At 37.3% G+C, this 72089-nt stretch overlaps 2 protein-coding genes and 1 pseudogene across 2 annotated transcripts; 1 reads left to right on the top strand and 2 right to left on the bottom strand.

Annotated features, from left to right (window-relative positions):
- Positions 1-25189: 25189 nt before the first annotated feature.
- On the bottom strand, positions 25190-28304 carry LOC145062280 (DNAJ heat shock N-terminal domain-containing protein). The gene is made up of 10 exons (XM_079009907.1): positions 28199-28304; positions 27724-27836; positions 27519-27578; positions 27319-27401; positions 27075-27240; positions 26629-26758; positions 26245-26403; positions 25942-26114; positions 25671-25751; positions 25190-25319 (listed from the first exon to the last, which is right to left on the bottom strand). The coding sequence occupies exons 2-10, from the start codon at positions 27808-27810 to the stop codon at positions 25227-25229; spliced, it is 1032 nt and encodes a 343-aa protein (XP_078866033.1). The 5' UTR covers positions 27811-27836; positions 28199-28304; the 3' UTR covers positions 25190-25226.
- Positions 28305-34383: 6079 nt separating this feature from the next.
- LOC145062279 (TATA-box-binding protein-like) lies at positions 34384-36805 on the bottom strand. The gene is made up of 10 exons (XM_079009906.1): positions 36551-36805; positions 36163-36251; positions 35966-36053; positions 35699-35770; positions 35553-35603; positions 35384-35428; positions 35188-35280; positions 34986-35087; positions 34820-34893; positions 34384-34702 (listed from the first exon to the last, which is right to left on the bottom strand). Coding segments are annotated over exons 2-10 (603 nt in total). The 5' UTR covers positions 36240-36251; positions 36551-36805; the 3' UTR covers positions 34384-34701.
- A 9023-nt stretch (positions 36806-45828) lies between these two features.
- LOC145063426 (pentatricopeptide repeat-containing protein At4g21065 pseudogene) lies at positions 45829-47812 on the top strand (annotated as a pseudogene).
- The last annotated feature ends 24277 nt before the right edge of the window (positions 47813-72089 follow it).

Below are 72089 nucleotides of genomic sequence, written 5' to 3'. Positions count from 1 at the left end.
TTAAGTGACCGACTCGGCGAGTCGGCGAGTGGACTCGGCGAGTCTGGTCTGGACAAGAAAAGCCTTACTCTTAGGGTTTGCACCCTATTTAAAGAACCTTATGTCCTCTCCTCAGCCCCTTGTCGGCCAACAACTTCTTTAAGCGATTCCAAACCCTAATTTGAGTAAGAGGAGGAGGAAAGTGAGCTTGGAACTTTTGCAAGAGGAAGATTTGGAGGATCTGACCACTAAGGAGCTGTAGGATTCAACTTTTTGGTTGTGAACATTAGTTTGAAGGTAACAATCTGTCACCTTGCCTTTTTTGCTTCTAGATCTTCTCATGGATGATGTTTTGGGGCCATTTTGGCATGTTAAGGAGCCATTTCGAGTTAGAAGTCCAGATCTAAGGTTGCTACTTCAGATCTAGGCTTGTCTTGGTCCAAAAACCCGTAAAGTATTAGCCCTTGGTGTGTTGGTGAAGCATGTTTGTCATAAACCCTAGCCCTAGAGTGTTTTAAGCCTATAGCTCCTTGGTTTCACTTAAAGTTTGTGTGAAGCATGTTTGTCATAAACCCTAGCCCTGGAGTGTTTTAAGCCTATAGCTCCTTGGTTTCACGTAAAGTTTGCAACTTTACGTGAGGAATAGACTTTGGAAGAGTGGATCTATGAGTTGGAGCCCCTGCATGGCTCGAAAAGCCATTGTATGGATTAAGCACTGAAGCTACTCGGCGAGTCACATGGGTGGACTTGGCGAGTTGGATGAAGATAGGCAGGAACTCGACGAGTTGGAAGAACAACTCGATGAGTCTGTTGAATATTGCCATGGATTCGACGAGTCTGTTGAATATTGCCATGGATTCGACGAGTCTGTTCTTGGACTCGACGAGTTGGATCGCAGAACCTCAACCTTTTCTGGTTAAGACTTAGATCGATGAGTTGAGTAGTGACTTAGTGAGTTAGACAGGATGGGACTCAAAGATCGTTGAACTCGACGAGTCGGCGGGGTAACTTGGCGAGTTGAGGTGTATTGTGAGAGTTTCAGAGCATAAGGACTCGGCGAGTCAATGGGTTGACTCGGCGAGTAGAGTCAGTCAAGAAGTTTGACTTTGGCCAGGACTTTGACTTTGACAAGAGTGGACTTAGTTGGCTTCTAGAGTTCTGTTTGGATCTAAGTGTTATGCATATTGATATTGGTAGCTCGGGGAGCTAGTGGAGCAGCGGTTCAGAGAATTGTTGGTCAGCAGTCAAAGGGTTATCAGCAAAAGTTCAGCAGTGTAGTTGAGTTTCCCTTTGTGTGAATGGGTCTACGGCCACAATGCTGACCCATGTAGTTATGAGTAGGAAGACCTGGGGGTTAGCCCTAGGCACAATATGCTAGTATGACATCCGGGACTAAGGTCTAATGTTAGCGGGCGGGTGCCCAAGGAATGGTTTGTATGATAGTTATTAGGGATGGCAAAAAAACCCGAACCCCGAAGATTTTGGGGCGGGTCGGGTCACTCTTATCGGGTTTCGGGTCATTATCGGGTTTTTAGTTCGGGTTCGGGTCAGGGAGTGGGATATGCATGCCCCGACCCGCCCCGACCCGAAAAATTATATATATAAAATGAGATTTCATCCCTCTAACCCATTTCAGCCACCCGAAGACTCTAACCTTCAATCCCATCACGTATTCCCAATTTCTCACTATTGTGATGAATTTAGTTACGATATTAGACTTTAGTAATTTCTATTTGGTTCACTTATGTTAAGAACTTATTTGTATTTTAAGCATTTGTAAGGTTTTAATTTCTCAATTGTTTCATTGTAGTTTTCCTAATTTTTTCTGCCACCATTTTCGGGTCGGGTTTCGGGTCTATATCGGGTTTCGGGTTTCGGTTCGGGTTCGGGGATATTTTTAGCCCCGACGGGGCACCCCGATAAGAAACCCGTCGGGTTTCGGGTCGGGTTCGGGGACAAATATAAATATCGGGTTCGGGTATGGGATATGCCGCCCCGCCCCGAACTCGCCCCGTTGCCATTCCTAATAGTTATACTTGTTGTCTGTGTGATACATATATGTTCCTGGTAGGGAGGTGAGGGTGGGCGAGGTTTCGTATCTCACCAATAGTAGAGTATGGACGGTGTTCCATATCTCATTAGCAGCAGAGCAGGGGGCGAGGCCCAAGTTAGGAAAGGAGTGAGTGTGGGTTGGGCCCGTATCTCACTATTAGAAGGAGTGTGGACGGGGTTCCATGACTTATCAATAGCAGGACAAGGGCGAGGCCCAAGATAGGCGAGGCCTTAGAACAGGATTCAGTAGTATATGTTCAGTTATGTGTTACATGCTATTTTATACTATATGTTTAGCGGGCGGGGCCCAGAGACAGGCGGGGCCTAAGAGAAACAAATTTGTATTCGAGCGGGGCTCGAAGCCAGGCGGGGCCTGGAGCGGCGGGGCCGTTGTAGCGGGCGAGGCTCGATGTAGCGGGTGAGGCCCGGAATAGTGGGCGTGGCCCAGTATGTGTAGTATGTGTTTATGCATGGTATGTGGTAGGTTGGGGGAACTCACTAAGCTTCGTGCTTACGGTTTTCAGTTTTGGTTTCAGGTACTTCCGGTAGCGTAGGGAAGAGCTCGGGGTGATCGCATTGCACACACCATTAATTAGACAACATGGGATGTTTTACTCTGATAAATGAAAATATGCTTGGAATTAATACTCTGAATTATGTTATGGCTTATGATATGTTTTTATGAATATGGTTTTGGTAATGATGTAAAGAAAAATTTTTGGTACAGATTTTTGGGATGTTACATTAGCCCACTGTAATATAAACCATACATACAAACATATAAGGATGCCTTGGAAACCATTCAGGATCTTACTCCAGGTGTCATGGGAACCCCCATATAGTCTTAGCCCAATGCCTCGGGAACCCCCGAGGTCTTAACTAAGGATGCCATGGAAACCCTCCAAGGTCTTACACCCTAGTGCCTTGGGAACCCCCCGAGGTCTTTACTTAGGATGCCATGGAAACCCTCCAAGGTCTTACACCCAAGTGCCTCGTGAACCCCCCAAGGTCTTTCATGCAAGTATCACAGAGACAACTAGCATACCACATACCACATAATCAACTAGCATACCACATAACATGTATTCAACTGGCATTCCACATAACACATAATGGGTCGACCTTGGTGTCTTTGACCAATTGGTATGGTGTGGAGACTCATCTCACACTGCTGAAGTCCCGCGAATAAGTCCCTGACTCCTGGCTGACCGATCCCCGTAATGTCAATCATCAAGACAAAGCCCAATTAACCATTTGGGTTTCAATGCATAACCATAAATCCACACTTGGGGTAAATGAACCATTTTACCCCTAACCTAGCTTGGCTTAAAACCAAGGCTCAAAGTCACACCCTAAAAGCCCAAAAGCCAAATAATTAACCAAGGCCCAATATATGGCCCAATTTTCCAAATTGGACCCAAACCTCTACATGGTCTTACCTTAAGGCCCAACCATTTATTCTAGTCCAAACACTTGGCATTTCAATGGTCCAATATCTTATAATCATTAAAGCCCAATTATGGCCTAATTTTCCAAATTGGGCCCGAGCCTTTCCAATGGGCCTTGTCCTAAAGCCCAATAATTTTCTTAGTCCATCAACCTATTTCTAATTGTCCCATGAAGGCCTACAATAACCTAGTCCAAGAAAGGGCCCAACCCAAGGCCCAAAAACGCGAAGTCTAATATGACTGAGTACGTTGGGCGTACTCAGCTGCATGATGCACGTACTTGCTTAATGGCTTGTATGTTGTGCGTACTGCCTTGTATGCCCAACGTACTTCCCTCTTAAACCCACTTTTTCCATTAAGCACTTAATGCTTAAGCCATAAGTCCGAACTACAGATCTGAGTCCCAAATAACGTCTAAGCCCATAAAGTCACTGACTTGGTGACTTTGCATGCCCCAAATTGTAACACCGTAAAAAATTTGATGCAATTTTTTTCACTTTGAAAACCATAAAATATCATTCACATTCATTTTAAAAACATTGTATCAACATTGTATCAGTACAAAACCCCAAGATCAAAATATATATAAACTCCAATGTGTGTGTGTGTACGAATCATGCCGACGCCTTCCCGCGCTCATCACTGGTACCTGAAACACATAACACAACAACTGTAAGCATAAATGCTTAGTGAGTTCCCCAAAATACCGCATACAACACATACGCCACTCGAGGCTATAATGCGACCCTCCGGTCGATGAGTCTCAGCGGGACCCTCCAGTCCCGTAGCTCGTTGGACCCTCTGGTCCGGTCATAGCTCGTTGGACCATCCGGTCCGGTCTATATCATCATACAACATACATATATCACATAGCACATAATCTCATACATAACACATAAGACCCTCTGGTCATCGCATAATACCACTCTAGGTAACGTATAGTGAGAAGACTCACCTCGGTGTCTCGGTAAATATCTGACTCGGAAGACATGTGATCTAGCCTCCGCCTAATCACATAAAGTAATACTCTCATAAATAAAACTGTACTCAACCCTAAAAGTCAACAAGGTCAACGGTCAAACTTTGACCCGACTCGTCTAGTGCACTCGGGCGACTCGGCGAGTCTACACGTGTCCACTGACTCTCTTAGTCCCTCTCTTGGCACGTCGAGTACTTCCCCTGACTTGACGAGTTCCACCTGGCATGAATCGCGGGGCCACCACGACTCAACTCGCCGAGTCTCAAGAACAACTCGGCGAGTTCCGCCTTGAACTCTAGTCCCCCTGACCCTCCCTGACTCACCGAGTTATTCCCCAACTCGGCAAGTCCACTCACTGAGTGATTTACGGGAAACCCTCATCCTACTCGTCGAGTCTGTTCTGCAGACTCGGCGAGTTCATGCCATGCACAAACTCCACAAGCCTCCTGAGGTCAGATCTGTCCCATACATTCATAGATCTGGCATTCCCAAGCATGATAATCACGTAAAGTTCAGACCTTGACACTCATACAACATCAAAATGGTCTAACTTGGTGATTTAGCCCCAAAAATGACATCCCAAGCTCATGGATCCCAAAATAACTCATAAAGCTCCAAGGGTTAAGGTCTTTGGACCTCTTTGGGTCCAGATCCAGAACATAGACTCGAGAAGGGACCAAATGCTCCACTTATTCATCCTCTAAAAGGGTTAGAAAACCCTAACACTAAGAATCAACATCAAAACTGAAAGAGGTCCGAGAAAAATACCTCAATATGATCTCTAAGAACTCAGAAATCACCACAATCGCTCCTCCTTCAGCCTCCTCTTGCCTTGGTCACCTCCTTCTTGCAAAAACACCCACAAAAGGATCAAGAATGGCCTCTCCTTCCTCACAAACGCTCTAGATCTCTTAGGGTTTCTCTCTGGGGGTTGGTGGCCGCAAATGACGGCCCTAAGGGCCTTTAAATAGGTCTCAAACCCTGGAAATTAGGGTTTCATCAAACAACGTGGACTCGTCGAGTCCACTCATGAACTCGCCGAGTCCAGCTGTGAACTCGCATACGAATCCGCGACCATACTCGGCGAGTTTAGACGCCAACTCGCCGAGTCTCCTCATAATTCCCAAAAATAAAAGAACAAAATAGGATACCTGGGAATCCGGATGTTACAATTCTCCCCCACTAGAATCAGACTTCGCCCTCGAAGTCTCACTCTGCAAACAACTCTGGATGCTGCTCCCGCATCTCACGCTCCGGTTCCCAAGTCAACTCTGACCCTTTCCGATGCTGCCACTGGACCTAAACCAAAAGCACCTCCTTGTTCCTCAAAACCTTGACCTTCCGATCCCTAATCGCTACCGGTCTCTCAACATAATTCAGGCTCGCATCCACCTGAATATCTTCTAATGGCACCACTGCCGACTCGTCGGCTATACACTTTCGCAGCTGTGACACGTGGAAAGTGTCATGAATCTGACCCAAATCTGCTGGTAACTCGAATCGGTAGGCTACCCTGCCCACCCTCGCGATCACCCTGAAAGGACCAATATATCGGGGCCCCAACTTGCCCCTCTTCCTGAAGCGAATCACTCCTTTCCAAGGAGAGACCTTCAGGAGCACGAAGTTGCCGACCTGAAACTCGAGCTCAGACCGGTGTCTGTCCGCATAACTCTTCTGACGACTCTGAGAGGTCAACAACCTCTGTCTGACCCGCTGGATCTGCTCTGTCGTCTGAAGCACAATCTCGGTACTACCCATCACACGCTGCCCTACTTCTCCCCAGGAAATGGGGGTCCGACATATCCTCCCATACAACAGCTCAAAGGGCGGCATGCCAATGCTCGAATGATGGCTGTTGTTATAAGAAAACTCTGCCAAGGGCAAATACGTGTCCCAACTCCCGCCGAAATCCAACACACATGCTCGGAGCATGTCCTCGAGCGTCTGAATCGTCCGCTCATTCTGCCCGTCAGTCTGTGGGTGGTATGCGGTACTAAAATGCAGTTTCGTACCCAACTCCTCATGAAAAGTCTTCTAGAATCTGGAAGTGAAACGTATATATCGATCCGAGACAATCGAGATCGGCACTCCATGCCGTGATACCACCTCTCTCACGTACATCTCTGCCAACCTCTCCGCGGAAGAGCTCCCACTGATGGCCAAGAAGTGAGCAATCTTCGTCAACCTGTCCACAATCACCCAAATTGCATCGACACCCCTCGCGGTCCTTGGCAATTTGGTGATGAAATCCATGGTAATCTTTTCCCATTTCCACTCGGGAATCTCTAATGGCTGCAACTTACCATGTGGACGCTGGTGCTCGGCCTTAACCCTGCGACAGGTCAAGCATCTCTCTACAAACCATGCGACATCTCTCTTCATACAGGGCCACCAATATTCCTTTTTCAGATCCAAATACATCTTAGTCGCCCCGGGATGGATCGAGAATTTCGATCGATGAGCCTCTTCCATCAAAATGGTACGCGTTCCGCCCACGGACGGTACCCATATCCGACCCTGAAATATCATAAGCCCCCGACTATCGGTAACGAATTCCGATACCAGCCCAACAACTCGCTCTCTCTTCTGGATTTCTGGCCTCACAGCCTCAGCCTGGGCCCCACAGATAGCATCCAACACCAGGGTCATCACTGTTAGTCTCAAACAAACATCCCGCAATGGGGCGCCCTCCGCCCTTCGGCTCAGTGCATCAGTTACAACATTAGCCTTGCCCGGGTGGTACAGGATCTCACAATCTTGAGGGCGAACACTACCGCTCCCAATTCCAAATCATGAGTGGGATATCTCGACTCGTAAGGCTTAAGCTGCCTTGGTGCATATGTTATCACATGCCCCCTCTGCATAAGTACCTCTCCCAATCCGGATATTGATGCATCACAATATACCACAAAATCCTCCATCCCTTCCGGAAGGGCTAATACTGGGGCCTCGCATAATTTCTGGCGAAGTGTCTCGAACGAGGCCTGCTGCTCCGGACCCCAAGAAAATGCTTCATCCTTCCGGGTCAGCTTGGTGAGTGGCACAACGATCTTGGAGAAATCCTTAATAAATCTCCGATAATAGCCGGCCAAACCCAGGAAACTCCTGATCTCGGTGGGTGATCTCGGCACCTCCCACCTCATGACTGCCTCAATCTTGGCCGGATCGACCAATATCCCATTCTGGTTAACGAGATGCCCCAAAAATTGAACCTCTCGCAGCCAAAACTCACATTTGGAGAACTTGGCATAAAGCCTCTTCAATCTCAGAACTCCGAGGATCTCCCTCAAATGCTCCTTATGCTGCTCTCTGGATCTCGAATACACCAATATGTCGTCGATGAACACGATCACTGAGCGATCCAACATCGGTCTACACACTCTGTTCATGAGATCCATGAACACTGTCGGTGCGTTGGTGAGTCCGAAAGGCATCACCACAAACTCGTAATGCCCATAACGAGTCCGAAATGCTGTCTTCTGGACGTCCTCCTCTCGCACCCTCACCTGATGATACCCAGACCTCAAATCGATCTTGGAGAACCAAGATGCTCCCTACAACTGATCGAACAAATCGTCGATCCTCGGCAACGGGTAACGGTTCTTGACCGTTAGCTTGTTCAACTCCCGGTAATCAATGCACATCCGGTGTGAACCATCATTCTTCTTGACAAAAAGAATAGGCGCTCCCCATGGCGAACTGCTCGGCCGAATAAACCCCTTCACCAGCAGCTCCTGGAGCTGTGAGGATAACTCCTGCATCTCTGGAGGCGCAAGGCGATAAGGCGCCTTGGCGATAGGCGCAACTCCCGGAACCAATTCAATACCGAACTCTACTTGCCTCTTCGGAGGCACACCAGGAAACTCCTCTGGAAACACATCCGGAAACTCACGCACTATCGGGACCTCATCAACTGACCTCGGTCTCTTTGAATCGACCCTCGCATCCATCACATATGCCACAAATCCCTTACAGCCCTGTTGTAGACTCTGTCTCGCTCTGGCGGCCGAGCAAAATGCTGAACCCGTACGTGTACCCTCGCCGTACACCGTAAGAACTCCCCCACTAGGGTTGCTAATTGTCACCAATTGACGCTCGCAGTCTATCACAACTCCATATCGGCTCAACCAAACCATACCCACTATAACACACACGTCCCCCATCGCGATCGGAACCAGAACTATCGGAAAATCCACACTGAAGATCTCAAGAACACATCCTCGAATCACATCTGAAGCATACACTGCTCGCTCATCAGCTATAGAAACTCGCAGAGGTCGATCCAACGCCTCTTGACGGATACTAATGTGCTGACTAAAAGCTACTGAAACGAACGACCAACTCTCACCCGAGTCAAATAATACCAAAACAGGCACAGAACTCACAAGAAAAGTACCTACGCACATCATCATATAAGCATAAAACTCAACTCAAATAAAAGATGAAAAGAGAATACATACCAGCCACAACATCGGGCACCCCGCGGACCTCCTCCGCGGTCAACTGAAATGCTCTCCCACGAGCCTTCGGGGCCTCGGCCTTCACCGACCGAACCTCGGTAGCCCTAGCAGCAGGCGCAGATCCCTGCGCTGACCCCTAAAGAAGCTGAGGGCACTCGACCTTTTGATGGCCGGTCTGGTTGCAATGAAAGAAAACCGAAAATCCCTTGGGGCAATCCCTCGCGATATGCTCCTCCTTCCTACACTTGTAGCATACTCCAGCCCTGCACGACCCCTCATGACTCTTACCGCACTTCCCACAAGTGCGGCCCTTCGCGCCCTCATATCTCGAATCAGTAGGTCTAGCCCGCTTGGCTGCCGGCTGAGCCTGAGCCGGTCGCCGATCCGTCCTCTGTGACTCGGCCTCCTCCCTGGCCTGAGTCTCCAACTCAATCTCCCTCTTCCGGGCATTTTCCTGGAGCTCAACAAATGTCTGGTAAGTCGAGTTCGCCACAAACTCCCGAATATCTCTCCTCAGAATACTCAGATAACGGCTCATACGAGCCTGCTCCGAAGACACCTGCTCAGGGCAAAACATCGCCCTCTCATGAAACTTCCTGGTGATCATTGCCACATAATCAGTACCCTGCTTGAGGGTCAAGAACTCCTGAATCAATCGTTCCCTCTCCACTGGGGGAACATACTCCTCTCTGAACATAGTGGTGAACCTCTCCCAGGTCACCTCGGAAATCTCAGTCAAAGTGAAGTTCGCTGTCACGAACTTCCACCAATCCTTCGCTCCCAAGCAGAGCTGGTTCAGGGAGAACCGAACCCTCAAGTGCTATGGACAAGAACACGTATATAAACATCCCTCGATGTCAGAGATCCATCTCATAGCGGCAATCGGGTCCTACGTCCCTTCGAACTCTGATGGCTTCGTGTTGCTGAACTCCCGAAACAACAACGAGTTACCTCCATGAGGTCTGGCAGCAGCAACAGCAACAGTAGCTGCAGCTGCAGCAGCCTCAGTCAGCACGACATACCGCTCATCAAAAGTCTCCATCAATGTGGTCTTGATGTCCCCAAACATCGCAGGAATCTCGGATGGTAGCAGCCACCTCCTCGTGAATCAATTGACGGATCTCCTCGTCGCTGACGCTATTGCTCTCAGGTGTGTGTCGAGTCCCAACCATGATGCCTCTGAACTACAACAATAATTATTAGAGACCCGATCGAGCATACTCATACCCGATAACGCAACCCTACTCGTCCTCCGTTGTCTAAAAGATTCTTACTTGGAATGCCCACTGATCCGGTGTCTTCAGTAGTACGGGCCCAATACTACTGACCACACCGTATCAGCATTCACTCCAAGTCCTCCTCCTTGGATCCTGGATTACGAGTACTCTACTCTCATGAGCTCCTAAATGCTATCTACTCGCTCTCAAAGCATCTCAGCAACAGAAATCTCCTAGGCTAAGGCATCACAAATCAGGTCACTCTAGTCCTAATATGTATACCTAGCCTACTCTAGCATGCATAATGTAACATAACATATCTCATAACACATAATGTAAGGGTACTTTTGGGGATTCACCGTTCGGGCGCTGGCTGCTCGTACACACGGTTCTGCTCTGTTTGTCTCAAAACTCTTTTTACTCTTTTCTAAAATTTTACTTCATTATCAAGTTTTTCCTCAAATCCTCAGTTTGAGTTCAGATACGCCCGAAGATGCATCCGAATCCCTCAAACCAAGGCTCTGATACCAACTTGTAACACCGTAAAAATTTGATGCAATTTTTTTCACTTTGAAAACCATAAAATTATTGGAATAGTGTCTAAGGCTGCAACTATATTAGGCAAGTATTTGACCCGGTTGTGCATGGTCCTTTTGGGTTGCCTTCACCATAGCAACTTGATAGGATGATTTATTAAGAGAGAGTAAATATTATTAATATATTATGAGAATAATATAAAGAATAATATATTGTTATTTGATTAATATAAGTCATAGAATTAATTGGAATTAATTTGGTGACTTAAAGAGGTTAATTAAATAAAGGGGTATAAACTGTCAATTGTTTGATAGTTAAGCTTTAGACTATAAATCCTTATAGATATATAGTGGACAGATTCTAGAAGCTAGGATAGCTTTAAAATCGTCCATTGCTTATCTAAGGAAAGGATTTGGATAGCCTTAAGAGAAGATTATCCAATTAGGGTTTAGGTTGTAACCCTTAAGGAGTCTACAAGTATAAATAGACCCCATGGCTAAGGGAAATCGGCACCTCACCAAAAGTAAGAGAACCCTGGCCGATTTCCTCCCTTCTCCTCTCTCCTAAATCATCTTCCTTGCTATTGGTGTTTATAAGCCATTAGAGGAGTGACAATTGTGACTCTAGAAGCTCCAAGACTACAAGATCAATAAGGAATTCAAAGGTATGGTTCTAGATCTGTTTCAATGTTGTTATTTAACCTAATTAGCCATTAGAAGTCTTGGATTCAAAGCATGTTTAATTAGAAAGCCTAGATCCAAGCATTAGGGTTTTGCATGCGCACATAGGAAAGTTCTTATGGCTAAAACCCATCAGTGGTATCAGAGCCGAGCTTGGTTTTCATTAAATTGTTGCTTGATTAACTGAAACAAACCTGCAAAATTCGATTTTTTGGTTTCTGAGTCATGGACTCGGCGAGTTCCAAAGTGAACTCGGCGAGTAGGCCTGACTCGGCGAGTCCCTTTGTGCACTCGGCGAGTCCAGGTGTCAGGAATGGCCAGATTCGGGATTTTTTCATAATTATCTTATGGAAACTTACCTTAATCATATTAGATCAACCCTAATCCGATTTTTGGATATATATGACTATTATCTTGATCTAGTTAAAGGTATTTATCAACTAATAAAATATTTAATTTCCTTATATGATAATTAATTAATTATTTTAATTATTTTGGTAATTATCTAAAAAAGAAATCTTAAATAAAATCAAATATAGATAATTAGGATATTAATTGTTAATTGGAATTATTTGTTATTTGATCCTCCATGTTTTAAATGTTTAAAACTTGCCCTCAAGTTTTGAAATTTATATTTTGTGATTAAAAGTTTTAATTTAGACAACTTAAAATTCAAAATCCTAGATTTTAAAAGGTTTAAAATACGACCCTATACTAATATGATATTACTAGATTAATATATATATATATATATATATATATATATATATATATATATATATATAACTAAATGCTAGTCTTACCGTTAGTAGGCCTCATTCACGAAGCCGATCTATAAGGTGGGTATAAGGTTGCGGCCTATAAAATGGCGCCTAATGGGTGTACACTCACACCCACCGTTTGCTTGATTGGTGGAGGGTCGTTAGCCGAATGGGTAGGATAGGGCAACGTCATCCTCTCATTAAAAGTATAATAAGTAATACAAAGTAACTACACATATTTTAAAATTTCCCAATCTTAGTTACTTTAGGAAAAGTGAATTGATGCAATCCAATGAAATTACACTTTGCACCCTTGCTAAGAAGTTAGTGGAGCGTGTGTGGTTTACCGGCACACTAATTGGTTCTAAGCAAAGGTGGCAAAGGGTGATTCATTGTTTATCATAGTTCGATGGAGCGTGTGTGGTTTACCGGCACATCGAATAGGTGATCGTTACAATGAAGGCACCATGTGAATTTGCATGGTAATTCACACCCGCTTTGTGATCCTCGGTATCCCAGTCACAAACAAGAGGGGCATATCGAGATTTAAACATGCCATTGAATAGTTTCAATGAATCTCATCCGAACCTAGGAATTCTCAATACACTTAGGACTAATAGTTTAGGTTTTTGTGATGGAGAATTAGTGAATCGTCATTCACTTACCTTCAATTTATTTGCATGTTAGATTACGGAATCCCTTTTCTAGTATGTAAATGTTATTGTTGGATCCTAGCCCTAATTTTTCTTATTAGGAGATAGTTAGGGATTCTTATTCTAATCTATCTTTGTCCTTTCTAGATGTCGAACGCTAACAACGTTGCTGCTAGTTCTTTCACGTTGATGAGCCTTTGCCAAAAGGTCACCTTCGATGGAACGAACTTTAGCAAATGGATAAGATACATTCGCACCATTGCTCGCTATGAGGATAAGGAGTATGTCCTCGATGAGAAGCTCGAGAAGATCAACCCCGAAATCGCTACTCCGTCCGAAATCACTGCTTTTGAAACTCATGAGCGAGATGCAACGAAGGTACATTGCATCATGATTGCCACCATGAACTCCGAATTCCAAAAGTCCTACGAGGACATGTACTCGTATGAGATGCATCAAGACTTATTGGAGAGATACCACCAAAACGCGAGACAAGAGCGTTATGAGATTTTCACCAACATGATTTCCGCTAAGATGGATCATGGAGAATCTCTTACCGTGCACTTGCAAAAGATGCAAAGGTATGACGACCGCCTTCGCAAGTTAAATGTTGACTTTGGGGAAGACTTGGCGATCGACATGGTGCTTCACTCTTTGCCTCCGATGTACAACCAATTTAGGATGACCTACCACATGAACAAAGAAGAGGTCACCCTAAGCAAACTCCAAGGTCTCTTGAGGGTTGCTGAGAGCAACTTCAAAGACAAGTTTGTTGCACCAACTCCCAATCCGCCTGCTGCTCCTGTCTTTGCTATTGGTCAAGGAAAGGGAAAGAAGAGGAAGGCTTCATCGAAGAACTATCACAAGGTCAAAGCCCAAGATGGTGCCTCTTCTAGTGGGACCAAAGTTGATCCCGCTAAGCCCTGCCCTAACCCGAAGGAGGCAGAGTGCCACCACTGTGACAAGATAGGACATTGGAAGAGAAGCTGCCCAGAGTACCTGCAAGCAATCAAAGAAGGAAAGATCAAGCCATCTTTCGCAGGTATATACACAATTAAATCTAACGATTCTAATCATGCTATTTCTTGGGTTCTTGATACCGGTTGTGGTTATCACATTTGTTCTAATGTGCAGGGACTAAGAAGAAGTAGGGATGTGGAGAAAGGAAGGATCAATCTAATCATGGGGAACAGAAGATCGTCGCCTGTGACCAAGATTGGAGTGTATTCTTTAGTGCTTAGGAATAATTTATGTTTAGATTTGAACAATTGTTGCTATTCGCCAGAAATGGCTAGAAACATCATTTCATTTCATGGTTTATATAGACAAGGATTTAGATTTTCTTTTAATAATGAGAATGGTTCTATTTTGGCTTATCTAAATGGTGTCTTTTACTTTGAAGCTATACCATGTAATGGAATATATGAAACTGTTATGATTGTTGATAACTTAGGAAATGATGTTTTGAATATAGATTCTTCCACTAGTATGGATAAAGCATCCTTGTGGCATTGTCGTCTTGGATATGTCAACAAGAAACGCATAGCCCAACTCCAAAAGGATGGAGTGTTGGAGTCATTCGACCTTAGGGAAGATGACACATGCGAGTCTTATTTACTTGGAAAGATGACTAAGTCACCCTTCACAAGTACATGTGAAAGGGGTGAAGGTCTATTGGACCTAATACATACCGATGTATGTGGACCGTTTAGATCAACCACGAAGGATGGGAATCGCTTCTACGTGACTTTTACCGATGATTATAGTAGATATGGGTATATCTATTTAATCAAGCAAAAGTCAGAAACCTTTGAAAAGTTCAAAGAGTTTAAGAATGAAGTGGAGAATCAATTGGGTAGGAAAATCAAGATGCTTCGATCCGATCGAGGAGGAGAGTACCTAAGTCTTGAATTCCACGATTATCTCAAGGAGTGTGGAATAGTTTCGCAATTGACGCCTCCTAGGACACCGCAGTTGAATGGTGTGGCAGAAAGGCGTAATCGAACCTTATTGGATATGGTTCGCTCTATGATGAGTCGTGCTTCACTACCTATCTCTTTTTGGGGGTATGCCTTAGAGACTGCCGCCCATATCCTTAACCGAGTCCCTACTAAGAAGGTTGCCAAAACACCTCACGAGATGTGGACAGGGAAAGCTCCCTCGTTGGCACATATCAAGGTTTGGGGTAGCGAGGCTTTCGTAAGACGAGATACTCACGACAAGCTCGAACCTCGAAGTGAGCGATGTATTTTCACCGGCTACCCGCAGATATCCTTTGGATATCTCTTTTATAGACCGAAGGACAATGTTGTCTTCGTTGCGAGGAGAGGAGTTTTCCGAGAGCGAGAACTCATAAGCCAAGGAGACAGTGGGAGGCAAATCAAGCTTGAAGAGATTCAAGAGTCGATAGATGAAGGAACCTCTACCGCTGGCACTCAACCCGAGGAGGAAACTCCAGTTGAACCAATTGATGAGTCCTTACCTCTTAGACGTTCTGATAGAGTTAGAGTTCATCCCCAGTTTTATGGTTTTCATATTACTACCGAAGGGGACACGTATATTAGTGATGGTACACTAATAAATCTTGATGAACCTAATAGCTATAAGGAAGCCATGGCAGGCCCGGAGTCTGCGAAATGGAAAGAGGCAATGGATAGCGAGATCCAATCCATGTATGACAACCAAGTTTGGAATTTGGTTGATTATGTGCCCGGACATAAGACCGTTGGGTGCAAATGGATCTTCAAAAAGAAGACCGACGTGGATGGAAAAGTACACACATATAAAGCACGATTGGTTGCGAAGGGCTTTACTCAAACTCCCGGAGTTGACTATGATGAGACCTTCTCACCAGTTGCGAAGATAAAATCTATTAGAGTGATGCTAGCAATTGTCGCATTTCATGATTATGAGATTTGGCAGATGGATGTCAAGACCGCTTTCCTTAATGGAAAGTTGGCTGAGGATGTTTACATGGCTCAGCCAGAGGGGTTTGTGGATCCGAAGCATCCAAATAGAGTGTGTAAGCTTGAGAAGTCCATTTATGGACTTAAGCAAGCGTCTCGCAGATGGAATCTTTGCATCGATGAGAAAGTCAAAGAGTTTGGATTTATATGAAGCGAAGACGAATCTTGTGTATATGTCAAAGCCAGTGGGAGTATAGTAAGCTTCCTCGTTCTATATGTCGATGACATATTACTCATAGGAAACGACATCCCGACTCTACAGGAGGTTAAGTCCTGGCTCGGGAAGTGCTTCGCTATGAAGGACCTCGGAGAGGCTTCTTACATTTTGGGAATAAGGATAGTAAGAGATAGAAGTAAGACACTAATTGGACTTAGTCAGAATACTTACTTGGATAAAGTACTAAAACGATTTAGTATGGAAAACTCGAAGAAGGGAGAATTACCGATACAAAGTAATGCCAAGTTGAGTAAGACTCAAAGTCCGAGTACCGAAGCTGAGATAGCAGAAATGAGCCGAGTACCATACGCTTCCGCAGTTGGCTCAATCATGTACGCTATGACTTGTACTCGTCCTGATGTAGCCTTCGCTTTGAGCATGGTTAGCAGATATCAAGGGAATCCTGGCAGAGCACATTGGATTGCGGTGAAGAACATCCTTAAGTACCTTCGGAGGACGAAGAAATGGTTCTTAGTCCTCGGAGGGAGTGATGACTTGAAGGTGTGAGGGTATAGTGACGCCAGTTTTCAGACCGACAGGGACAACTACCGTTCGCAGTCGGGCTGGGTCTTTACCCTAAATGGAGGAGCAGTGACATGGAAGAGTTCCAAACAAGAAACCGTAGCTGATTCAACGTGCTAATCAGAGTACATTGCAGCGAGCGAAGCGTCGAAGGAGGCAATATGGCTGAAGAACTTCATCGGTGATCTTGGAGTTGTACCTGCCATAAAGGAGCCCATGGAGATTTTCTGTGATAACGAAGGAGCGGTTGCCTTGACCAAGGAACCGAGGGATCATGGTAGATCAAGACATATCGACAGAAAATATCACTTCATTAGACATCGTGTAGAAGAAGGACAACTCGTAGTGAAGAGGATATCATCAGAAGATAACCCAGAAGATCCGCTTACGAAGGGACTGAGTAGGGTTAAGCACTTGCAGCATGCTAAGAGTATTGGGCTGAAGGATGATATTAGCATAGATTAGATGGTATTAGAAACGTGTAATAGATAAATGTAATTAACATTTGATGATTAAATAAAGGAGTTTTATTTATGAGTAATGTTACTATCTTATGTTAATTGTTTAGCTATTGTTTCACTTTGCATGTTTTGACTTCCAGAATAATTGAAATTATTAGGAATAATCGAATTGTTCAAATTGTCCACAATCGTTCATATGTTGGAAGTAGATATGAATGAAGATTGTCATGAATTGGTGTGTAGATTGTCTAAATGGTTTTAGACATAGCAAAGGGTTGCTACAACGTTCATGAGTGCTTATGCACTAGTTTTGAGCATTGGAACAAACCCGCGCTTGCTGGAATCACCTTATGGAATATGATATAAAAGGGTGATCGCAAGACGATAATATCATATAGTCTTAAAACCTAGATATATGGTTTGTTATTTGTTAATTAATTGTACATTGATAATGCGAAAACGCATCAGTAACTCGGTGTTATAAAACGCATTGTTGTGTATAATTGGTTAATGAATAAGTAAATGCATATAAGTCGAAGTTTATCTGTAACTTTTATCTAAGAAGGTAAAAGCGATATCTCGGCCGCTCGATGATTTGATTTGACTTATGTGTCGGGCCCGGTCAGAACTGAATTGATGTGTTCGATTAAGTTCTATGTCGAATAAATCAGAGATCGAGAAACCTAAATGCTTGACTAACTATTCCATAGGATTGTCAGCATGATATCTAACAGGGGATTGTACGAACCCTTATCTAAAGGACAAGATTGATTAGATCAGAGTTTGACAGTGTCTTTGAGAGCTACAATTGCAAGCCGAATTGTACTTGTGCATATAGTTACTAGAATTATCCAAGTGGGAGACTGTTGGAATAGTGTCTAAGGCTGCAACTATATTAGGCAAGTATTTGACCCGGTTGTGCATGGTCCTTTTGGGTTGCCTTCACCATAGCAACTTGATAGGATGATTTATTAAGAGAGAGTAAATATTATTAATATATTATGAGAATAATATAAAGAGTAATATATTGTTATTTGATTAATATAAGTCATAGAATTAATTGGAATTAATTTGGTGACTTAAAGAGGTTAATTAAATAAAGGGGTATAAACTGTCAATTGTTTGATAGTTAAGCTTTAGACTATAAATCCTTATAGATATATAGTGGACAGATTCTAGAAGCTAGGATAGCTTCAAAATCGTCCATTGCTTATCTAAGGAAAGGATTTGGATAGCCTTAAGAGAAGATTATCCAATTAGGGTTTAGGTTGTAACCCTTAAGGAGTCTACAAGTATAAATAGACCCCATGGCTAAGGGAAATCGGCACCTCACCAAAAGTAAGAGAACCCTGGCCGATTTCCTCCCTTCTCCTCTCTCCTAAATCATCTTCCTTGCTATTGGTGTTTGTAAGCCATTAGAGGAGTGACAATTGTGACTCTAGAAGCTCCAAGACTACAAGATCAATAAGGAATTCAAAGGTATGGTTCTAGATTTGTTTCAATGTTGTTATTTAACCTAATTAGCCATTAGAAGTCTTGGATTCAAAGCATGTTTAATTAGAAAGCCTAGATCCAAGCATTACGGTTTTGCATGCGCACATAGGAAAGTTCTTATGGCTAAAACCCATCAAAAATATCATTCACATTCATTTTAAAAACATTGTATCAACATTGTCTCAGTACAAAACCCCAAGATCAGAATATATATAAACTCCAATGTGTGTGTGTGTACGAATCATGCCGACGCCTTCCCGCGCTCATCACTGGTACCTGAAACACATAACACAACAACTGTAAGCATAAATGCTTAGTGAGTTCCCCAAAATACCGCATACAACACATACGCCACTCGAGGCTATAATGCACCCTCCGGTCGATGAGTCTCAGCGGGACCCTCCAGTCCCGTAGCTCGTTGGACCCTATGGTCCGGTCATAGCTCGTTGGACCCTCCGGTCCGGTCTATATCATCATACAACATACATATATCACATAGCACATAATCTCATACATAACACATAAGACCCTCTGGTCATTGCATAATACTACTCTAGGTAACGTATAGTGAGAAGACTCACCTCAGTGTCTCAGCAAATATATGACTCGGAAGAAATGTGATCTAGCCTCCGCCTAATCACATAAAGTAATACTCTCATAAATATAACTGTACTCAACCCTAAAAGTCAACACGGTCAACGGTTAAACTTTGACCCGACTCGTCGAGTGCACTCGGGCGACTCGGTGAGTCTACACGTGTCCACTGACTCTCTTAGTCCCTCTCTTGGCACGTCGAGTACTTCCCCTGACTTGACGAGTTCCACCTGGCATGAATCGTGGGGCCACCCCGACTCAACTCGCCGAGTCTCAAGAACAACTCGGCGAGTTCCGCCTTGAACTCCAGTCCCCCTGACTCACCGAGTTATTCCCCAACTCGGAAAGTCCACTCACTGAGTGATTTACGGGAAACCCTCATCCTACTCGCCGAGTCTGTTCTTCAGACTCGGCGAGTTCATGCCTTGCACAAACTCCACAGGCCTCCTGAGGTCAGATCTGTCCCATACATTCATAGATCTGGCCTTCCCAAGCATGATAATCACGTAAAGTTCAGACCTTGACACTCACACGACATCAAAATGGTCTAACTTGGTGATTTAGCCCCAAAAATGACATCCCAGGCTCATGGCTCCCAAAATAACTCATAAAGCTCCAAGGGTTAAGGTCTCTGAACCTCTTTGGGTCCAGATCCAGAACATAGACTCGAGAAGGGACCAAATTCTCCACTTATTCATCCTCTAAAAGGGTTAGAAAACCCTAACACTAAGAATCAACATCAAAACTGAAAGAGGTCTGAGCAAAATACGTCAATATGATCTCTAAGAACTCAGAAATCACCACAATCGCTCCTCCTTCAGCCTCCTCTTGCCTTGGTCACCTCCTTCTTGCAAAAACACCCACAAAAGGATCAAGAATGGCCTCTCCTTCCTCATAAACGCGCTAGATCTCTTAGGGTTTCTCTCTGGGGGTTGGTGGCAGCAAATGACGGCCCTAAGGGCCTTTAAGTAGGTCTCAAACCCTGGAAATTAGGGTTTCATCAAACAGCATGGACTCGCCGAGTCCACTCATGAACTCGCCGAGTCCAGCTGTGAACTCGCATACGAATCCATGACCATACTCGGCGAGTTTAGACGCCAACTCGCCGAGTCTCCTCACAATTCCCAAAAATAAAAGAACAAAATAGGATATCTGGGAATCCGAATGTTACACAAATGAACCCAAACTACAAAAATGACATTCTACTTCCATGGAAATGGCTCAAACTCTAACATAGATGGTCTTAAACTCTAAAGGTGCCAACTTTATGGACCTTGAACCTCAGAAACACTAAGAGGGGTAACTCAAAGCTCCTGGAATGAAATCAAGACCGTTAGATCTCATACTTGGGAACAAAATGAACAAAAACCCATAAATGGTAGACCTAAAACATCAATGATCAAGTTCAAAGATTTATACCTTCATCAAGCTGAAAATGAATCACAAAAGCCAGATCCATAAGCTTCTCCTTGATCCCCATGTTTTCATCAAATTACACCTTCTTGAAAATGGGCCAAACACTCCAAAAATGGATTCCATAAGCTTAAAATTCCACCATGAATGATTAAGGACGATTTCTAGGGTTTTAGAAGGTGGGGGCTGACTTAGCATGAAGAAGGAGGCTTAACATTATGCTTATATAGTGTACAACCCTAATATTAAGGTTTTTCAATCTAACCCTCATACACCCAGTGTACCTTCTCATATCCCTTGTGTACGAGGGTGCTCGTATCTGGAATGCTCCCGAGTCCTCAGTATGAGTCTGGCATGCCCTGCCCGGCTCTCAGCTCATATCTGGAATACTCTAGGGTTTGTTGGCTACCAAACAAAACAATATAACCTCAACCCAACCCACATAATATGTCGACATATAACATAACTAATGCACATACAAATAATCAGGTAATAACACAGGTAGTCCTACAGATCTACCAACTGGCATAGAAATTAGCATGCATAACTAACTCATACTCAACATAATATAACTGCTAGGATATCATATCCAATGGGCCGACATTGGTGCCTTAGACCTCTTAGTATAGTGAGGATAACTTACCTCTCAACTGTCGAATCGAAATGATATCTCAAGCTCTCGAACCACGGCCACAAACTCCACCACCTATATTTACCATAAGGCCATTTCCATAAATTTCCAATTTACCAAAATACCCCAGAAGTCAACTAGTTAACCCTTGGTCAAAGTCCGAGTCAATAGTCAAGGTCAACAGTCCATGTTGACCCGAATCGTCGAGTGTAGTTCACCGACTCGTCGAGTCCTTCCTGGACTCGAGAAGTCGTGAAATTCCACCGTTGACTCGTTGAGTTTCCATGCAACTCGCCGAGTTCATGCATGTCCAATTGTCAGGAAAACCCTATCTGACTCGCCGAGTCATCCTACTGACTTGCCGAGTCCATGCAGAAATCCTTACACGACAATCTTCATCGGACTCGTCGAGTTGACCATGCAACCCGTCGATTCCCTTCAGTCCTTTCTCCATTCAGATGCTTTTTAACTCATTCCAAAGCTCCATAACGTAGATCTAAGCTCCTAATGCATACTTCTTACGTAAAGTTGCAAACTTTACGTACATGCAAGGTAATAATGACTTAAATCAAGCTAAAGAAGAGATTCTAGGCAAGGGAAATACACTAGCATGCTAAAGGCTGAAACTTTATGATTATAAGGACCAAGATGAGCCTAGATCTGAAGTTGCAACTTCAGATCTTGGTTCATCACTCGAAATGAAACACCAACATACTAAAATGGCCCTAAAACTCAAATATAGAAGGATCTAGCTAGAAGGAGATCAAGGTAACAACTTGATACCTTCAAATGATGCTAAACTAGGGTAGACTTCAGATCCACACACGTTCCTTGCCTCAAACTTCTTGATCTTCAAGCTCCTCTCACCAAGATCCACCTTCCAAGCTAAAAACACACAAGTATGGAGAGAAAACGGCGATTTAGGGTTTCTGGACTCACAAGGGGCTGTAAGGGAGGCAAAGGGAGGCTAGTGACCCTTTAAATAGGGAGCAAAACCCCGGAAATTAGGGTTTTATCCTCCAGCTCCAACTCGTCGAGTCGTGTCCTCCGACTCGTCGAGTTAGTCACTTAAACTCGCAGTCAAAAGTGTTCCTACTCGACGAGTCAGGGCATTCAACTCGTCGAGTAGACCTTTTAATATAAAAATAAAGCTGTAAAATTAATATCTGAGAGTCGGGGCGTTACACCAAAACTCAACCCCTCACTTATCCATAACTTGATAGCACTTAATCCTTTTATTACCAATTCAAAATGGAAACAATTCGAAACAAGATGTTACATTTATAGTGAAAAGGCTACATACTTGGGTGTTTTTAGCTTGGAGTCTAGAAACATAATAAAAGGTTGGATGCATTTACTTCATACTAAGGGAGGCTAAGGGAGAAATGCTACATACTAAGGGAGGCTAAGGGAGAAAGGCTACACCGGCGATGTTCCATAGTAAAGCTTTTATATTTGAAGTAAATGCATCCAAAAGCTTCGCATATGATATATTTGCGATGTGGGTCAAAGGCTACATAATATGGAATAGATGTGTATTTTTATATTTCAAATTTTATACCATAATAAAAGGTTGGCTTTTTAATCCTAAAAATTGCACAATCGAAATTTTCATTTACTATGGAAGAGCTAGGTAATATTATTAAATATCGCAAAGCAAAGGATTGCATTTTAAGTATTTCTTCTTTATCATGTCGTATGTATAATTTCATGTATTTGATAAGTTTATTTTTTATCCTTTCATAGATTTATGAACATCTAGTAGACGATGATAAAGTGCATAATAGTGAAGGATAATATGGTCAAACTGTTTATTGATAGGTTATAATTATTTTAGAATATAAAAAAAGATTCTGAAATATTTTAAAAATAAATAAAAAATAGATTTTGGTAAATATGATATTTTAAAATTTAAGAAAGGTAAATGTGATATTTAAATTTTAGGCTGGACAAATACAATATTTTGAAGCTTAATAAGGATATATACGAAATTCTCTCAATTTATTATGACGTTGATATGATATGAGATAGGGGGAGTATGAATAATAAACCTTTATTTTAATGTATGTTTGTGTTAAGGATAATTATGTAAATTTTTATAAATAACATTTCTGTTCAAGCCTAGATATCAACTTCTTTGTTGTGAAATTATTATGATTTACTTCTTCAACATTAACTATAGAAACGATTTGTGAAAACACCCAAAAATGACTTTAAAAAACAATATAGAAAAACACAATGTAATTGATTGTAATATCGAACAAAACCATTTTGTTAACAGAAAAAAGACAAATTTACCCTAATTTCTTAATCATTTGCTAAGAAATAGAAAAAAAATAATAAATAATAAGAAATAAACCCAAATAGCCAATGAAACTCTAGATGGTCCTCCACATGCTACGATTTATGTCATCTGGGCTACATTTCGTCACAAGTATATAAAAAATCGATTTTTGCCATATTCACATGATAACTATATTCACATGACAACTGTGTAAACATTCTCAGACGCAATTTATTCTCCTTAAGTGAGATTGTACATTTGTATAATGCATAACCTTATGCATTATATACATATACAATCTTATTTAACAAGATGAAGTGGGATATAAGATTTTTGAGAGGAAATCATAAATTTTGGAGAGAAAGTTATAGATAATACGTTTCATTTGCACTTTAGCCATGTAAAAATTGCAATATATATATATATATATATATATATATATATATATATATATATATATATATATATATATATTATAAAGCTAGCAATTTTTCTTGAACCTCATGTATTTGAAACTTCGAAGACTATTCAACTTATATAATTTAATTTATAAATAATTGAAATGTTGTGATCTGTAACTTCAAAAAACAGTCTTTAAAATTGCATGCCACGGAAACACACCTAATATTTCACAGGCTATTTTGGTTTTCTCTTAATTTTTTTTGCTAAATGGTTAAAAGACTAGAAAAATTTATCTTTTTTCTCTTTTATTAATTTTATATAGAAAAACTGTTATTTTTTTTATTTATCTTTAAATTTGATTAATTAGTAGTTTTAACTAAAGTTATAAATAACGTTAGGTGTGACTTGACGCAATGTCAAGCCTCAAGTTTTACGAGCTGATGACGAGCCACACTGTTTGTAAGGGGTGACTTAAAATGCCAATTTGTATATAATTTATGATTTTATATATTTTTTTCTAATATTATATATATATATATATATATATATATGTGTGTGTGTGTGTGTGTGTGAGAGAGAGAGAGAGAGAGAGACTTAAGATGACATTTTGTTAAAACATGATGTCACATAAAAGTCTTGAAGTCATGACATGCTATTTAGAACCTTGGTCAGAATGAAAGGCATGCCATAGCGCACACCAAGGCATGTCATGGCGTGAGGCACGACTCCGACTCATGACATTGTTGTTAGGCATGACGTGTAACAGTGTGTAATATGGTGTGTCATGGCGCGTTATGGTGTGACATGACACATATTTTTTCATTTTGAGACACGTTTTTTTTTGCTCTTTGTTAGATCTTTTTCTAATCGGACATAGAAGTATTGAGGTTTTTGTTATTTTTTTGTCATTTATTGTTAATATAATACTTCTAAAAACTAGTTATATTTGATATCAAATTATATTTATTGGCAATATAATTATAAATTAAGACAAAATCACCACATTGCATCACGTCTTGAAAAACGCCAAAACTCGTAATTCTTGAAGTTTGGTCTTACCGTCGCTCCATGTCTTGCGCTTTTTAGAACCGTGTGTATACTATCATGAACCCCATCTAGTAATTTCAATATTGATGCATTAATTTACATGAAATTAGCGTCGCTCTTTAGTTCTTTTTTGTTTAATTTATATTATGCAGATTTCTGAAGAATTGATTGAGAATAGTTTAGGGTTCTTTTGTGTATATAAATCAAAACTATAAAATTAAAATCACAAAAACGTGAACAACTTAAATTCATGAAGAATGGCAAATTCAAGCGGTAAAAAAACATGTAATGCTTTTTTCGCTAAAAAAATCAACATGTTTTTTTCGGTAATTTGTCATTAAATAAAAACATGTGTCATTTTTTAGAATATTAATATTAATATAATACAGTACATAATGTTAAATGAATATAAATAGTCGACATCTGAAATTATTTGGATGAAGAAGATGAAGAAGCAGCTGTTTTTTGCACGGTGCTTTCTTGGCGCAAACTGTTATCTCTTCTGTAATTCGACTTTGCTCCCTATAAAAACCATATCAAGAATAATTATTTGAAATTAATATTGAAAAGAATAATACCCTTATGATTACTACACTAAAGTTCTTTATTTATTTATTATTTTTCTGAAGACCAACACTCCACTTTCCACTAAATGAAAGAAGTATATAATAATCAAATATTGCACTACTCCCCAAATACGTCAAACTATAAAATCCCTTTTCTAAAAGTAATTATTTAAATTTAATCAGAAACAAAAACAAAATATATTTAAAAGTTCATAGGTCGGACCATACAGGGCAATGTGGACAAGTGCTCACAGCCCACATATTAAGTCCGTCCCTCTGGATAGGATGTTATTAATGTAACGCTTACTTGAAATATTGTTCCAAGCTTCTTCATTCCTCTAGCCCTTTGTTTTAAAATATCTTTTGAAACACTAGAATCTCTAAGCACCTAGAGTGGAAAAAAAATTTCTTAATTAAAAAATCATCCACACAAGTATCATAGGAAAAAATTTTAACATGACATAACAAAATAGACTGTATTGTGTTTGGTATTAGTCTCGGTCCAAACACAATACAAGTTCATTATGTTATTGTTCTGTCTTGTCATGTCTTATCATGTGTGATACATGAACACTCACAGCTTGACAAACATGGGACAATGTTGTTTCAATATCTACAACATTAAGCTGCCACAAGGAATTAAACATTGCATCTTTTTTACTTTCAATAACTTTTATTATCTCCTCTTCTTTGGCTTTTGATTCGTTCAACTTCTTCAGCTCTTCAACTGTATGAATTAATTGAACAGCGCCTACACAGAATGAAAAAAGTAATAAACATTTCAGGTTCATTTAGTATATCAACAAACATAATTGTTGAATAATAATAATAATAATAATAATAATAATAATAATAATAATAATAAATTAAAACAAATGAACCTGAAGCGGCTGAAACTTGTGATTTAATCTGGTGTCCTTTGTCCCTAACCCATTCCGCAAAAAATGGGACACTCATATACCTTCTATCTTTTCCAAGTTCTTTTGCAGCCTGCCTTGTGTAGATGTAGCCAACTGTATGTAGCATAGCCTCACCAAAAGCTGACACAAGACAAGAAACCTTGTCACTGATGGGACCGGATTGGACTAGACAAGACTGGATAAATTTTCTTGTACCATTTTTGATGATAAGAAAGAGAAAGGTATCACGTCCTTTGTATAGATTAAAGATGAAAAACAAGTCACTTCCCCAAATAACAGATAACAGATAACAGATAGCAGATAGCAAATAACAGATAACGGATATGGATATAACTAAGAACGTACTTGCGGGTGAAAGACGTTGAGCTTCCGATGTGGCCCAATCAACAAACTCCGTTGTTTTGCCTTCAACAAATAGTCGAAGGCGATCTTTAAGATTTGCTATGAGCTTAGATTCTCTCTCCTTTTGTAATGCCTAAGCAACAAAGATCACCAAAGCTTCAACATATATTTAACAATTAGCATTTCTTACCTTTAGTAAGGTGTTGTTTGCTTTTTACTTAATTGAATTATTAGGGATATGACTTAATCCATTAAACTATATATGTGTGTTTCTTTTTTACTTCTTTTTTACTTCTTTTTTACTTAACACAGAAAGAACAACTTAATAGAGAAAATTAGGAAAACAAATCTTTCTCCTTATGTACTAACTTTTTACGAATTAACCCTTATTTACTTTTTCCTTCAATTTTCACAATTCACCCTTAGCACTCAATGGGAAAAAACAAAACCTTCATCCTCTCCTGAATTTTTTGTCTGCGAACTTCAGGAACCTTTGACTCTTCTTCAAGCTCTACAGTCTGTATAGAAGCCATATAAAGCTCCCCGATATAATCCTCGAATAAATCACTACCAAATACCATACCAAAAACAGCCGAAGGATCCACCATTGTCTCCCTGTAAAAGGTAGGAATTGTTTCTATTAAAAATCTTCATGATAAAGAAAGTTGTAATGAAATAATGAATTATACTCACTGTTTTAGTCCTTCTTTTCCATTTTTGTCATATGCTTCACGCTTTTGAGGATCGCTTAGAACCTGGTAAGCCTCTCCAAGCACCTTCATGATGAAGAAATACAAGCGAATTCCATTTATCTTCAATCTTCAATATTTAAAATGGAAGATTTTGAGAAATTTAATGTAGAATTTATAAGATTATAGACCTAAGCAACATACCTGGAAATTATGAGCTGCTTTTGGATCCCCTGGATTTTTGTCAGGGTGAACTATCCTTGCCTAAAATATAACATACGTTGTATAATTACATAGTGTGATATCAAGCAAGCAACATAGCATTTAAATGAAAAATATTATCTTTTTGAAAGTTTTAGCAATTGGAGTGAATCATGATTCATGAATAATAAGTAATAAGTAAACGTACTTTGAGGTAGTAAGCCTTTTTAATATCAGATGCAGATGCTTCAGGATTGACTCCCAATGTGTCATAATACTCAGTTTCCTTCACCATACTTCAGAAATCACAACTTTGGAAGCCTACAAGAGACACAAAATCATAGTTCTTGATCAACCCTAATACAAAAGTTGTTAATCAGCATGATTGCTTCCAAGTTATAACAAATATTGTAAAGTTTAATGTGATTATCAAAGAGCATAGAAGCCATAAAAAACTAAACTTGCAAAGTAACACATTTGATTTTCAATGTCTTGCGTTGGAACTTTGTGGGCAGGATCTAGGCTAGATAGATTCATTTGTTGTTAATTGAAAATGAAAACCAATTTACTCGAATCATTGCTAACATATATGTTTATTAACAAATTTGAAATGTTCGTCGATGACAAAAATTTCCAAAATCGCACATACATCAAAGATAAACTGAGAGAGGAAGGAAGCTTACGATTGTTCCAATCACGGGAGAAATTCAATCGATCAATGTACGAATATGAAAAGAAATTCCAGAAACTAACGCAATAAGCCCTTTGATTCTCTCGAAATTTCTTTGTTTTCTGTTGATAAACTTACGTATGTCCAATTGTTCGTGACGATTGACAGTCATTATCAATGTGTTCGTTAGGCTTTACGAATTGTTTCCTTGACGATGTGGTTTAAATTTTTTGTATTAAAAATTGTATTTCAAAAATTGATGGACTTATTTAATAGTGTAAATTACGCGAATGGTCCCTATGGTTTAGTATAAATTGTATGCTTGGTCTCTAACTTATTTTTCTAACTTGGATTGTCCTCAAGTTTTAATTGTGTAACGCGCCTAGTCCCTATTTTAACAATCCGACAATTATTTCCGTTAGACACCCTACGTGCCTTGCATGTTGGGGGTATAATAGTCATTTACCATTGCTAACGATCTTTAAATAGTCGCTTTTTCATCAGATCGACCCTAATTTGAGTTTTTTTTCAATTTCTCCATTGTTGAATCGGTTACACCTTCTCTCCTTCAAATCAGGGATGGTTAAATGCGATTGTGGGTGTGCTGTTGTAATTCGGACTTCAACTACTAACAATAATCCAAGAAGACCCTATTACGCATGTCCAAGTAAGGTATGTTGTAGTTGAGAATTTTGTAATCGTAACCCTAGATTGAGATATCATTGTATGCGATTGTGGGTATTGTAATCGTGGCTTTTGAAATTGACAAGGATCACGTAAAGAATTTATTGCTTGGGTAGATGATGATGAAAAGGATCATGGTGACGGATTAACAATCTCCTGGCTTATGAGGTTGAACAAGAAGCTGAAAAATGAAAATCTATTCTTGAAGATATGTTTATTTGTTAGTTGGGTATTGTTCTTGGTGATACTTGTTTACAAGTTGTAAGGTGGAGATGAGTTGTTATTATAATGGTAAAGTCTTCTGTAATGGTTAGGTTGTAGTAGTGAATGTAATGGTATCCTCTTCTGTAATGGTTAAGTTGTCTAAGTATTGTAATGCAAATGGTTAAGTTCTTTAAGATCAATGAAAATGGTATTGTGTTGTATTGATTATGTTTTAAAGTGATGTATAAGCAGCATATTGATCAAAACAAGTAGCAATTGTGCATCATAAGAAGAAAACATTCCATTAACTAGTACCAAACTATTACAGGGCAATGAGGATTAGTTGTTACAAACTAGTTCATTCAAAAGTGCCAACATATTGGCCAAAACAAATAGCAAAATACTAGCCCTATTACAAACTATTCATAAATAATGTACCAAAATATTAGCCCTATTACAAGTAGCAACATAAGAGAATCCATTCATATTAAAAGTAACAAAATACTAGCCCTATTACAAACCATCAAGTTGTTTCCTTCCCTTTTCCTTTGACTTTTGACTGTTCACCACCCCCACCAACAATTGGTCTTTGCCCTTTGTAGGTTCTTGCATTGTGACTAACATTGTTACACTTCTTACATGTTACTGATCTATGGACTCTCGATGTTGTGTCTCCTCTAACAAAGTCCTCCTTTTCCACAGTTGATATCGTTCTCTTCTTCTTTGGTCTTCCTATGGGAACACGATGTTTTGGAGGCAACAAAGTTGTTGGTATACCGGACTTCTCCCACATGGACCTTCCATTGATTGGACTAACTTTAAAAGAATACATCTCTTTCCAGCTTGATAACTAGTAACATGGATGCACAAATGATTCTAAGATACCCACATCCTTATTATTCCTCCCCATGTCCCAAATAGTAGCCACACCATGTTTACACGGTATTCCTGTTAATTCCCACCTTTTGCATGTGCAACTTTGTACACCTACATCCACAATACACTGATCTTGCCAAGGTCCAACAACTTGATATTTTCCATCACCATAAAATGTTGCAATATACTGTTCTACCTTACTCTTTATCTTATCCAATATTGTTGTAGCTGTAGGAGTCAAAGGACATACAACTTTCTGAATTTCCTTGTCAACTTTGACTATCTTCTTCATAATGTACTCTCTATTGAACTCAATGCAGTTAATGATTGGTGCATCATGACCTTCTTCTAGCTTGCGGTTAAATGCTTCGCACAGATTATTAGACAGGGCATCATAATGTGCTCTCCCTGAACATAAACAAGTTCTATGTCAGTATTCAATATACCTTCTTTTAAAATTATTAAGTAGAGATCGAAGATCAATATACCATTAAAGTGAGAGCAATCCCAACTTTGAGGAGGTATTTGTTTCAGCCACTCGTAAGCATCATTGTTAAGCTTCTTTAGTTTTTCCATTGCTTGATGAAACTGTTAAACATTAGAGGTCGTGGCACATTCCCAAAGAAGATCTTTGAACTCCTTTCCCCTCCATATCTTTTTCATGTTCTCGTGTATGTGACAAAGACAATATCGATGCTCTGCACATGGAAATAGTGTTGCAATTGCATGCAACAAACCCTAGCAACAATAACATGTTTGTATGTTAGTAAAACTAAATCAAAACTATAAAACTATAAAACCTAGTTTGGATAGGTATGAATACCTTTTGCCTGTCACTCATAAACGTCAAATTGGAATTGGTTCCCAATCCTAAGTCATCACCCAAATTACTTAAAAACCAAGTCCAAGAATTCAATATTTCTGATTCAACCACAGCGTAGGCTAAAGGATATATCCCATTATTACCATCCAATGCCTTTGATTACACACATAAATTACCAGAAAACATTGGTTAGTTAACACTATTTTCAATAAAGAACAGATAATACAAAAAGAAATAAGAAAATCTTACCACAGCAGACAAGATTTGGCCTGGATATGGACCTTTCATGAAGGCTCCATCAAGTCCAAGAAAGTCCCTTCTTCCCGCTGCAAAACCTTGCTTCAAAGCTCCAATGCAAACATAGACGTCTAAATGTTCTTGACTCAGCAGTTGGATTCTCTTCACTTTCAACATCAATTTTAACTGTAGTATCTGGATTACGTGCATGTACCTATAAAACGTAATCCCTCAACAACCTGTATTGGCTAGCATAATCTCCTTGAACATGCTTTAAAGCTTCCTTCTTTTCCCTAAAAGTTTTCATATGTGAAATGTCCATCTGGTACTCACGTTGGAGTTGCTCTCGTAAATCCCTAATAGGAATCTTTGGGTTTGTTTCAATAACTTGTACTATATGCTCTGGAAGGAACTTATAGTCACATGCTTTGACTTTCCTTGTTTGTAGACATCGATGCTCTTTCGTGTATGTCTTAACCATCCAATTTATGTCACACTTCCACTTACTACATTAGATAACCCATGGGCATTTCTCTTCTTCATTAGTAGCAAGATTTGGTATAGTGCCCTTACACACAAACCTAACCCTGTTCTTATCATTTTTCTCTAATTGTATTTCCCTTCTTGTCCTTATGGAATGTATTTTCACTTGTGTCTTACAGTCCTTATATGAACTGAAAGTTTGAAAAATGTAGAAAGGTTCACTAACCAAAGTTGCATCATTTTCATAAGCCCTCTGTATGGCTCTAATAGTTTTCCTTCGCTTACCATCATTTTCCTCATCTGATAAAGACCCAGACAACAAAACCTCTATGTTAATCACTTCCAAGTCACCTTGTTGTGTATCTTTAGATACATTACTTTCAGAAGAACCTCCAACCCATTCTACATCCTTGTCAATGTTCATATGGAAATCTTTCATATCCACATCAACATCGTGTATGAGATTGTCCTCATCAATAAAAAAATCACTATCTTGACTCTCACTATCATCATCAAACTCATCACTTCCACTGCCATTGTTGTGTCCACTACCATCATCATCATCCTCATTCTCTAAATTCATGTCAAAATCAACATGGTCGACCACAGATGGTTCTTTGTCTAAGTGACTATCATTCTCAACTTGTGTTTGGTCTGGAACACTCTCATGGTCAACTAGGGTTAGGTCTGGAACACTCTCATGCTCAATTGGAGAGTCATGCCACTCCAAGAACAACCTTTTGGAGCAAGCTAGTGGGTCTTTAATTTCAACAATTTTAACCTTACTAGGGTTGGGGGACATAGAATAAGTATGTAAGTTTTTTCCCATGCTCAATATGTACGTTTATTAGCTTATGGTTACCAACATACGTACCCAAATGCTTAACATCCTGATCAGAACCCAAAGCAAATAACCCAAAATCCAAATCGCTAAATGGTGTTAGGAAATGATAGTAGAGCAGGGTCTGGTCTGAATCCATATGCCCAAGTTCCTCCATCATCTCGTCAATGTCGTGAATGGAAAATGTGTCAATGTCTAGTAAATCAATGTAATTTTGCTTGCCTTTGATGTACTTTCTTCCAGGGAACTGTGTAAACTGTCCACCATAGTGTAATCGAACAGAGAATATCGTCAGATGTCCAGTTGTAGATTGAGGGGAAGATCCATCAGTCACATATTGTTTTGTTTAAGTTACTAACTGATCGAGGGAGTGAACACTTACCATATCGACGAGCAACATCAATCTCGTCCATGGTAGCACGTATCCTCCAAGGCGCCATCATCGTCTTCAAATGTAGGGTTCTTTCAATCAAGGGTTTTCAAAGGTTTTGTCTGTGAATGTTTGTGTCTGATCACACTAATAAGCGATACGTCTTTTATTTCTTGGCGGTAGAATGTTGGCAATGGTAAATGACTATTATACCCCAACATGCAAGGCGTGGGGTGTCTAACGGAAACAATTGACGGATTGTTAAAATAGGGACTAGGCACGTTACACAATTAAAACTTGAGGACAGTCCGAGTTAGAAAAATAAGTTAGGGACCAAGCATGTAATTTATACTAAACCACATGGACCATTTGTGTAATTTACTCTATTTAATAAGCCTATAATTAAACAATTAGTAAACTAATCATAATAAATTGAATTGTGATAATTGTTCTCTTATATGCGATTTATCTTTTTTACACCAACAAAATAATAAAATTATACGTTACAAAAGTATATGTAATTTGTCTAGTAGGAAGGAGCTAAAAGCATGTTTGAAAATGTTTTGTGATAAGCTAGAATTTGTTGGAAGAATTAAAACTCAAACAAATTGAAATAAAAAGAATTTGAATATGCCATGAACCATGCCTTTGGTTAACATAAAATGAAACCAAATTCTTTGACTATTTGGTTTATAATTTGAATGAGTTTAATCTAATCATATAAGATGAACCCTATGGTTTTTCCATGCTTGTTTGTTATGTTTATTTTGTTTTAGAAAGTTTATTTATTTATTAATTTTAAACAATTGTTTTTTTATGTACTTTTACACATTTTAAAAATTCTATTTTTAACAAACATCTATGTATCAAATAAAAACTACAACTTTCAATTACCAACTAGTTTTATCGTAGACATCCTAAGTTTTTTTTATATATATGTGAAGCTATATTTTAAAAACTCTTTTAGTAAAGAATAAAGAATGATATTAGATTGTGGTTTTTAAGTTTTATAAAATAGGTCTGACTAATAGGTCATTTATCTATACTACCTAATAAATAAAAATAACTTGTCACATGTTATTTTTCTAGAATATTAGTTTAAAATTTTATCTTTTATTCTCGTGTTGATACATAGCAGTCTCATATATTTTTCTTTATTAATTCAGTTTTTTAAATTCAATATATATATATATATATATATATATATATATATATATATATATATATATATATATATATATATATATATATATAATCCAACGAGATTTCCTTATATATACACAAACCATCTTACCATCTATACAACTATTTAGAATATTTATTCTATTATTATATCTAAAATTTATAAACTTTATTTTATTGACATATATTATGAGAAAATGTAAATAATCTCAAATCAATTTTAATAAATAAAAAAAATACCACATGTCATACTCATTCATTTTGACATATGTAATTTTTTGGCTATAAAATTAATTTTTTTTTAAAAAACCTGTGGTTTCCATGGGTCTCTAACCTAACAGACTAATAAATGAAACCAAAATTCGTTTTCCTCACTCATAGGAATAGCAAAATCTTGATTTTGATGGATTTCAAATGAATTCAACTCTTTCGAATTCACATGTTCACAAAATCTTCCATTTCAATTCCTTCAAAATTCGTGATTCTGATAAACAAACATTTATGAGTAAAAGAAAAAAATCGTAATTGAAAACTTATCCAAAACCTTCATGTTCCCCTTCAACCCTAAGAGATGCAAAAATTTGTTTCTCCCATTGTATAAAACATGATATTATTTTTATATATAAGTTTCTGAATTCCAAAAAAAAAAAAAAAAAGTGGGTGCATTTGCCTTCACTTAATCCCTTCCCTTCCATTTCCATTTCCACCATCATATTTACACTTGCCCTTCCTTACACCAGTAAAAGTCCCATGGCAGGTCAAACCCTAAAGTCAACTCCAGCCCCCATAAAAAACCATTTCATCCAAAATCAACAATCTGCAACAAAAAAAAACAACACATTCTATCAAGTCTTTGCATACCCTTTTAAAACTATTTAAGGGAAATATCAATGGAAAAAAAAAATCAATGGATTTTAGTGAAAAAAAAACATACCACTGCTGATTCTTTCTGAATTCTGTAAGCACAGGATATATGTTCTCAAATGCAGTATATGTTTCATCTCTAACCTGAAAGGGCAAAATAGTAAAAAAAAAAAAATTAAAGTGAACTTATTACTTATGGAATCAAACATTCAAAAAGGTTAAATAAATTATCAGACCTTAGCTCCTGTAAGAACAATCTTCCCAGAAACAAAAATTAACAAAACAATTTTCGGTTGTTTCATTCGATATATCAGTCCAGGGAACAACTCTGGTTCATACTGTATCAAGAAACAGACATGTCATGTCAAACACAGTACAAACTGATCTATCAGATCATGTCATGTCATATCATGTCATGTCATGTCATGGTATGCTTACACTTGAAAAGGCACCATGAGAGTATGCAAGGCCTTCAAGTCTAATGGGAAATTTTACATCACATGACCCCACAATGTTTTGAATTTTGAAATCCTAAAATCCATCATCATAAAACAATAAATCATGTTAAAATGTTTTTTTAAAAAATTGTAAGACTTTATATATTGATAAATGTGATTTATGGTGAGTGGTTTACCTTAAATTTGGCTGGAAACCCAAGTTTCTGAATAATTCTTGCATACTGAAGCAATAACATTATGCATAACATGATAAGGTGAAAATAAGAAAGGAAAGTAAGAGAATACAATGTGTTGTTTCTTATTTAACTTAATGCAGAAAAGAATGACTTAATAGAAAAAGTCAACCTTCCGTGCTGCCAATTTTGACTGTTGTTCACTCTTGGCTCCTGTACATACCTAAAAAAAATACGTGTCGATTTGCTTTTTATTGATTTTATACATAAAATGTAAAAGAAAGATTGTTTTTAGAACAATGGAGAAAAGTAACTTACCATTTTTCCAGAAGCAAAGATTAAGGCTGTTGTTTTTGGTTCTCTTATCCTCATAATTACAGCAGCAAAACGCTGAGTAACAATAACAATAAATGAATATATTATCGAGTTTTATTTTTATTAAGAAACACAATTACCAGTTTATATATAGAGTAATAGAGGAAGAGTTTTTAACAACTTGCCCTCGCTTATTTTATCCTTCAATTTCCTCAAATGATTTTTAACACTTCATTAATCTAAAGTTCTAAACAACATTTTAACTTGTACCTTTGGATTATATTCAGCATTACGAGCTTGCAGTGCAATCGCCTTCAGGTCTAGCTTGCAATCAAGATTCACAGTAGACACAATGTTCCTATAACAGTAAATTTCCATCAATCAAGAACATGATTAGCTCATTACAACATAAGGAGATGATGATGATGATAATGATAACACTAAAAGGGATAAAATAAATTACTTACTGAAGAGTAGGAACGATTCCAGATGGGTGCTTGGTTAGATCAACTGGTTGGCTACCCTCCAACACATGCTCTGCCATATAATCCCTTTACTGTTTTGCACAAATGTTAGGTTAAAAATGTAATACCCAGACACCAAAAATCAAATAAGCTATATTCTCCAACATTGAAGGAGAAATTACAGATGTATACACAAAAGATTCACGAATATAGACGAAATTAGGTTTATTAAATTCCGATATAAGTGAGTAGCTACAGTTACAAATTTACAATACTAACGGATCGATCAGGTGTAAATCAATCACTAATAAAACTTTGATTCATCAAACATAAAACTCGTTGGATTAAGGAAAAAAAATCGAAAAATCTGAAGAACAGACATGTATTTGACCTTTTGGGGTGTGGGGTATCACTAATGCTCCAAATCTACAGCAGAAAACTGAATTGAGAATAAGACAGGATCTAGATCGGTGGAAATCGTGAAAAGGGATTGAATAAAAAGCGGTGAAATTTTGAAAAGGGGGATCTTTTATATGAACAGATGATGATTTATAGGTTCTTGTGGAGAGGGATTTGAGACAAAGAACACGAGGTTTGCGGGGAAAGATCTAGATGCGATGAAGAGTTTGTGTGGTGGGTGGATGATATTTCGCGTTTGGGGTTTCTTTTATTTATAAGGTTCCGAAAACACCCTTCGTGAGAAATATTGTTGCTGTTGAACCGTGGGTATAATCGTAAATTGAGGACCAATAGACATAAATAGTGACAGTGTGGTTTTGACTTTTGAGTTTTGAAGCTTTGGGAATTGGGCTATGACAAATTCGATGTTTTTGGGCTTTTTAACTTATAAAGAGTGATAACTTATGAGCTTTTATATGTAGATTACGAAAACTGGGCTCATAGTGCAAATAAAATTATGGCTTATGAGGTGCACAAACCGGTTTTTATAGAAATCGGATCCGATTTAAAATCGGTCTGAGGATTTGATTAAAACCGGTTCAAACCGAAAATTATCTGAACCTAACAAACTGGATTGGATTGGACCGGGAAAAACCAATATGGAAAAAACCGACATATGCTTAAAAAATCAAACTTTTAAAGATTTTTTTATTTTGAAAAATACATAAAAACATGAAACATAACATCTATAATCGCTTGTGGTAGGCGGTTTTTAATTTTTAGATATTTGAGAGTCATGTTATGAAACTAACACATCCATTATGCAAAGAACAACTCTAAAACAGCTATATGTTCGTTGGGTATAAAATAATAAAGGGATTTTCTAATATTAGTCTTCAGAGCATATATAAGAAACATTAATTATAACAAATATTACAATAATTAAATATTAAATATATTAATTAAAAAGATTATCACCATAATTAAATGTGAGATACATTAATAATTTCCATAATAATGCATTTCTTATTTAATTATGGTAATATTTTTCTTAATGTTTTTTATATGTGCCCTTACGGCACATTAGAAAATCTCAATAATAAAAATAAGAAAAAAAGGAAAGAATTGATAGTTTCCCAAACCACATTCGACTCAAACCGGCTCCCAAACCAAGTTCAACAAAAATACTCTTTCAAACTTATATAATCCATTGGTTCGGATTGAAACCAAGTTGGTTTAGCTCAAACCGGTTACTTCTGACCGGATTGGTTTTCAAATCCTAAGCATGTTTGGTATCATGGACTATTTTTTTTGTACACATTTACGTCTATTGAGTTATGGCTTATGCTTTTGATATATTTTTAGAGTAAAGTGTAAATTAGGTTTGTATGCTTTATCAAAAATCATAACTTTAGAGTAATTTTTAAAATTGTTTCAAATAGTGTTTTTGGTTTTGTATTTTGTTGTGCTTATGGTGTCTAGTCCATATAAAATGGTTTCATGGTTTACGTTAACTCTGCAGTTTTTGATCAAAACATATGGATCATATCTGCAACAAAATACAAACTTAAGGAAGGCACGGAGACAATTTCAAATTTTACATTAAAATTGCAACTTTGTGTAAACCATAAAGCAAAATTTGTAATTTACTTTATTTTTCATGTTCAATCCTAATAGTCTTCACTCGTTAACGATAAAGTCATAACTTCATTGTTTTAATAGAAAATGACAAAAAACTGGTAATTGCTTACAAAAATGACAAGAAACCAACAATCATTGACATATTTTGTCTTTCCTTGAGTTGGGTACAAGTGACACATTTTGCAATAAACTACGTATTCCTCGCATTCATTTTTAGCCACAAATATGTCTTTTTCAAGTCACAGCACATTTTGGTAAATCTCGTATCCGTATGAAAGGTATATTTTAATTTATATGCATCATCGAGTATTAGCTTTTGATTTCCACCGATCTTTGGAGCCCATATTTAACATTCAAGTATTATCTTTCGGTTGCCACCAAACTTGGGAACCCGTATTTGGACATTTGAAAAGTCTTTCTTATTTCATTCTTTATATGTATAAAGCTTGGATTTAGTACTGTAAAGGTACTGGCTTCATATTTTCAAAGTAAACATAATAGCCGTCAATTGTAATTTTTAACCTCATAACAAATTTATGTGTCCATCAACTGCCTTGACGTGTATGTAATGACTTCGTCTCATTGCATTAGCACCCAATTGAGACCCATATACAAGTGTCGCAATAAAACATAAAGTCTTTAATCCTATCAGATAATTATAAGACTAATGCTTCACATAACTTTTTTTCGGCTTCATTTTAAGTTTGACTCCAAGAAAAATTTACTCCATTTCTAGTCAATGAAGTAATCGGTGTCATGGTAGATGAGAAATCTTGGATGAACCTTCTATAATACCTGGCCAAACAGATACATTGGAGTTTTTTTTAAGGTTCCTACCTCATATCATAACCGATTTTCATTGTTCCTACTTTAATACTTTCCTTGTTAATAACATGTCTTGGAAACTAGACCTCGCATAGCCAAAAATCAAATTTTGAAAATTCTGCATATAATCTTTCATACTTTAATGTTTCTAATATTTCACGTAAGTGGCTTTCATGATCTCCCATGTTCTTGAAATAGCTTACATAGTTAGTAGTTAGGTTTACAATTATTTCTTATGTCGGTTTAACATCATTATGCATATATCCAAACAATACCTTCTTCTCTTTGTAAGAGGAAGATATGTTTACCTAATTTAGAATCAGTAAGTCTAGATAAATCGTTGCATTTGTAACATTCGAGAATATTGGTATGTTTCTTTTTAACCCTTAATGTAAATGTCTCTCATTTTAGTCCCTAGTACGTCGAGCGTACCGGCTCATTGGTTGGATGGCAGATGCACCCACGTACGTTGGGCGTACGTGGATGTACGCAGGACGTACGCAAATGCATGGGACAAACCCTTATTTTTAGGGTTTGTGCCCTATTTAAACAACTTATAACACCCTTGAACCTCTTTATGACCATCCTCTGTCTCTCTATACCCTAAGATCGAAACCATAATTGTCATTTGTGAGATTTGAGCTTAGAAGTGAGTTTTGGTGGTGTTCTTTGGTAAAGTGAAGGAAAAAGAACACTTGAAGGTTGCTTCAGAGTGGCTTAAGCTTGTAGATCCAGATTTATCTTCATCTTTGCAAGCTATTTTAGGTATAAAAAAAGCTCTCAAGTTGATGGTTCCTTATGCTAGATCTAACTTAAGGTGTTACTTGTGCATTGTTGGGTTCTTTAAGCCATATTTGAGATTATGGTCTACTTAAAAAGCCATGGATGTTAGATCTTAGCACCTTTGAGGTCCCTTTTCTATAAAAATGCAATATTTATGAGTTATATTGGTCCATGCATGTGTTAGGATCTTAATATGGTTCTTTTTGAGTTTTGGGTCCAATTAAGTCATGCATGGGAGTAAAGTTGCCAACTTTATGTGCTAAGTCACCATTTAGGATCAGATCTGAGATTTTGGCTTAATGGCTTAACCGACTAAGTGCCTAATGGGTTAGGTTGGTCGTTTGTGGAGTATGCGGGGGGTACTCAGCTCGTACACTGCATTTACTAGCCCCCGAAAGGAGTACACTGAGCATAAGTCTGAGTATGCCAAGCATACTCAAAAGTTTGACTTTCGGTTGACTTTCACGGATTTGGGCCATATTTTGGACTTTTAGGGTTTGGGCCTTGTTGGGCTATTAGACTTCTAACTTTGGGTCATTGCTAGGCTATGTGCCTTCTTCGATTTAGACCATGATGGGTTTTGGACCCATTTAGGAAGTTGGACCATATTGGGCTTTGGGATGTCATTTAGGAATTTGTCTTTTTGAGCAAATGGGTTGGGCTAAGTAAGAAAAGGGTATAATGGTCTTTTACCCTGGATGTTAGACAAGTAATTTAGATTCTTGAATATGTGTTGAGATCCAATTATTAATTGGATATTATTTAATGGTGTTAGCGTGAGGATTTTCCGAATTAGTAGACTGAGATTTTATCTGAGAGATTCAGCAAATTGAGGTGAGTTTCCTCACTGTGTTTGGTAGGTCGAATGCACCAATGTTGGCCCATAGTTTATTATGATTAGGATGCTAGTTGTTTGCGTGACTCTTTCATGTATGATATCTAATATGTATGTCAGGTGGGGCCTGATGATTATATTGTATGCTATTTATCTTTGTGATTCTTGCATGTGTTTAAGTGTTGTATGTATAATTGTATACAATGCCAGACGAGGCCTGATGATTCACAGATCTATTTCGAACGGGGCCCATTATATGTTTGATATATGTGGTATGTAGTAATTTGGGGAACTCACTAAGCTTTGTGCATATGGTTTTCAGTCTATGTTTCAGGTACTTCTGGATCCAAGGGGAAGAGCTCGGGATGATCGCATCGCACACATCATGATTGTTCCACATTTTACTTTACTCTGATGTCTTTGGATGTTTTGATCATACTTGGATTTTATTATGGTTTATGTTGAAGGATGATTTTTATTATAATTAAAATGAAATTTTTGTCTTTAATTTTGGGACGTTACAACATCTTTATGGGCAACATTGTCGCTAAAAATCTTTTATTCTTTAAGTGAAAATAGTTGTAGTTTTTTCATAGTGTTCTTTTTATCATTATCAATACGCATTTCTTTGTATTGAAAGAAGCTAGAACTTGACGAGGGCATTTCTTTGTATTGAATATAAAATGATTTTGGTTTTCAAAACATGGATGCGAATAGTCAAAACTAAATTCAAATTCGATCCGAACAACCAAATTATAATTCAGTTGGATTGGTTTTAACAATTTAGTATTCAAGAACCAAGATATTTAAAAATATATATAACTTGAATATTAGTCAAACTTCATAAAAGAAACAAAAATAAATCGTTTAGTTTTAAATTAAAATTTATAAATACCTACTAAAAATATTTTTTTAATTCAATAATTTATAAATAAATAACTTTTGAGAAGAAATTCATATTAACATTTTTTATTGGGTTTAGTAGATTTATAAATGATTAAAGGTATACGTACAAAACTAAAGATATAGATAAATAAATAATAATTTGTTATTCAATTTTTGTTTTATAAACTAAAACCAATCCAAAATAATAATAAAATCATTACCCATATATAAAAGAATTGAAATTAACAACCCTTTTTGAGACTTTTATTGTTCACTAATGCTAGCAGATCATAAAAATATATGTTGTGTTCAATCCCAAATCTCGACCAATTTTTAACTAACAAGAAATTGACCTACTAGTGTCTTCTTCTTATGCTGAATATACATCGTCACCGTCTTCTTTCATATATTGGTCATTGGTGCTGCTTCATTATGATAAACAAAAGCTTATGTATTTTAAGTTTTCAATGCATGGAAACAGTTCTTGACATACAAGAACCGGATTAAATTCTTTGAAAAAACTTATTATTGCTACTTCATTACAAATTAATATGGGTTGTGACTTAAACTATTCAATGTATATAACTGTACCATTTTAGCATAATAGAAAGTACCAGATATTTTATAGGCAATTTATGTTATCTTCTAAAATATTTGAAGAATTTTTAAATTCGAACTCTTAAAACTCATCTTCAATATTTGGTATCGATAGAAGGTCTTACAAGACTTGTAAAATACTAGTTTGTCATTTCTTCTTGTAATATACTTTTAGGACAAAATTTCACTCAAAAACTTACACAAAATATATATTTGCTTCATGTTTTGTTTCTTTATTTCAGGGAACATGCGAATTGCTAATTGCTAAATCAAGTAGGCATGCTAATTGCTAAATATCCTAAATTATTAATGTAAAATAGAATTATGCTCTTGAGTCTCGAGAAACCAAGCCAAATTTTGAATGTAAAAATCTCAATTAGAGAGAAATACTTTAGAAATCAGTCAATTATAATTTAGAGTCATTGAATTAGAAACAGAAAGTTAGAATAGAAACATACATGATTTAGTGATTTTAAAAGGCTATTGAGTTGAATTATGGTCAAGATTCAAGAACATTAGAAGAGTCAATGATAAGTTCAGATGATTGTGACATTTTAAGGCTGAAGAGTAAAGACAAGAACTGAGAACAAGGTTTTCGAATTAGTGATTATGACTATAAAATTTTAGATTGCGATTGTGATTCATAAATCCAAATAAGAGTATGAGACATTAGGATTGAGGTGATTACCGGTTAGTCGCTTACCAAGGATGTGAATCATTGCCATTAGTTTTACGTGTATCACCAATTGGCAATTGATCATCGAGAAACTCAAGTGACATTCCTATTTTCTAATTTCTAGATTAATTTCATGCGTCTGGAGTTCCAAATACATGAAGTCGTGAACATTAATTAACCTAAAGAGACTTGGGCCTAAATGAATATAAGCCGGTATTAAAGTGGATAAAAATTTTGGGTCCTAAAGAAGAATGAAATTAACCTAAAGAGACCTGAGCATAAATGAATATAGACTGATATTAAAGTTGATGAAATTTTGGGCTCTAAAAAGGAATGAGCCCTATTCAAAGGCATATTCTGAACTCCTTTTGGACCGACCTTAATCAAGTCAAAGTGACCAAAAATACTTGGTACAAATATATTTGTTTCAAAAAACGAAAAATCTAATTTTTTTTACATGACCCTCGTATCCGCTCCAAATGCTAAACGACCATTTTTTTTCCACCGACATGATATGATAATTTATTAAATTTGCTATATAGAAAATGACAACAATCAAATGTTGATAAAGTTACATAGCAAATGACAATGTTAACAAAGTTATATATTTTATGTCTTATTTAAAACGTTTTAATATTTTATAACTAAACTAGTTGCCAGGTCTATGTATTACATGAGTTTATTTTTTAACATAAAAAATAAAATATAAATGTCTAAATATTTAAGAAGTTTGAATTTATAAGAAAATCAACATGCGTTCATACCATTTACATTTGATACGTTTGGTTTCCTTGGGTCGGATACGGTGGAGCTTCTTAGTAGACTACAACGGATCATGCATAGCAATGTTATATCCCCTAGATCTATGAATGTAGTCTTCAAAAGAATTGACTTTACTATACAAAAGGGCTTAGCGGCGCAACTTGTTGTCTGTTTGCCTTTTCATTCGTTATATGATGATAACTAAAATAATCTAACATTTTAGTTAATTTATATTAATTAAAAAAAATTAATTGAACATGTAAATAAGAAAAAATTATTATTATTATAATTAAAGTGTTTTTTTATAAATTTAAATAAATAATTTAGATAAATAAACAAAGGAAACTAATGAGACTTTAATTTATGAATTTTGAAATTAAAAAATAAATCTATTAATGAAATTGATATTCATTTATTATTATATTTAAATATTATGTAAAATTTAATAAAATAAGAAAAACAATAAAATAACAACTAGAAAAAAAATTAATTTAAAATAACCACAAAAATAATATATGACACTGGCAAAAAGAGATGTTTATTTATTAGGGTAGAAGTAGATTAAATAACTTTTATATAATTCAATGATAATTATAGGGAAATCTTCAGAAAAGTCCTATAATTTTAGTCTAATTTATGAAAAAGTCCCAAACTAATTTTGTTTACATAAAAGCACAGAATACTGGCTAAAACTTCGAAAAAACCTTTTTTGCTCGGTTTCAAAGATTTAGCCGGTATTCCGTCATTTTTCGTTAGTTTGCTCAAAATATTAGGATTTTTTTTGAAAATTACCCGATAAGTTGATTTTGAGACTTTTCTGAAAATTACTATAGAATTAATGGATATTATTATTAATAAATCATTTATAAACATATAAATTTTTTATTATAAACAAAGGATATACATTTTTAGCTAATTTCTAGGAATAGAATGGTCGACTATGTATTTCTCTATTGTTTGTTGACCACTTTAAAGTCCTTATGTTCCTCTATGTATCGTTGTGAGTGCCATAGTAAGAAGTAACTTGTTAGGTGTGACCAATACAAGATTTGATAATATTTATTAATACACAATCAATAAGTGTCTACTTGCTATTAGGCATGACACTATATGATCACATGTTATTAGAAAATAAAGTAAATTACTGAAATCGTCCCTGTGGTTTGGTCAAAATTGCACGTTTGGTCCCTAACTTTTTTTTTGCACTCGGATTGTCCATGTGGTTTGATTTTGTTGCGTTTTTCGTCCCTATGGTTTGATTTTGTTGCATTTTTCGTCCCTTACATACATAAAGTTAGGGACCAAACATGCAACTTTTACCAAACCATAGGGACGAAAAACGCAACAAAATCAAACCACAGGGACGATCCGAGTGCAAAAACAAATTTTGGGACCAAACGTGCAATTTTGACCAAACCACAAGGACGATTTTAGTAATTTACTCTAGAAAATATCATTACACAACGATTCTTGAACATATAGATAGTTTATTATGCTCTTTAACCTAATTACCACCTAACCTTCATACATTACCCGATAACAACCATCAAATTACATACATCTATCGAGAGTGAAAAGTAAACTTTGGATGACAATTTAAATAGATAATCACCCTTCACTTGTTTCCATATAAACTATCATTCATGGATCACTTTTCGCATTTGATATATGTGTGTTAGTTGATGGTTGTTAACATGTGAGGTATGGATGTTGAGTGAGTGTTAGGTTAAACAACATAAGATAAACACCAACATTAAATGAACACTAACTGAGTAAATCTCACAATCATATCCACAACAATGTATAGGAGGAACGTAAAGAGTTTGAGTGGTCAGCAAGCAATAAATGAGTACTTAGACAACCAATTTATTCTTAGAAATTAACAACAAATGTATTTCCTTTTTTATAATAAAAATATTTTTTGTGTTTATAAATGATTTGTTAATAATAATATCCATTAATTCCATGGTAATTTTCAGAAAAGTCCAAATATTTTGGTTATCAAGTAATTTTTGGAAAAATCCCAAAATTTTGAGCAAACTAACGAAAAATGACAGAATACCGGCTAAATCTACGAAACCGCCCAAAAAGGGTTTTTTTGAAGTTTGAACCGATATTCTATGTTTTTTTATAAATAAAATTTAGTTTGTGACTCTTTCGTAAATTGACCTAAATTTTTAAAATTTTAGGATTTTTCTAAAAATTTCGGGTTATTATACCGAAAACTTGGATAATAGTTAACTTTTTGGACCCAAAGTTTGTACCCTAATAACATACAGGGAATAACAGTGAGTATAAATTCCTGCGCAGAAACACCCAGCTCTCTTTACAAAGTTTACAGGAACATGGAAATCGCAACAATGGCGCAAGCGACACAGCTACATGCTCAATTACTGAAACACCAACAAACGGATCCCCAAAACCTAAGCAAAATATTCAATTTCACAGCTCTATCACCCTCCGGCAACCTCACCTACGCCCGCCACATTCTCAACTCCTTACAAACCCCAACGAATTCTTATTTCCATAACACCATGATAAGAGCTTACTCCGACTCATCTGACCCGTTTCAGTCCATCTCCCTCTTCCTCACCTGGCATAATTCTCAAGACCCCTTTTCCCCTACACCCGACAGGTTTACTTACCCATTCGTCCTCAAAGCTTGCTCCAAACTAAAACAAAAAAGATTCGGAAAACAGCTCCATGGGTTGATATACAAGTCTGGGTTTTCCCCCGATTTGTATATCCAAAATGCCCTGATCCATTTCTATTCCGGTTGTGACCAAATGGGGTTTGCATCCAAAGTGTTTGATAAAATGCCAGAGAGAGACGTGGTTTCTTGGACTTCGGTAATCAATGGTTATGTTGACAACAAAATGACCCTTGAGGGGTTACGATTGTTTGATAAGATGGTAATGGAGGGTTTTGAGCCAAATGACGTTACTGTCCTTTCTGTTCTTAGAGCTTGTGCTGACACTGGAGCTTTGAGTGTTGGCAAAAAAGTAAACGATTTTGTTAATCTTAAAGGCACCCAGTTGAAAAAGAACGTTGTTACTGCTCTTATTGACATGTATTCAAAATGTGGATGCATAGATAGTGCATTGAGAATCTTCAATGAAGCAGACAATAAAGATGTTTATGTTTGGACAGCAATGATATCAGGACTTTCAAGCCATGGACTATGCAAAGAAGCTCTCGAATTGTTTGAGAATATGAAGAATCTTGAAATAAAGCCAGATGAGAAGACAATGACTGCTGTATTATCTGCTTGTAGGAACATGGGATGGGTTAATGAAGGTTTACAACATTTCAAGAACATCAAGAAAGTTTATAAACTAAAACCAACTTTACAACATTACGGATGCATAGTAGATTTACTTGCTCGATCTGGACAACTAGAAGAAGCCCAAAAGTTTATAAAATCAATGCCAATCGAACCCGATTCTGTCATGTTTAGATCTTTGATTTGGGGTTGTAAAGTTCATGGAGACACAGAAAGATTGGAGCATTTGATTGAAAAGTTTCAAGATTCTTGTTCTGATTGTGGGACTTATGTGTTACTTGGTAATGTGTATGCATCAAAAGGGAAATGGAAAAACAAAGCAAAAGTGAGAAGTTTAATGAACAAAAAAGGGTTTGTGAAACCATCAGGGTATAGTCGAATTGAAATCAATGGTGAAATCTACCAATTTACAGCTGGAAGTACTTGTAACATTGAGGCAGAAAGTATTTATAAAAAGTTGGAAGAAATAGAGGAGAGATTAAAGGGTAGTGGATATGATCCGAAATTATCAGAAGTGTTGCTTGAGATAGATGATGAAGAGAAAGCTTCACAGTTGCTTCACCATAGTGAAAAGCTTGCAGTATCTTTTGGATTGATGAAAATGAAACCAGGGAGTGTAATTAGGATTGTGAAAAATTTAAGATCTTGTGAAGATTGCCACTCTTTTATGAAACATGTTTCGAGTGTTTATAACCGAGAGGTGTTGATTAGGGATCGGATTCGGTTTCATCATTTTAGGAATGGAGAGTGTTCTTGTGGGGATTATTGGTGATGAGAAAGAGGAAGGAATTTACTATTTAAAGAGCATGCAAGTTTAAAAGTTATCATAGTTTTTCATAATTGATTTTGTTTCTTTTGTATTTGAATTTTCCATTTATAAAATGGCATTTGTTGGATGTTTATTGATTGTGGATTATCATTTATAAGTTACAATAAATGTCAATTAGAAATCAGGTGAACTATTAAAGGGTCTTTGGCCTAACGGTATTGGAAATTGATGAATAGATGTTCCTAAGCCAAATGTTGATATTGACTTCAAAGTTCAAACAATCTTATAACACTTAGGGCGTGTTAGGCAAAAATAGATAGTAGCGGGTAGCGGGTAGTGGGTAACTTCTAGCCGGTAACGTTTTATTAAACACTACGTGAAGTGGCATTTGGATTTTGAGAGTTTTGTTTAAACTAAACACTACAAACTTATAGTGTCAAACGAGACTTTCTGTTTAAAACAATGCGTTTTGTCAAACGCTAGAAGCTAGAAGCTCTCAAACTGCCGAACACGCCCTTAGACAAAATACCTATTCGTGACTGGCTAAGGGTTAAAATGATTTTTTTTTAAGTATTTGCAAATGAGGAATAAAAAAAATATTGGGGCTAAATGCAAACTCATGCGTAAACGTTAGGGCTAAATGCAAACTCATGCGTAAATGTTTGGGCAAAATATAAACCAAAAAAATACAAAACCGACATGTCATTATGACTTGTTGGTGACCGGTGACCGGTCAAGAGCCCAAAAATGAGATGTTTTCTAAAATATAATGGCAAATGAAGAACAAAAAAAATAAAGTTGAGGCTAAAATAAAACAAGGTTGTATATACAACAACTTTTGTTGCATAAACCCTTTAGAATTTCTTAAATTTCACATGTCATTATGTGATATTTTTACCTTTGTATTAAAATTAATTCCAATAATTAATATTTCTATTATATGTGTAAATTATTCATTCTATTAAATGTGTAAATCTAACCCTTCCCGATTCGTTTCTTTACTACTTATTTTAATCTCCTACATTTATAGTATATAAATATTTATTAATATTTGCAAAAATATCCTTTCTATAAATAAGGCGAAAATAATGTTATAGCAACTCAACAAGTTTTGAACACCTTAAAATGTTTTTTTTTTCAAAGAATTGGGCTTGTTTGATTTCCATACATAAATTGATGATATATATATATATATATATATATATATATATATATATATATATATATATATATATATATATATATATATATATATATATATATATATATAGAGGGTTAGGTTATTTTGTTTTCACTATCTATTGTGTGCATGTATGATAGATTCTGGACCAATCATTTTAGTTATTTTAAGAAACTAATTAATGCATATTACATGTTGAAGATATAATGCATATTAATTATATCTTCAGCATTTAATATGCATTAATTACGTTCTTAAAATAACTAAAATAATTGGTCCAGAATTAAACATACATGCACATAGTACATAGTGAAAACATTTGAACCTAACTCTCTCTCTCTCTCTCTCTCTATATATATATATATATATATGTTATCTGCAACCGACTTTCAAGTCTCTTTGGATTGGTTAGTGATACATAAAAAGGATTTGGTAAAAAAAACAAGCCAACTTTGTAAATCCTATTATGAAGTTCTGAGTAATACTATTAGTTTTGTATTTTACCTTTTTACCCCTTCATATGAAGTTTGATACTCCTTGTGTGGACTTAAACTAGGCATAATACTAATGCTTCACCATAAAACTGTTAGGTTTTAATGTTTTATACAAACAATTCTATGTGTGCATGCAACCTTAGTTTGGATCTATGTTTTCACTATTAGAGATACAACAAATGAATACAAAAGGAAAACCTAGCATGCATCTAATTTTTCGAAAATCACAAACAAAAAGAGATTAGAATACATACCTTTGTTGCTATATAGTAATAACAACTAAATCTTGAAGTTCCTTTGCTCTTAAGAACAAGTACCACAAATATAGTACCTCTAATGGCTCACAAACACACAAGAGCGAAAGGATGAATATGAAAGAGAGGAAAGAATGTAACTAGCACTAGAAATCGTCTTTTCTAGGGTTTCTTAAGGGGTGGGATGAATTCTTAAGCCTAAGGGGTCTATTAATACTTTTGGCCAGCTAGGGTTTCAGGGTGGAAACCCTAATCCTTTAGCTTAGGGCCTAAGCAAGTCCATAGACCTCCTTGCATTAGGCCTTGGATGAAAACTCCTAGATCCTTCTAGGATTTTCGGCCTAGACCTAAAAAGGGTGATCCAATGGCCCAAAGACTCAACTATCAAATAATTACAAAACAACCCTTGTACTTTTAATCGGTTCCTTTAATCCCAAAATTAATTCCAAATTAATTTTTGATTAAATACTAATTAATAGTATGATTCCAAATTAATATATTATTCATATAATATATTAATAAATCATATTTATGGCCCAATTTATTATTCTTAATAATAAAGAAGTCTCTCTCGTCAACAGTCATCCTGTCTAGTCACCAGTGCGAAGGCAACCCAAAAGGACCATGCTACTATCGGGTCAAGTACATCCCATTTATAGTTATGAGCTTAGACACCTAATCCAACAGTCTCCCACTTGGATAAGTCTAATAACTATAACTGCCAATGTAACTTCAAAATCCGATTAGCAATCGTAGCTCTCAATAGCCACTGTCGAACTCTGACCTAGTCAATGACACGTCCTTTAGATAAAGGATCGTATAGTCCTCCATTCTCAAGATATCGTGTGGACAAATACATGGAACATAGTCATACTTATTGTCCAACAGTTTGTTTCTCGATATCTGATTTGTCTGACATAGAACTTAATTGAACACATCAATTCAGTCCTGATCGGGCCCGACACATAAATCAAACCAAATCATCGAGGGGCCCAAGATATCGCTTTTACCCTCGTAGGATTAAAGGAACAGATAGACTTCGACTTATATACTTGTACTATTTACTCATCAAATCGTACACAACATGCGTTTTATAACATCAAGTTACTGATGTGTTTACACATTATCAATGCACAACTGAATTGTAAACAACAGCTCATATATCTAGGTTTAAAGACTATATGATATTATCATCTCACAATCACTCGTGATTAAATTCCATGAAGTGATTCATGTGAGTGCGGGTTTAATCCAATACTCAAATCTTATTCCAGGAGCACTTATGAATGTTACAACAAACTTTTGCTATGTCCAAACGCTTAGACAATCTATAAAGCAATTCATGACAGTCTTCTTTCATACTTAATTCCAACGTATGATTGACTGTGGATAGTTTAAATAATCTTATTATTTGGGAAGTCAAAACATGCAAAGTGAAACAATAGTAAATAATTAATACAAGACAGTAACTTTACTCATAAATAATACTCCTTTATTTAATTATCAAATGTTAATTACAATTTATCTATTACAAGTTTCCAAAAGCTATCTAATCACTAAAACTAATATCGTCCTTCAGCCCAATGCTCCTAGCGTGCTGCAAGTGCTTAACCCTACTCAGTCCCTTCTTAAGGGGATCTGCTGGGTTATCTTCTGACGATACCCTCTTCACTATGAGGATTCCCTATTCTACCCGATGTATAATGAAGTGATATTTTATGTCGATATGTCTGGATCTGCCATGATCCCTCGGTTCCTTGGTCAAGGCAACCGCACCTTCGTTATCACAAAAAATCTCCATAGGCACCTTTATGGCTGGTACAACTCCAAGGTCTCCAATGAAGTTCTTTAGCCATATTGCCTCCTTTGACGCTTCGCTCGCTGCTATGTACTCTGATTCGCACGTTGAATCAGCTACGGTCTCCGGCTTGGAACTTTTCCAAGTCACTGCTCCTTTATTCAAAGTAAAGACCTAGCCCGACTGCGAGTGGAAATTATCCCGGTCAGTTTGAAAACTAGCGTCACTATACCCTCGCACTCTCAAGTCATCGCTCCCACCGATGATAAGGAATCATTACTTACTCCTTCGTAGGTACTTGAGAATATTCTTCACTGCGGTCTAATGTGCTCTACCAGGGTTTGCTTGATATCTACTGACCATGATCAAAGCGAATGCCACATCAGGGCGAGTACAAGTCATAACATACATGATTAAGCCAACTGCGAAAGCATAAGGTACTCTGCTCATCTCTGCTATCTCGGCTTTAGTACTCGGGCTTTGAGTCTTACTCAACTTGGTATTGCTTTGGATTGGTAACTCCTCTTTCTTGGAATTCTCCATGCTAAAACGTTTCAACACTTTATCCAACTAGGTACTTTGACTAAGTCCTATTAGTCTTTACTCCTATTTCTCACTATCCTTATCCCTAGAATATAAGCAGCTTCTCCAAGGTCCTTCATAGTGAAGCACTTCCCAAACCAAGACTTAACCTCCTGTAAGGTTGGGACGTCGTTTCTTATGAGTAGTATGTCATCGATATACAAAATGAGAAAGCTAACTATACTCCCACTGGCTTTGACATATACACATGACTCATCCTCGCTTCTCGAAAAGCCAAACTCTTTGACTTTCTCATCGAAACAAAGATTCCATCTGCGAGATGCTTATTTCAATCTATAAATGGATTTCTCAAGCTTACACACTCTATTAGGGTGCTTCGCATCGACAAAACCCTCTGGCTGACTCATGTAAACATCCTTAGCCAACTTAACATTAAGGAAAGCGGTTTTGATATCCATCTGCCATATTTCATGATCATGAAACGCAACTATGGCTAGCATAACCCTTATAGATTTAATCTTTGCTACTGGTGAAAAGGTCTCATCATAGTCAACTCCGGGAGTTTGAGTAAAGCCCTTAGTAACCAATCGTGCCTTATATGTGTGTACTTTCACATCTATGTCGGTCTTCTTATTGAAGATCCATTTGCACCCGATCGTCGTACGACCCTGTACATTGTTGTCACACCCCCAAACCGGAACGACGGAAACGTTCGAGGGCGGAGGACGTCATGTTTAGTATCACAAGACATGCATCATAGTAATCAAAGTAATAAACAACTATTTCATTAGAAAGAAAGTGTTAACAAAGTATGTAATTCACAAAACATATACTACATATGCAAATAACAAAACAAGTCATGAAGCTATTATGCTCCATCTTCTGAATCCTAATGCGCGTACCTGTCTACTAGTCTGCTGAGAATACAAGTTATTTTGAAAGAGTAGATCAACATTTAAGCCGGTGAGTTCATAAGATTTTAGTGATGTAAGTAAGTTGTAAGAAAGTTGTAAGAAAGTTGTAAGTAAGTTGTAAGTAAGATGTAAGTAATTTGTAAGTAAGATGTAAGTTCTTTTTAGAAAAGTTCGCCGGTTCCTCCAGAAAATCCTATATTTCTTGCTTTGATGAAAGATAAGTAAAAATGACTCTACAATCCTTTCTATGAGTACTAAATGGATACATGTTATATAAGACCCAGAGTAAACAAACAATCGATTGTGTGTATCTGCCCTAAGCCCACAACCAAACAAGGAACAAGAAGTAAGGCGGAAAGCACACATCCCATTATTTGTTAGATCATCGTTGTATATAACCCTGGCGTATTCACTTGGTACTCATGGAGTTAACTGCAATAGTTCCTTTATATTTGATGAAAACATTCTCTAAGAAGACCCTTATTTCTTTTAGTAAAATGGTAACCACAATGATTCCTTCTATAATCACTTAGTTTATACCAACTATATATAATCTTATATCGAATAGATAGTTAGTTGTGTGAATATGCCCTAAGCCCACAACCAAACAAGGAACATGAAATGGAGCGGAAAGCACACATCCAACTACCTATTGGGTATTAATTATATATAACCCTAATGTATAAGCTAAAGTGAGAAGTATGTTTTGTACTAGAAAACGGTGAATTGAATTTGTATACTATGACCTGGACCATACCTGGTACTCCTCATGATTTCTTAGTGTATACGAAATACATACATAGCTAAGATCGGGTAGATAGTAGGTTGGGTGAATCTGCTCTAAGCCCACAACCAAACAAGGAACAGGAAATGGAGCGGAAAGCATACATTCTACTACCTGTTGGATCCGATTAATATATATTCCTGATGTATAAAGTAAGCATTATAGGCCCCTTTCTGCTGAATGTACTATGACTCGACTGTTCTGTTTGTCGCTTGTAAGTTTTCCCTAGTTTATAACTATCTTAACTCGAAAATAGTTTGCATTAACTTTCAAGTGGAACTATCACAATATGAAAGTAATGGGAAAAATGTAAGTACACAATTGTCTTTTATATTGACAAACTAAAGTACTGACAACCTTAAAACCAAATTGTTTTATTAAGGTCATAATATGATGTGGTTGTACCCATACTATACGTTCTCACTGCAAGATATTTTGGTTACAAAACGCGACTTCAGCAAACAAATTGCAAAGCCATGAAGTAGTCTCACATTAAAGTTATCTTGTTTTTGTATACCACATTTTTTATCACCTTTTGTTTAGAATAATGAGTTAGTGATCATTGGTATAATTTTGTTAATCATGATTTGTTCTTCTGTTATAATATACTAGGTGTGAGACCCGTATATTATACGGGTTGATTTAAAAAAAGATTAAACATTAAAGTGTAACATAATTTTTTTTAATGTACTTTAAAATAAGAAATGAAGAATTTTGTTTATTACAATTTAATATCATATATATGATATTCAATACTTTACATATATAAGTATATGACTTTAATTTTAAAAATTGACAAGTGGATAATATTTGTTTTAAAAATACCACAAAATGACAAGTGTCAAAACTCATGAGAGATTGACATGTGGCAAAAAAAACCTTCATTTATTAAGGAGGATAGTATGTTCTTTCTGTCATCGTGTATTGTATCTTCCTACCTGTTTCTCGTTATAGTATGTTCTCTATGTTCTAGTGTGAACTGGACCCCTAAACTATACCTATTATAGTTTACTAGTATGTTTACTTGAACTGATACTGACTTGAAGAAAAGACTCATTTTATCTACGAAGTTATGTTTGTACTTTTAAAACGGAGTTTTGTAAACTATAAAGTAACATAACTTTAAAAGAGTTTTTGAAATGTTTTGATCACTTATTAATACATAAGCAATCCCTTAAAAGATGTTTATAACAAAACATTTACACAATTATCATTGTGTCCAACTTGTATTCCCCCCTTAAAAGCATTTAAAATAGTTAAAAGATTGATTATAGGGGTATGAACTCACCTTATGTGGGTGATTCAAACGAATATGCGCGTAAGGATGAGAAGTTCCACGAATGAAGTCCCGAGACACAAACGGGTCCTAAATGACATATAATGGCATATATTGGCATGAATATAGTGTTTAGAAGCAATTATATGCAAGGAAACACCCTTAGGGACTAGGAAACACTTGGACCAAGTGTTAGAATCACATGTGATTGATCAAAGGGGAGTGTACGGCCAAGGGAAGTGTGTTCACGACCACACTTGAGTTTACGGCCACACCAAGTGTGTACGGCCGTAAACTCTCCAAAATGGATGTCGTTTTGGTTTTTATTTCATAGGAGTTCAAGGGTTCAAGAGTTCTAATGGCTAACAAGCATCTATAAGTGTTTGAGGCTCAAGATATGACCAAAACAAGGGTTTACGGCCAAGGGAGATGCTCATGGCTGTAAACTCTTATTGTTCTTGGGAAATGGTTGTTTTCAAGGGTGTTTAACAAGATATCCTAACATGTACTAAGCATAGGGGAAGGATACTTACAATTTGGAGGCTAAAATGGGTGTTTACGGCCACCAAGAACAAGGGTGTGTTCTTGGTGTTCTTGGTGAAAGATGAAGATCTTGAAGATCTGCCCAAAAAGATTATTTTCATGGATGAAATCAAAGGATGTTACATGATTAAGAAGGATAACAACTCATAGATGGAATAATCACTTACGTTTTTGAAGATCTAGGATGAAGAACTCGATGATAATTGAGAGAAAACTTGATTTCTTGACTTGGAAACTGAAGAAATGACTAGAAATGGAGGGATATCATGTATATGGGAGGAGTTTACGTCCAACTAAGAGTTTACGGCCGAAAACTCCTAGTTTGCGGTCGTAAACTCCTTGTGATGGAGTTTCTGGCTCGATTGCAAACCAATGAACTTAAGCTGTCAAAACCCTACACCTATCCATAAGTGTACTAGGCTTTGAACCCTCAAAAAGACCCCTAACAATGCTAAAGGATAGCAGAAACATGATTGACATTTGATGATTGATTGACTTTACTGGATTGAAATTTTTTGGGTTGTCACATCATCCCCGCGTTAGATGGAATTTCGTCTTGAAATTAGCTGTCACAACTGGCATTTTGCTAGGGAATTCTATTCCCATGTAAGCATCATCCATTGTAAAAGCCTATACTCTATTCTCGTTCAAATACATCTCATATGTTCAACTAAGGGTTGGAAACCTTAGAAATCCCGGTTCAAGATTATTATGGACTAGGATTCTCTTATTGGGTCTAACGAACCAATAAACTTTCAACTTGACTACTTTGGGCCTAGAATGATCCATCTTATTTCTAATGAGCCTTATTGGGCCATAACAACTCCAATTAACCTTAATGGACCATAGAACCCATTCTTTTATACTTTTGGGCCGAAAATTTTATGATTAGGCCCCAAAAATCCTAACTAAAGTTTAATGGGCTCAAACTATCCCATTCCTACCTTCTTGGCCCAAAATCTCGGCCCAACATTAAAAAAAAGAGATGAAATGAGGGTTGACTTTTGGATGTGCCACCTCAATATTGCATGGTGGTCATCCATGCCAAATAACCACCATATAACCATACAACTTACATGTATCTAGACAAGGATTACACACTCTCTCTCCCCTCTTCAAACTCTTGCCCCTAAAAGCTTTCACCACCACCATTACTCTTCATTTTCCAACTCAAGAATTTTCTCTAGAAAAAGTCCCTTCTTCCATCAAAATTTCGAGATTTTGGGTGCTCTTAAGGGGATTTTTCACCAACATCATCATCCTTGGTAAGTTTTTGCTTAGATCCATGGTTTAACTTCTTGATTTCCTAAAAACTCTCCTCTTAACTCATACCATTTCGTGAATCATGCATCTTAGAGCCATCTAAGTTCTAAAGTTCTCCAAGAAGCTTGCTAGGACCAAAAATCTCTTCATCTCTTCTTTAAAAACCGAAACAACAAACCCAAGGTGAGTTCATACCCCTTGTTTTCGGTTTTCATATGATTTTGGGGGATAACACAAGTTGCTTTGTGTAGATCTATGTTTATATGCATGACTATGTGTGTTTTCCATGAATTATTTGGTGATTATGTGTTGATTACTTCATTAATCTAAAATTATGTTAAGAACTTGAAGTTTATCACTTGGATCTTCATAAGAAACTTGAGAAAAGTATGTTTTATCACATATATTACATATAAAGTTGTAGATCTGGGAATTATACACTTAAAATAGCAAAAAATGAGTGTTGTGCTCAAAAATCTATAACTTATACTAAAAAATCAGCTTTTGACAGGAAAGTTTTAGACCAATCGCAAACTGTTTTGACCCTCTTAATGGAAATATTTTTCAAAACTGTTTTACATGGATAAAGTTCAGATTTATACCTTTAAAATGACTACTCTCACGTTTTCATACGATTTTTCTACAATTTTTGGCGAATTTTACAAAACTGCCTATCAGATTTGAAATAATTTCGGACCAGCCTGTGAAGGTGAACAATTTTACACTTGTTAGAATCCATTAAAAATTATGAGAAAAATTTTGAACAAAGTAGACAAAATTTCCAAACTTCCAGAATTTAAGGATCTAAATTTTGACTTACGATGATTTTTCTTCAAATTTTCCAAAAACTAGGTCGTAAAAGCCCAAACCCAGAAAAATGTGTATTTTCACAAAATCAAGCAAAAAATGATATTTTTGACAAAAATGGATTTAAAATGTTATTTTTACCACAAACTAGTCAACAACACAAGTTTTGAACAAAATGGAGACTAAAGTGTTATTATTACAAAAATTGGGCCTTACTTGTAAATTTTTGGCTTATTGGGCCAAGAACGTCATTTTTACAAAAAGTGGGCTTTTATGCGGTTTTAGTGAATACTTGAACCAAAACCAACGATAAACTAACAAACGAATTCGTTTGATCATTTTCTAAGTTATTGGGCCTCAGTGGCCCATTTTTATGTGTGATAGGTCCTGTATACTATTTATATGTTTATTGGGCCTCATTGACCCATTAACATGTGCGACGGACCTTGGATACTATTTGTGTGCTATTTGGGCCTGTAAATACCTTACATGTGAAATGGGCCTTAGTTGTCCTTTCATATATATATATATATATATATATATATATATATATATATATATATATATATATATATATATTTCGGGCACATGTTATATAATTTCATTCTAATTTGGGCATTTAAATGATTTACATGTTTAGCGATGCCTTAGTGGTTCACCTACATGGTTCATTGGGCTTGGAATGAGATTATACCTTTCTTCGCGTAAATTCGATTAAGGATCTAGTGAGTTTTATCGGTTGGCACCTATTAAGTGTACGATCGTAGCCTGTAGTTATAACCAGAGTCTCTTGGAGGGAGAGCGAAAATTTGTTTATAGATCTATACGGGGGTGACACCCCACACCTGAGCTGTTCGCTACAGTTAGACTAACTCAGTCTAGGGGTGACGAAAACGAGTTTTGTACAAGAACATTGTGTTTTTTAAAAGTATTTACATATCTACAGTACTTTTAAATTTATTTACTAAAACATTGTAAAATTTTAAAATTCTCGTGGACCCATCCCTTTTATACCAAAAATAAAAGAAATTAATTATGCGCCTCCCCACCGCTCCTTTATCTCGCATTTGTTGCCGGAAAATGATGACCAACAAGATAATTTCAAAACATTATAAAAAGATTTCTCTTTCGCTTGTTTGCTCGCTAGAAAATGAAAACAAACATAAACGACCATAAATGAAAACAACCAAACACGATTTAAATATATTGACAGATTCAGATTCTTCCGGCTGTGAACTTGGTTTACTCATTGGAATATGAATACAGCCAAACAATTTGGAAATCGAAAAGGAAATAGTTAGAAAGGCACCACGTTCATAGATCATGCAGGGGAGGAACACAGACATTATGACTAGGGGGCCGAAGTCAGACTTTTATATATATATATATATATATATATATATATATATATATATATATATATATATATATATATATATATAATGTATCACGATTTTAAGGTATGTATCTTTTAGTAATAACATAAAATAATTAAATAAAAACAAGTAACAATTTTTTTTCAAAATAAATCTGGTCTCAAATATAAGTTCTTTAAACTTATGTTAATGATTATCAAAATAAATATATATCCTAAACCACTAGTAATACATATGTATTCTTTTACTATTTATATATTACTTTTATACCTATTATCCATATTCACACGTTTCCCCCATTTATATGAGAGAAAAAGCAAATAAAGAGAAATAGAGTGAGAAAAAGAGATAGAAAGTACCTTTCATAGCAACAGCAAGCAAGCGCACAACCAAAGTAAGATGTGAGCGGTAGTCGGCAAGTTGGCGACCGGCATGCAGTAGAGGTAGATCTTACAGAGCCCGGAAACGGTGACCGGCGGAGATTGATAAAAAGCACGAAAAAGGCGGCTGTCTGAGGACGGAGACCGGTGGGGAAGAGGCAGTTAGGCGGCTGCGTTATTTTCGGTGAGATTAGGAATTTTTCCGGCGATTAGAATAGATTTTCTGGGTTTTTTGTTTTCTTAAACACAAAGCTTGAGTTAAAAACTTGTGTAAATTTGGTTAGATTTTTTATTCTTTTATAGAGTTTACGAGATACTTTCCTAATGAAACAATATTTATTTTAATCTTTCCATTGATTTCAGAGGTATAGTTGCTTGGTTTGGTTATTTGGACTCTAAGTTAATAACAGAGATCTAAAAATCAAAGGGACTAATTAGCCAATTTAATGGTGATTGGTTTTATTTCATCAATAAAATATATTAAACTATATATATATATATATATATATATATATATATATATATATATATATATATATATATATATATATATATATATATATATAGAAGTATTAGAATCCTCAAAACCGGGGAGGCCATGGCCCCCTCCGGCCTCCATTACGTTTCGCCACTGAGATCATGTGCCAAAACATTTCTTGTATATATTTGTTTCAAACATTGGTCGTTCGTTCAATCAATGTCATATAACATGGAAATTTGGAGGGGGGGGGGTTGTTTAACAGATGATACTGAGGGTTATGAATGTGTTAGTCGGTGGCAAGGCGGATGTAGAGGTTCATCCGCAGTATGGTTTGGGGAGAATTTCAGCAGTGTTTTGGAGTTGACGATGTCGGACGGTGATCGTGTCATAGGTGTAAACACTGCACAACACAACATGTAGACTAGGTATTAATGGCAATGCTTGTTATGAAAAAAAAATGAAAAACCAGTAGACTTCAATCGTTGAAGCAGGGCAAAGGTGGTTGTGGTAGGTTCAATGGATGTATGCGCAGGCATGCACGGTAGGGGTTTGCAGCGGTGCTAAGGGTTGCCAAATGGTTTTGCAAGTAATGTGAATATCAAAAGACAATTAACATGATTTCATTTATTTTATTTAAGTACAATTAAATGGGAAATAATTTTATAAGTACTATATTATGGTAAATATTTTTCTTAACCGCTACCTTTTAGTAAAAAACTCGACGAAAACCTTATAATCAAAAATCAAAACCGGCGTCCAACAACGCCAAGACAGACGAAATTGTCATTATTTAGTATGGTTATGACGGCTCACTTAGAGGAATTAACGTTATGAAGTTTACAGAAGACCTTTCTGTTTTCTCTTGGATTACTCGGAAACATTCTCGTACTGGTACTCAACCTCAGGGGTTGGTATGGCAGCTTCCTCTTTTACAGACAACATCGGGTTGTTTGGGAACATTCTCTTTACATGCTCTTTACATTCTCTTTACCCTTTTAGTCAAATAAACAATAACATACATGCGTTAATACAAGATCTGACACAAACACACTAAACAGTTTGTAGAAAATATAGGATTTTCTGGTGGTTTTCAAAGTTATACAAATCATTTTTCACAAACATGCTTATGAACTCACCAACATTTTTATGTTGACCGTTTTCAAAAATAACTTGTATTCTCATAAAACCGTTGAAGCAGGATGAACGAAACAAACTAATGGATATGGTGTTATATTTTGTTTCATCATACTCTTACTATTTTGGCATGTAATATTCAAATACAATACTCGATGTAAACAATGAATGTTGTTATATTACATGTGTGATGATGATGATGTTACGTTTCAATTATATTCACTGTAATGATATTTCAAGATGAAGTCACACACAAGCCCCCGGACGTTTCCGCCGTCTGGTTCGGGGTGTGACAGATTGGTATCAGAGCATTGTTTATAGTGAACTAGCATATCTAGTGATACAGGATATGCAACTATAAATACAATAGGACTAAACAACTCTGAACATAATAATTTAAAATACATACCATTGTGTGCATTTTAGAATAATAACACAACAAGAACAGTAAAAGTCTTTGGAGGATTTGAACATCGCTATTAAACTCGGGCAGTTATGTAGTCGTATTGGGGGTGAATATAGCCTGATCAACTACATTCATTCAAAATACAACCAACATGTGTTCGGGAGTAATCTTGATAGAGAATGAATCAAAAACTTACCATTTAATTATCCAAAGAGCTTATAGAACCAAACCTAAACAAAATTAAATTACTATAGGAGTAATTGGTATGCTATTTGTTTCTAGTGTTTATACCCCTTCGTGCAATACACTATAGACGAGTATCATTAGCCAGGAAACCCCTATCTCCCTAGTCAGGGAAAAGCAGGGTGGCTCAACCCAGAGGAAGACCCAGAAGGAGACCCGAAGGAAGAACCAGAGGAGAAACATGAAGTAGAACTTACAGATGAGTCCGTCGAGCCAGTAGTGAATCTCGGAGAGGAAGAGCTCGAGGGCAATGACGATGATGCCTCGGATGCAGAATCTGAAGTCATCAATCCTCCATACATGGCCAGAGTACGGACTTATTATATGAACCCCGGTGGCCCTACGCCTCATAGGCACACAATATTTGGAGATATAGTCACCAACAGGGGATACGACCACACTACGGTAGGAACCGAGGCCTCTTCGATCTTAGTCATAGAGGACCAGCTGACCGGGCCCTCCCAGTCATGGTTCGGCGCACCCGGGGTATTGATAACCGAGCTCAGGATACCCCAAATCGAACGGAACAAATGTGGTTTGCTATTGAGAGAGATCAGAGGCAAACACAAGAAGTGAACGGAGACTCCCGAGCGAGAGAGTTAGTTTGGGAGGTACGACTACGAGATACCGAGCAACAAGTAGCTCGTCTCCGAGGTGCATCCACTTCATCAACACCACCACCAGACACTTTCCGCCACAATTAGGATCAGCCTTTTCTTTATCCCCCTTACTATCCGATATGACTCTCTTTCGTGTACTAAGATGGTACTTACCAATGGAACAATTATGTGCTACCTTTATTTTAGATTACTACATAAATTCAATTATATGCACAACCGAACCCTCAAAATCGCTAGATAATTAAGGATCTGGAAACCGAAACAACCCATATACTCTAAGGATAGACGTAACGATCATGCCAAATCTACGATTACCTACTACCGTAAACACGTCATAGGGATGTAGATGGAAACAATGAGAATCATACGAAGAGACGCGAAATTTATAGAGTACAACCAGGAATGACGATCATTACTTACGATCTGGCTTATCAACATGAAGCAGGAAAATTCCATCCCGCAGGCATAACAAGCGCACCCGCGAGACACCAATCATGCGGATGGACTTCGCTACATTCCAAGCTACTGTAGCAGCGGCAGTAACCGCTGCTATGGCACAACTCAACGCAAACAACACCAATAGAGGTGGAAATAGCATCGACAACTCCAGCCGGGGGAACGAACATGAAAACCAACAAGTGACAAAAGGAACTCCTAACCCTAAGCTTAAGAGCAGGAAGTGGAAGTCTGGAAGTAAGAGAAAGGGACAACCCACTCAAAGGTACTCAAAGAAGCAACATGTTGTTGCTGTTCATGCAACCATGACCCCTATCACACCAACATCAACGAGACCATATGCTGGAAGCCTTCCAAAATGCAACCAGTGCAATTTCCATCATAAGGGATCCTGTCGAGAGCTGCATTGTAAGAGATGCAACCGAAAGAATCACACCACCAAATGTTGTAGAACTTATCTATGCCAGAATCGTCAGCCAAATGAAAACAACAACAATCGCAACAATCTTAACACCAACACCAATGATGAGACCAGTCACACCTGCTATGGGTGTGGAGGAACCGGTCACTTCAGGCACAATTGCCCCAAGGCTAACAATCAAGGAGCATAAGGATCAAAAATGGTCCTGACCTTGGGTCAAGGCGAAGCAGACCAAGACCCGACAGTTGTTACTAGTATGTTCCCACTTAACAACTCTTTCAATTACCTCTTATTCAATAGTGAAGCTGAGCGAAGCTTTGTTAGTAACATATTCAAACACTTACTGAAACGACAACCCCAGAGGCTAAACGAAGCCTTCACGGTGGAGATGGCTAATGGGAAAAACCGAATCAACCTAGGATATTTATGTAGGGTACACCTTAACACTAAACAACCATTCATTTCAAATAAAATTTAATGCCGGTAAATATTAGGAGTTTTGATGTGATAATCGGCATGGTTGGGTTAAGCCCCCACCGTGCTGATACTATATGTCGCGAGAAGGCCGTTTGCCTTCACTTTCCCAATCATGAAACTCTAATAATCCATGGTGATAAACTTGACGCCAATCCTCGTCCTATCTCGTGTATCAAGGCACAGAAGTGTCTGCACCAGAAGAACTACATTTTCCTCGCTCATGTTGTGGACAAGACCAAGGAAGAAGTAAGCATACAAGGTATTCCAGTAGCATGTGATTTTCCGAATTTATTTCTTGAAGACCTTCCAGGAATGCCCCAGGGAGACAGGTCGAATTTCTAATCGACTTCATACCGGGAACCACATCAATTGCCAATTCACCCTATAGGTTAGCTCTCGCCGAAAATTTAGAAGTTATCCAGTCAATTGAGAAGAATTGTTGCGCAAAGGATTCATCGGACCAAGCTTCTCACCCTGGAGAGCTCTGGTCTTGTTCTTCAAGAAGATGGATCCTTCAGAAGGCGCATCGATTTTAGGAAATTGAATAAGCTCATTATAAAAAATCGATACCCACTCTCTCGGATTGACGAACTATTTGGCCGGCTTCAAGGAGCTAGTTACTTCTCTAAAATAAATCTAAGAACCGGTTATCATCAACTTCGAGTCCAAGAAGCGGACATTCCAAAAAAACTGCTTTCCAAACTCGTCGCGACCATTTCAAATTTGTGTGATACCCTTCGACCTAACGAATGCTCCCACGGTATTAATGGACCCTACGAACCGAGTTTTTCCAACCATTCCTAGTCAGACTTTTCATTATTTTCATCGATAACATACTCGTCTGCTCACAAGGAAGAACAAACACTATCAACACCTACGGCCGACTTTGGAGGCATCGAAGACAGAGAATATTGCGAAGGAAGCACTGCATAGACTGGATAAAACTCTCACAGTAAAAAGACGAAGCTTATTTTTACAAGAGTTGGATTGGGCACTATCTGGGTGATAGCCGATAGGTTAACCGAATCTGCTCATTTCCCGCCAATAAATGAATCAAACAAGACGGGAAGTTTAGCATGGATCTATATCCAAGAGATTGTGAGACTCCATGAAATATCAGTATCTACTATCTCGGATCGGGATAACGGGATTACTTCAAGACTTTGACAATCACTTCAGAAGGCTATTGGAAAATAGCTAGATATGAACGTTGCTTACCACCCTCAAACCAATAGCCAAAGCGAACGGACCATTTAACCACTCGTAGTCATGCTCCGAGCCTGGATGTTTGAATTTAGCAAGTCATAGGATATCCGGTTGCCCTTGATTGAATTCTCACGCAATAACAGGTATCACACGAGCATCAAGGATTCTCTTTTTGAGGCTCTTTATAGCCGTAAGTGCAGATCACTCGCCAGTACTCTCACGGGACCATAAACCATTCGCGAAACGACAAAGAAGATAATCCAAATCAGAACTCGACTTCAAGCATCACAAGACAGACAGAAGAGTTATGATGAAAAATGACGAAAACCTCTGGAATTCCAAGTTGGAGGTTGGGTACTATTGACAGTCTTTCCCTAGAAAGGAATGATTCACTTTAGGAAACTGGGAAAATCTAACCCACGATACATTGGACCGTTCGAGATTCTTGACCGGATTGGTCCGATGGCTTATAGGCTGCAGCTGCTTGTAGAGCTCAACAACATACACCCTGTGTCCCACGTTTCAAATTTGAAAAAGTGCTTATCCAATGAGACTCTTGTGATACCTTTAAAAGAGATTGAAGTAGACAAGAATCTCCTGTTCGTCGAAGAACCGGTTGAGATAAAGGATAGGGAAGTGAAGTATACGAAGCAAAGCCGCATTCTGATTGTGAAGGTTCGATGGAACGCCAAGCATAGATCGGAATTCACATATGAACGCGAAGACCAGATGAAGTAGAAGTATCCTCACCTATTCTTTCATTCATGATCCTATCTTTCGAAAGAATTTCGGGACGAAATTCCCTCTAACGGGGGGATGATGTCACAACTAGAATTTTGCTAGGGAATTCTATTCCCATGTAAGCATCATCCATTGTAAAAGCCTATACTCTATTCTCGTTCAAATACATCTCATATGTTCACCTAAGGGTTGGAAACCTTAGAAATCCCGGTTCAAGATTATTATGGACTAGGATTCTCTTATTGGGTCTAACGAACCAATAAAATTTCAACTTGACTACTTTGGGCCTAGAATGATCCATCTTATTTCTAATGGGCCTTATTGGGCCATAACAACTCCAATTAACCTTAATGGACCACAGAATCCATTCTTTTATACTTTTGGACCGAGAATTTTATGATTAGGCCCCAAAAATCCTAACTAAAGTTTAATGGGCTCAAACTATCCCATTCCTACCTTCTTGGCCCAAAATCTGGGCCCAACATTAAAAAAAAAGAGATGAAATGAGGGTTGACTTTTGGATGTGCCACCTCAATATTGCATGGTGGTCATCCATGCCAAATAACCACCATATAACCATACAACTTACATGTATCTAGACAAGGATTACACACTCTCTCTCCTCTTCAAACTCTCGGCCCTAAGAGCTTTCACCACCACCATTACTCTTCATTTACCAACTCAAGAATTCTCTCTAGAAAAAGTCCCTTCTTCCATCAAAATTTCGAGATTTTGGGTGCTCTCAAGGGGATTTTTCACCAACATCATCATCCTTGGTAAGTTTTTGCTTAGATCCATGGTTTAGCTTCTTGATTTCCTAAAAACTCTCCTCTTAACTCATACCATTTCGTGAATCATGCATCTTAGAGCCATCTAAGTTCTAAAATTCTCCAAGAAGCTTGCTAGGACCAAAAATCTCTTCATCTCTTCTTCAAAAACCGAAACAACAAACCCAAGGTGAGTTCATACCCCTTGTTTTCGGTTTTCATATGATTTTGGGGGAGAACACAAGTTGCTTTGTGTAGATCTATGTTTATATTCATGACTATGTGTGTTTTCCATGAATTATTTGGTGATTATGTGTTGATTACTTCATTAATCTAAAAATATGTTAAGAACTTGAAGTTTATCACTTGGATCTTCATAAGAACCTTGAGAAAAGTTTGTTTATCACATATATTACATATAAAATTGTAGATCTGGGAATTATACACTTAAAATAGCAAAAAATGAGTGTTGTGCTCAAAGATCTATAGCTTATACTAAAAAATCAGCTTTTGACAGGAAAGTTTTAGCCCAATCACGAACTGTTTTGACCCTCTTAATGGAAATATTTTTCAAAACTGTTTTACATGGATAAAGTTCAGATTTATACCTTTAAAATGACTACTCTCACATTTTCATACGATTTTTCTACAATTTTTGGCGAATTTTACAAAACTGCCTATCAGATTTGAAATAATTTCGGACCAGCCTGTGAAGGTGAGCAATTTTACACTTGTTAGAAGCCATTAAAAATTATGAGAAAATTTTTGAACAAAGTAGACAAAATTTCCAAACTTCCAGAATTTAAGGATCCAAATTTTGACTTACGATGATTTTTCTTCAAATTTTCCAAAAACTAGGTCGTAAAAGCCCAAACCCAGAAAAATGTGTATTTTCACAAAAATCAAGCAAAAAATGATATTTTTGACAAAAATGGGTTTAAAATGTTATTTTTACCACTAACTAGTGAACAACACAAGTTTTGAACAAAATGGAGACTAAAGTGTTATTCTTACAAAAATTGGGCCTTAATTGTAAATTTTTGGCTTATTGGGCCAAGAACGTCATTTTTTAAAAAAGTGGGCTTTTATGCGGTTTTAGTGAATACTTGAACCAAAACTAACGATAAACTAACAAACGAATTCGTTTGATCATTTTCTAAGTTATTGGACCTTAGTGGCCAATTTTTATGTGTGATAGGTCCTATATACTATTTATATGTTTATTGGGCCTCATTGACCCATTAACATGTGCGACGAACCTTGGATACTATTTGTGTGCTATTTGGGCCTGTAAATACCTTACATGTGAAATGGGCCTTAGTTGTCCTTTCATATATATATATATATATATATATATATATATTTCGGGCCCATGTTATATAATTTCATTCCAATTTGGGCCTTTAAATGATTTACATGTTTAGTGATGCCTTAGTGGTTCAATTACATGGTTCATTGGGCCTGGAATGAGATTATACCTTTCTTCGCGTAAATTCGATTAAGGATCTAGTGAGTTTTGTTGGTTGGCACCTATTAAGTGTACGATCGTAGCCTGTAGTTATAACCAGAGTCTCTTGGAGGGAGAACGGGGATTAGTGTATAGATCTATACGGGGGTGACACCCCACACCTGAGATGTTCGCTACTGTTAGACTAACTCAGTCTAGGGTGACGAAAACCTTATAATCAAAAAATCAAAACCGGTGTCCAACAACGCCAAGACAGGCAACTTAGAATAATTAACGTTATGAAGTTTACGGAAGACCTTTCTCTTTTCTCTTGGATTACTCGGAAACATTCTCGTACGGGTACTCAACCTCGGGGATTGGTATGGCAGCTTCCTCTTTTACAGACAACATCGGGTTGTCTGGGAACATTCTCTTTACATGCTCTTTACATTCTCTCTACATTCTCTTTACCCTTTTAGTCAAATAAACAATAACATACATGCATTAATACAAGATTTGACACAAACACACTAACCAGTTTGTAGAAAATATAGGATTTTGTGGTGGTTTTCAAAGTTATACAAATCATTTTTCACAAACATGCTTATGAACTCACCAACATTTTTATGTTGACCGTTTTCAAAAATAACTTGTATTCTCAGAAAACTGTTGAAGCAGGATGAACGAAACAAACTAATGGATATTGTGTTATATTTTGTTTCATCATACTCTTACTATTTTGGCATGTAATATTCAAATACAATACTCGATGTAAACAATGAATGTTGTTATATTACATCTGTGATGATGATGATGTTACGTTTCCATTATATTCACTGTAATGATATTTCAAGATGAAGTCACACACAAGCCCCCGGATGTTTCCGCCCTCTGGTTCGGGGGTGTGACATTAGCTTTCTTTGCAGTACTCCTGGGGTTGTGCTCCTCTGATTTGCAGAATACCCACTCATAGACCTTGCAACTTTGCCCTAATGTCCATGATCGGATTCATACTTGGTCCATCTATCATTACTTTGTGTATACAAGTCGTATATAATTAAGATTAGTAAGACGGTTGGATGTGCGACTCTTCCCCAGGTCCACAACCAAACAAGGAACAGGAGATAGGGCGGAAATACACATACTAAATCTGCATAATCATGATTATATACCACTCTCGCATATACACTTACTAGTGATAGGTGGGCTGTATTTGTCCTTGGCCTCTGCGCTTAAACTTGGTCTGCTGAACGAGTGGTATTTCGGGAAGGTCTGCTGAACATGCTGCGGCAAAGCTTCGTATGGAAAAGTACTCTTCGCATGAGTACTTCGGGGTTTAGAATACGAGGTAGACGATTCCGAGGTCTGGGTTGGGTTGTCGTTACAAATGACGAGGGTTTCGTGAATTTGACGGTCGAGGAGTTAGAAACATATGAACTTAGTATGGTAAGAACCATGCCAACTCATGACGAATGATAGCAACGGACTCTTTGCTGAACAAAATTTTGGCCGATTTGAAAGAAATGTTTGTTATACAACGGTGTACCTCTAGTGTGCTCGACAATGTACTCTGTGTAAATGTTCTAGTGCTTTTTGTTTTCTCCTTATTGTTAACGCCTCTACGTATCGTACCGCGATGAGCGAGTACATACAATGCAAGTTTTTTGATAACTAGTGTCGATACTCTAAACTATGATCCTCCTCGGTACCACTATGATCGCCTGACATATACAAGTTATGTATAATTAAGACGAATAAGACGGTCGACTGAGTAACTCTGCCCCAAATCCACAACCAAACAAGGAACATGAATTTAGGCGGAATCACTCACTCTGAGTCTGCAACATCTCAGCTATATACAACCCTGATGTATAAACTACGCCATCATAGCTTCCCTAAATGAATCTTTAGTTCCTTTGTGAAAGTTGTGACTTGTTCAGATGAGTGAGTTATTATAATTACTTTTAAATGTTTTCCCCAAGTTTTAATCTTATATAAATATAAATTAATTTTTAAAGCAATTCTTAATTCGAAGACGTACCGCTGCTCGCTAGTGACTCCGAGGTAGCTTCTCCTGCGGTGATCATCAGAATTTGTCCATCCACTCCTGACTTCTTTGTTATTGGGTAGTCCCTCCTATAGTGTCCAATCTCACCATAGCCATAGCAGGCATGGTTTTCTTCAACACTGGGGACTTGGGAGATCGTTTGAGCCGGTGCCCTGCAGAAATGGACTGCATGCCCCTTTCTATGGCAGTTCAAACATTGCATTTCCCGACATACTCCGGTGTGGTCATAGTTGCACTTTCCACACTTCAGGAGAGTTCTAGTGTATCGAATGGCAGATGTTGGAATAGCAGGTTTTTTGGCGTCGTATATAGTACTCGTTTGTTGCTCCTGCGGGGGTTCCTGTGTTGTTCGCTCCTTCCTCTTTTTCTCAGACTTTCGTTTATTGTCCCCTCCCTTATATGGCTTGGGGATGGGGACCACCACGCCATGGCAGACTCCATGGTCGATGAGTCGTTGGGCTAGGCATTTGGCACTATCAAATGTAGTTGGGTTAAATGACATCATATCTCCTTGAATCAGGGCAGATAAACCCCAAATGTACCTTTCTATCTTCTTACTCTCCGGGGTAACCATCTCAGGGCATAGTGCTGCCAGGTCCCTAAACTTGTTAGTGTACGTCACTATGTCTGAGCCAACCATAGTGTGCTCCTATTGCTCTTGTTCCAGCTTTTGAACTTCGCCCCTAGGGTAATATTCTTCCAACATCAACTGCTTTAGGTTCTCCCAACCTGTTAAGTTAGCCACTGTTAGGGCCAGTGACTTAACATGGCCATTCCAACATGTCAAGGCTATGTCGGAGAAGGTGCAGGCAAAAAACTTAACTTTGCTCCCTTCTGGGCATGAACAGATTGCTAAGACCGAATATGTTCTCTCGAACCATCGCATCAGGGCAATGGCTCCATCATTTCCATTAAAGGATTTAGGTTTGTAGTTCATGAAGTCCTTATACGAACACTCCCTTGGGTGTTCGTGAGTAACTCCGGGGTTTGTTAAGTGGGTACCGTTACCAGTTCCGTAGGTACCACTTTCGCTGATGTGAGATAGAGCAACTGCCACTACGGCTGATATCGCTGCTTGGAGAGCAACAAGATTGAACTGAGGAGGAGGTAGTGGAGGTTGAGTTGGAGTTATCAGAGTAGTGTGTCTGTTTTATCTGCGAGGAGGCATCTTTGCTAGAAGAATACAAAGATGAGACATAAATAAGTCTATTGCAATGGATATAAGCCGAAAGCTGAAAGACTAAGGTTATCCTAGTTCTGAGTGTTTCGGGTCCTGACTTTCATAGGGTTCTGGAAACAATTCATAAAAGAGTCTATATAAAACAAACTTTATGAATCAGAAGTGGCTATCCTCGAATGAATATCTATGAATTGAATAACTGATACTTGCTGCATGAAGGGAAATAATTCTAACACATAGTGTGAGTAGTGTATCCACTAGCTCACTAAATCAAGTAAGGTAATTATTTATTAGTGTGACGTGTAAGACATTTTGGTTTCTCTGGCTGATCACTTCTTGGAAAATCTCTCCTTGTTTCTCCTTGTCTCCTCTACTGACTGCTATGATGGAGTGGTTACACCTATCTGGGTTTGTCATGCGAGAATGGAAGTGTCTAAAGATTTTATGAGATTAAGGGTAACATTATGGGGTGATCCTTACAGAGTCCTCCTATAATTGCACAATGTATACAAGTTGTATATAACTTAAGATTAAATAGACCTTCGAATAAGTGATCCTACTCCAAAACCACAACCAAACAAGAACAGGTAGTGAAGCATAGATCACAAATTCTAAGTCTATAAAATCTCAATTATATAAAACCTTGGAAGTATACACTCCAAAATTATAGATCTATCCGTAAGGGTCTTTACATTATCACACAAGTTATTTATATAGTGCCTAAAATACTCCTATAGTATTTTAATGTAAATTACTTGGTATGTTTTAAACTTGTTATCGTGTTATAGTATCATAAAATACTCCCATAGTATTCTAACTTTTTGTTTTGAACTAGAAATCCCTTGAATAGTGTTAGGTAAGTTTTAAGATTATTGCAACACCACATCACACCCAAACACATGTCGTTCACATCTCGAATGAATATAGTTGATCAGGCTATATTGATCCTAGATATGATTACATAACTGTCCAGGTTTGACCGCAGTGTTCAACCTGTAAATACTTCTGTTCTGTTCTTCTTGTGATACTTGTTCTAGTATGTATATATGTATAAGAACGTATGTATACTTTTATAAGGTATTGTTATATTCTTAAAATATTTTATTTATTCAGAGCACTTAGGACCCATTGTATTTATAGTTGTATATCTTTTATCGGTTGATATACTTAGTTCACTATAAACAATGCCCTGATACCAATCTATCACACCCCCAAA

The sequence above is a fragment of the Lactuca serriola genome, chromosome 7, assembly GCF_051521515.1.
Source record: "Lactuca serriola cultivar US96UC23 chromosome 7, Lser_US96UC23_V15, whole genome shotgun sequence".
Classification (NCBI taxonomy): Eukaryota; Viridiplantae; Streptophyta; class Magnoliopsida; order Asterales; family Asteraceae; genus Lactuca; species Lactuca serriola.
This window is presented reverse-complemented; position numbering and strand designations above follow the sequence as displayed.

Bases quoted from the DNA above. Each gene is read 5' to 3' on its own strand.
- LOC145062279 (XM_079009906.1), bottom strand. From the start codon at position 36,239: ATGGCAGAGCATGTGTTGGAGGGTAGCCAACCAGTTGATCTAACCAAG. The intron at 35,604-35,698 runs GTAAGTTACTTT...TATTTTTTTTAG, and splicing joins TCTTTGCTTCTGGAAAAATG to GTATGTACAGGAGCCAAGAG. The intron at 35,429-35,552 runs GTTGACTTTTTC...TTATTGCTTCAG, and splicing joins CAAAATTGGCAGCACGGAAG to TATGCAAGAATTATTCAGAA.
- LOC145062280 (XM_079009907.1), bottom strand. From the start codon at position 27,810: ATGGTGAAGGAAACTGAGTATTATGACACATTGGGAGTCAATCCTGAA. The intron at 27,241-27,318 runs GTGAGTATAATT...TACCTTTTACAG, and splicing joins GGAAAAGAAGGACTAAAACA to GGAGACAATGGTGGATCCTT. The intron at 25,320-25,670 runs GTAAGCGTTACA...TGGTTTTTATAG, and splicing joins AGCTTGGAACAATATTTCAA to GGAGCAAAGTCGAATTACAG.